Raw genomic sequence first — 60303 nt, 5'->3', positions numbered from 1 at the left:
GTGAAGGCACTCGTCCAAAACACACAACACGACCAGAATGAAACCAAAAATATGAGCCAAGAAAGATGTTTTCCAAATCAACTGTAATAACTTTTTTTTTTTTTTATATTAATGAAAACATCACATACCCCCCCCCCCCCCCTCCCCCGCTCACCTCATTACTATTTTTAATGTACATTTTACATACAGTCCTCACTCAGCGGTTCTTTGTGTTTGCTGTGGCGGCTGCTTCTCTGGAGCTGAACCTGAACGCCTCTGCAGGTCTCTGTGGATTCAGCCTTTGATTGACAGCTGTCACTCTAGCAGCCCCCAGTCAGGGTTGGAGCCCTCACGCACCACAGTAACAGTGGAGGTCAAACCCAAAAGCCATGACACAATTGTGACGAGACATCTGGAATCGTTGCAGAGGTGGAGGGACAACACAGACGGAGGGTTGGGGGGGTGGGGGGGGGAGAGACAAGTTTTGTTTGTTTAACTTTCGGTATTGACGTTGTCGAGCCGACACTTTGAATTTGGTTTTTGGTTTTTGCGAACAATGATCTCAGAACCTGATAGTTTATTTAAAGTACGTACACCAGAGGCCAAAAGCTCTGCAGAACCCAGACTCGCCCTCAGTTGTCAATCCTGTTGCTCAGAGGAGGATGAAATTAAACTTGATAAAAAGAAAAGAAAGAAAACCCGATAAAAAGCATGGAGCGTCACTCCGGATGCTCCGCCCTGTGAGTGAGTGAGTGAGTGCTCGTCGCAGAAGGAAAGGAACAGACGACAATGGTAATCTCAACATTGCTTGTAAAAATTACTTTTAAATGTAGATAATATTTGTATATAGGTAGATAATGTTTGGTTGATTTAAGAGGAATAGCAATAAGAAACTCAAAGGTCAATACAATCAGAAGGTCTCAGCTCACTAGCTAACCGGTTACACATGCACTAGAAAAAAAAAAAAATTAGATATATTGAAAATCGAGATTAAATTCCAAATTTGTTCACCGAGTGAGCCTCCGACACCAGAGTGATTTCTGTTTTTTAAAAAGATAGACCGCTGAATTATTATTACTTTTTTTTCTCTTTAAATAAAATTGCTAATTGTCGTTATTGTACATGAGCAAAGACAAGTAATACTATTAGAGCTCTGTGCGTCGACCTCCTGGAGCACTCGGAAACATTCAGAAACCTGGCCGTGTGCGACGACCACGACGTTTCGACCAAAGCAACCAAAACAGGAGAAAGAAGAGAATGAGCCAAAAACAAAAGGGCGGCGCCCTCCGTCTGTGCGAGCGAGGACAGAGACAGCCAGCAGAGATGAGGGTAGGACACTTATAATTGTGCTATAATGTACAGTAAAATGGCTGCATAAGTGCTTTTTTTTTCTGAAGCTCGAAGGAAAAGGTGGGGGGGCGGGGAGAATTGTTTTTCCAAAAGAAAAAAAAACAACCAGAAATTTATTGTTGAGGCATTGTTTAAAAAAAGAAAAGAAAAAAAGAAAAAGAAAAAAAGTAGCCTGTGCTATCCATTCAGGGGTGACAGTGTGTAAATCCCGACGCAACGGGACTCCGACAGCTTTGAAGGAGCAGGAAGAGAGAAATCTTTCTGGACAATAAAAAAAATCAGAACGATGGTGTTGCCCCCTCGGACTCTGTCGCTTCGAAAAAACATGGCTGCTACATTAAAACCGCACAAACGTGCAACATTTGGGGGGGGGGGTGGTCAGGGGTCAGGGGTCAAGGGTCAGGGGGGGAAAGAAAGGCTTTTTTTGAAGATGACTCCGCTTCGTTCTCTGTTGGATTTCTCGTTTGTTTTGTTTTTTTTTCTTCATCAGATTTTTCCTTTGTTTATTCATTTTTTTTTTTTTTTTTTTTTAATTTCTCTCTCGTTTGTTTCTGCTTTTTTTTTTTTGTACATGACGCAGCGCCGCCACCTCCTGACTGGTTGGCTGTCGATTGGCAGTGTCCAGGTCCAAGAACATTGGCAGAGTGATTCAGTAAAAAAACACTGTAGCTGCAGTGAGGTTATCGGAGGGGGTTTAGAGGGGTGGAGGAGGGGTGGGGGGGGCACTCTGGGGGGAGGGGTCCGGGCGGGGCCGAGGGGTGGGGGGGACAGTCTGTGGTGGGACGCCATCGCCGCCCACCACGGCCGGGGCTGAGCTCGCTCTCACACCGGCCCATTGACGGACACCTCCGCAGGCGCTGGCCTGTCCTCTCTGCAGGGGGGGGGGAGGGGGGGGACAGACAGACAGAAACAGTAAGGGACAACATCACAACAGATTTGTCCTATCTACAGCTCAGCTCGTGCTACTGGAAACATCAGTGACACTGACGAAGAACCTGCTGCTTTTTAATGGATTTAGAGGTCCAGTCTGTACATTTTTACATTAGTAAAATCTCAACATGCTGCCAATAAATACATTCAAATAAACTCACAGTACAATAGAAATCCCTCGCTTTTCCTGCACTTACAACAGTTCCTATTGATATATTAGAATGTGCGTGGATGAAGGGTCTTGCTCCCAGCGAGCCGCCATCTCGCACCGCCATATTTCTAAGGAAGCCCGCTGCGGACAATCCAGCGGCCTGATGGGTGGGCTGGAGGTGGTACTCACTTCCTGTTGGGCTGCACGGCCGCAGACGCGTCCTCGGTGGGCGGCTGCTCCGAGGCCTTCGGGGGGTCGGACAGCGAGAGTTTCTCCAGGGACGCCTCGATCTCCTCGCTGCACACACACACACACACACACACACACACACACACACACACACACACACACACACACACACACACACACACACACACACACACACACACACACACACACACACACAGAGAGAGAGAGATTAGTCCAAACGTGCCACCTGCTCTCCACCTGACCCCACTAGACAGCAGGAGTGTCGAGTGTTTGATGGAGACTATATAATAACCGTGCTAATACGTAGCCTCTTTTTAACCCCTTATGATTAATGTGCCCTCTTTTAAAGGTCCACTGTGTGAAGTTTGGCCAGATTTCTGGTTTTTATATTGGTAAAAGCTTATCATACTGCCTGTAAATACACTATATTACCAAAAGTATTTGCTCACCCATCCAAATGATGAGACTCAGGTGTCCTAATCACTTGGCCTGGCCACATGTGTATAAAATCAAGCACCGAGGCATGCAGACTGTTTTGACAAACATTTGTGAAAGAACGGGTCGCTCTCAGGAGCTCAGTGACTTCCAGCGTGGAACTGTCATAGGATGCCACCCATGCAACAAATCCAGTCGTGAAATTACCGCGCTCCTAAATATTCCACAGTCAACTGTCAGATTATTATAAGAAAATGGAAGAGTTTGGGAACAAGAGCAACTCAGCCAGGAAGTGGTAGGCCACGTAAACTGAGGGAGAGGGCTCAGCGGATGCTCAGGCGCATAGTGCAAAGAGGTCGCCCACTTTCTGCACAGTCAATTGCTGCAGAGCTCCAGACTTCATGTGGCCTTCAGATTAGCCCAAGTACAGTACGCAGAGAGCTTCATGGAATGGGTTTCCATGGCAGAGCAGCTGCATCCAAGCCATACATCACCAAGTGCAATGCGAAGTGCCGGATGCAGTGGTGTAAAGCACGCCGCCACTGGACTCTAGAGCAGTGGAGACGCGTTCTCTGGAGTGATGAAGCACGCTTTTCCATCTGGCAATCTGATGGACGAGTCTGGGTCTGGAGGTTGCCAGGAGAACGCTACATTTTGGACTGCATTGTGCCAAGTGTGAAATTTGGTGTAGGAGGAATTATGGTGTGGGGTTGTTTTTCAGGAGTCGGGCTCGGCCCCTTAGTTCCAGTGAAAGGAACTTTGAATGCTTCAGGATACCAAAACATTTTGGACAATTCCATGCTCCCGACCTTGTGGGAACAGTTTGGAGCGGGCCCCTTCCTCTTCCAACATGACTGTGCACCAGTGAACAAAGCAAGGTCCATAAAGACATGGATGCCAGAGTCTGGTGTGGATGAACTTGACTGGCCTGCACAGAGTCCTGACCTGAACCCGATAGAAGACCTTTGGGATGAATTAGAGCGGAGACTGAGAGCCAGGCCTTCTCCACCAACATCAGTGTGTGACCTCACCAATGCGCTTTTGAAAGAATGGTCAAATATTCCCATAAACGCACTCCTCAACCTTGTGGACAGCCTTCCCTGAAGAGTTGAAGCTGTAATAGCTGCAAAAGGTGGACCGACATCATATTGAACCCTATGGGTTAGGAATGGGATGGCACTTAAGTTCATATGTGAGTCAAGGCAGGTGAGCAAATACTTTTGGTAATATAGTGTGTATTAATAAATGTGTATACTCACAGTATAATAGAAGTCATTTGGTTTTCCTACCCATAGAAGGGCTCTTATTTATTCATATCCAAGAACATTCATAGGTCAAGGGCTTTGCGCCCAGTTAGCTGCCATTGCACATTTCTAAGGAAGCCTGGTGTGGACAATCCAGCTGCCTGACAGAGCGTTTTGTACGCTGGCGTCCTCAAATAAACCAATGAAGAAGAAGAAGGTGGACGAGGTGTCCAGGTTTGGGTGCACAGGCCACCGTGGTTCACTGGCAAGCTCAGGAGGGGGAGGGAGAGCGAAAGAGCGCTGCAATCTAAAATGTAGCCACTTGATGTCGCTGTTTCTTATTCCAAATGCCCAAATATTACACACTGGACCTTTAAATGTGCTGCTTTTCTTCCAGGGAGCCGTGTGTAACATCGAGGGCATGGCGGCTACGGATGAAAATGAGCGTTTGGGCTGACGCTGGTGCATTTCCAATTTGATTTTGTCTTGTTTGCTAAAGAGGCGCCGTCCCCCCGATCACAGCAGCTCGGCGGAAACTGCGACTCTCTGAAAGAAACTTTCTCTCTCCGTCTTTCTGAGAGTTTGTCTCCCTGAGCTCCTGGGAGACGCGTCTCTCTGCGCAGCCAGCCAAGTGAATCCAGTCATTTCATCCCAGTCTGCTCTGTCATTACCTCAATGTGGTAGTTATGTTTCAAATATAGATGTTTTACACAACACACACACACAACACACACACACACACACACACACACACACACACACACACACACACACACACAGAAGAGGACAAGAGAGCGAGATGAACCTGGTGAGGTCGGCGCTCTTGTTGCCGGGGACGTTGGCGGGGGCGCTGGAGGCGGGGGGGGCGCGGCGCCCGTGCTTGTCGTCCTCCTCGCTGTCAGACCCTCCGGAGGAGCCGCTGTCCGAGCCCGCCGCAGGGGGCTTCTTCTGGGCGCCGGGTGCGCCTCCGCCGTCCGCCGCCTCCTTGTGGTTTTGTTTGGCTTGGCTGTCGGCGTGCCGGGGGCCGGCCTCCGAGCTGCAGAGGCACCGCACATTAAAGCGCTTTGAAAATGGGATGTGTGGTAAAACAGACTTCCCTTTCCCTTTTTTTCAGAGCTCAAAAGGCCACTTCCTGTTGCACCGGAAGTGGGCTGGGCTGGTAAATGTGCACAGGAAGCACATTTACCAGCCCAGCGACCAATAGGGAGGCCCAGTCAATTAAATAATTTAATTTAATTTAATTTAATTTAATTTAATTTAATAGTTTCAATAACTTGACATGATGGAAAGCGGGCTTGCGTTTTTGTTTTTGTGGAATAAATTTGTGTTGTGACTTTTAAATGAATTGATTTTTCATTATATTCATTATGAATGTGGGTCCTGAGACTCCACCAGTTGAGAACCACTGCCATAGAGCCTGCGCAGTAGCGTCACTTCCCATCATGCATCCATAACTCACGTAATGCACCAGGACGCATCAGCCAATCAGAACGAGCTGTGTTCTCACGCTAGGAATATAAAAGTCTTTTCTGGGGATTTTTTTTTTTTTTAGAAAGATTGAAAGTCCACAACTTAAAAACCTACAACAGAAAGATTTATGATGAACCACGTTTCAGGTCAAAGGTCATCCTGTCAGCTGTTGCAGCTGTACAGGCTTTTTGTGCCACTTGGGTTTTTCTTTTGTCTGCAGTACCTTGAGTGACCACTGGAAAAAGAACGGCAGTCCCAGTCTGGTATGCAGTTCTTATACTACATGCGTGTCAACGAGGTGGCAGCTTAATAAATGGTGGGCTCGGCCGCTCACCCGGAGAACGGCTGGAACTCGGTGAAGTTGGCCCAGCCGGTTTCCTGCACCTCGGCTGCACCCTCCAGCGAGCTGTCCCACCCTGCGGGGGTCTGCGACGCCGTCCCTTTGGAGTTCCTGAAGTCTGCTGTCCAGCCTGGACCTGGGAGAGGAAACACAGAGCCCGGTTCTTTTAGATCCGACGGCGGAGTGGAGAAAACGCCGTCCCGCGCACCGCTTCACTTGAGCTCCCTGCCTGCGTCCGACGCGTTCTGCTGCGAGGAGTCGTCGTTGCCGCCGTCGTCGTCGTCGTCGTCGGAGCCCGAGCTGCGGTCTCGTTCCCTGCCGCCGTTCTCCAAGCTGCTTCTGGAGCTTCCCGTCGAGGTTTGGGACACTCCGAACCTGCGGGCGAGACGCAGCGGTGGCAGCGCAGTGAGGATACTGCTGCCGTAGGCAAAACACACAAAGCCCGGACTGCAGGAAGAATGACTGCAACTGGCCGTTACACAGTGAAGGAACGAGTTCATAATAGTGACAATGCTTTTTATTTGTAGAGCACTTCCTCAACAAGCAAGTCCTCAGCGACACTTTACAAAAGTAAAGTTAAAACATATCAGAATAAAAATAGCAATTAAATATACTTTAAAATATGCCAACGAATGAATCAAATGCAGATTAGAGTAAAATGAGAGAAAACAAGGTGGGTAAGCATCAATTGCAGTTAAAAACAAATAAGTAAATAAAAGAGTGAGTACCATGACAACAGTATCTAAACATTGAAAGCAGAACAGGATGGATAAGTAGAGATTTGAATGATGGCAGGTCAGCAGTCAAGCCTTTATTCACATGCTACAAAGTTAGTAGGCCATATTAGGTGTGAAAGTGCAAGTGTTCTTCAATAGAAGCCATCCTGAGCTAACAGTAAGGGGGTATTTACAAATTCATCACATCAGAACATTTATGAATGGCTGCTCCTCCGCTGAAGTTTACTCCAGCAAATGTTCGCTAGTGAAAGTAACGCTAGCTAGCTAGCTACTAAATCATTGCAGAGGTCGGCCTCTAATGATTTCTGTCCTATTGCTCCACTCCAACCTACTGCCATAAGCAATCACGACGCTCACTGACAGGCTAGCTTGCTACCTGGAGGCCACTGTTTAGCACAGGCATGGGCAAACTACGGCCCGGGGGCCATATGTGGCCCCTTAAGCTTTTTAATCCAGCCCACTGAAGTTGAAGAAATGATATTAATAGTAAGCAAGACATAAAACAGCTGCATTTCATCCACTTTGTCAGTGTTTTAAGAGTCATTTCAATAAAGAGCTGAACACCGTGGGGCTTCAAAGACACAGATTCTGCCCCAACATTAAACCACATCTTTTTATACATATCCTATGATACAGATTTTTCTCCTCTGCCGAAACACTCCATCCATCAGCTGCTGCTCCGGCCCCTCTGTCAAATTTTACAACTCACTGCTGCCCACCAGTCAAAAAGTCACCCACCCAACTAGCCGTTAGCCACTCTGCTACTTGTGCTGGCTGTGGCCGACGCCTGCGAGACGTTCCGAGTGTAAACACAGCAGTGCTAGCGGCGCTGCTGGACGGCGGCACACACAAACCGCCTGTTGGATTGGTCTCCGCTGGCTGGAAGGGAAAGCGGGGGTTCACCTTGTTCTGGATTTAGCTTGTGTTGCATAGTTCATCTCCTTCTCCTCCCAGATGTCCTCCTCCTCCTCGGCGTCGTCAAACTGGCAGATCCTCTCTTTGCAGCAGGCCTCGAAAGCGGCCGCGTTGGCCTGCGTGAGCGGAGGGGGAGGCGGCGCGCCGTCAGAACGTGCGACGGGAAACGAGGAAGCGTGCGGGCGGGCGGGCGACCCGGTGACACTTACACTGTTATCGTCAGCATCCAGATTGAAGTTTATTTCGGCAATCCTGTCGAACGTGGCGCTGCGGAGAGAAAACCAGAAGAAGAAAAGAAACGTAATGAGCGTTCCCACTTCTTCTCACTGACACAATTCCAAAAACATTTCCACCACCTCGCATGAAATGTCCACGACTTTGTGCCAATTACCTCACGGTCCAGACATCGCTTGCAAACTCGGGCTGCACAATCCATCCATTCACACTTGCAGCAATCTCACTTCTAAATGCCGAACATTCTGTCGCACTTCTTTTCATTCGGGACATCACTCGCAAGAAAACAGGCGCTCCTAATTTCTCACTCAGGAAATTACGACGCACCACCAACAGCCAATGCGGTGACGGGTGGGTGAAACATCCGCTGTGCGAGAGGCGCCGTCTTACTGACAACATGAACGTGTAAAATGCTTTGAAAGAAAATCCTGTACAGCCAACAACGTGAATTTCAGTGAGTGAAAATTACAGCCCACTGTGCTCGAAAGAGAGATCACATTCCCAAGTCTGGGAGTTTTTGGGGTTCAGAGAAGACGACGGCCGGAGGCCAAGTGCCAATTTTGCACCGTTGTATTTTTTGTTCTGTTCTTTTGTTACAGACAATAAGAGTAAAAACTTGTGTTCTCAATTCTAAACAAAAACAAAATGTTAAGTTTCATTTTTTTTTTACTTTTCCCATGTTTTCCATGACCGCAGTGACCGCAGTGTTTGGTTACGTTGGGTGGACAACGTAACCAAACACTCGTCGTAAAACACAGTTGTTGCGATCGCAATGGTCGGCCGGGTCTGACTTTGTTTGTGTGTCTCTACTAACTTGATATTTTCGTCGTGTTCGCTGAACTCCTCATCGTTGAACCCGAACTGGTCCACAAAGTTGGCCGTCATCTGCTGGATCTGATAGTCCGAGAAGGCCTGGGGGAAGGGGGGGGGGGGGGGGGGTTGAAATCAGCTTGTGAGTTTCTGCGCCCCCCGCTGGACGTGAGCGGCACCACGTGGTGTTTTTTGTTTTTTTGAACGTGTCCTGCTCAGGTCACCTGCTGGAGGGACAGGTCGTTGGGGAACGGGCTCTCCATGTCGTCGTCTTCGCTGGACGAGTGCATGTTGTGGGTGCTCACCTGCAGGTCAGAGTGGAGGGAAAATTAGCTTGATGTAGGATTTTTAGACTGCTAGAAGCTGAACATACATGATAAATACATTATTAAAAGTACTCGCAGTACAATAAAAGTAATTTGGTACCCTTGGAATGCTTCTCATATATGTATAGGAGAATATACATAGAGCATAGGTGTCAAACTCTGGCCCACAGGCCTAATTTGGCTCGCAGTGTAATTATATTTGGCCGGCAAGGCCGATACAAAGTCATGACTCGAGCTGGCCTGCAAGTATTACACAGCACAGGAACTCCATGCTAATACTACAAATCCCAGAATGCTCTGCTGCTATTTTGCTGCATCAGTCAGGACGGGACGTTCAATTGAAGGAAATCATTATTACTTCATTAGTTTATTATTGTTATTTTATTTTTAAATGTATTATCAGGCCGTGGAAAAAGGTTACTGGTGTCACTTCAATCAGTAGTCTGCAAATAAAAAGAGGCAAATTAATTTTAGTCACATTTTATTTATTTTGATGAGTTTTTTTTTTTATTTTAATTTGAAATTCAATTTGGCATGTGTGCAATATGAAGTTACTTATTGTATAGTATTAAGCTATGCTTGTTCCATATTCTTATTTTTGAGTCTATCTGAAAAGGTTCACTGTTCTATCTGGAAGAAGATTTTTTTTATCAATGTTGGTCGGAGTCTTTGTCCAAGTTTTGAGTTTTGGGCCCACTGAGTGTTTGAGGTTGACACTCCTGACGCAAGGTAGCCCATCTGACAGCCTTCTAGTAATGAAACGCGTCATCAGGCGGGTTCCTTAAATACCAGGCTTCCTTTAAGATTTTACACACTGCACCTTTAACATGTTGCTATGTCAAAATGCAGAAAATGCAGCCTGGGCCGAATGCAGGACACGTGCAGAACTTTTTATTTCTATTTCCTTCACTCCTACACGAGAGTGCGACCAGCGTGAAGACGTCTCTCACCAACTCTACTGTGTTTCTCCTGTTGGTTTCTCGCAGGGTCTCGTCCACGAAACTCTCCCAGCGACCTCTGCAGTCTTCTGGAAGCTCTGAGGAGAGAGAGAGAGAGAGAGAGAGAGAGAGAGAGAGAGAGATAGAGAGAGAGAAAGAGGGGGGGAGAGAGGGAGAGACAGAGAAAGGGAGAGAGAGAGAGAGAGCAGGAGAGAGAGAGAAAGGGGGGGGAGACAGAGAAGGGGAGAGCGAGAGAGAGAGAGGGAGAGGGAGAGAGACAGAGAAAGGGAGAGAGAGAGAGGGAGGGAGAGAGAGAGAAGGAGAGAGAGAGACAGACAGACAGACATAGAGAGAGAGGGAGGGAGAGACAGAGAGAGGGGGGGGAGAGAGAGAGAGAGAGAGAGACAGAGAGAGAAAGAGAGAGACAGACATAGAGAGAGAAGGAGGGAGAGACAGAGAGAGGGGGGGAGAGAGAGAGAGGGAGAGGGAGAGAGAGAGAGGGGAAGTCTTTACTGGCTCTCTGCTCAACTGATTACTGCTGTGGTGTAATAGGACAAGGCAGCTCTATAAATGTTACACTGTGAGTCAGCGAGAGCAGGAAAAAAAAGTTTCACCGCAATGATGAGTGAGGTGGCGACCTGATCGGCTCTAACGGCTTCACAGATGCACTGCTGATTGTGAGAACTGGTGTCTCCAACAGCGAGGCAGAGGAGGCAAGCGGGCCAGCGTGGAGGAGAGATGATCAATGGCCGCCGCCGCTTCCTCATTCTTCACATGTGGATAATGCGCCGTGTCAAATCGGCCCGCTAATATAAATCTGGAGGCGCCGGCGTTGCCATGGCGAAGCGCCACAACACCGCCAACACGGCAGGGGGAAGCATCGCTGCATCACGCTTCCCCCTGCCGACCTCATGCAGACCATCACCACAACATCACTGCCACTGACAGACTGCCCAGCTGTGTGTGTGTGTGTGTGTGTGTGTGTGTGTGTGTGTGTGTGTGTGTGGCCGTGAGACAGACGTGCTCACCTTTGATGAGGTCAGTGATTTGGGCTTGTACTGGTCCTTTCTCCAGGTTCTGGACCACCATGTTGGCAATTCTGGTCAGGTGACCCATGTTGCCCCTCCTGGTGCCGCCGTCGGCCCTGACGTTCGGGGGGGAGACGCAAAAATTAAATCAGTGCCAAAAAAAACAACAAAAAAAAACAACATTTTTAAACCGAACTAAAAGGCGGGAAAATTTTTTTTTTTTGTTCACTGTCGTTCAAAGGTTGAGGGTCACGGACTCATTTCTGCTTTGAAACACTTTCATGAAATAGTGATCTTGAACGCTCTGCATTCATTATCAGAGAATGAAAATCAGTCGTGCTGAACAAGTGGGAACATTTCAGTGCTGAATGAAAACCATTGCCAATGTCCAACTCAAAGTGACTGAGAGAATTCCAAGTGTGAACACACGACAAGCCGGCCTAAAATATGCACCACGATACTCCGTTGACTCTTGTATAGTGTAGCACACACTACTGAGTGTGATGACAATGCAAAGAAACCTTTTCTCTGCATGGTTTTAAAGCAGTCGACTCCTGGAATGACGGCAGCGTATTGCACACCTGAAATTCATTCACTAAAACCACATTCAATTCAACTCAATTCAATAATTTCAGTCATTTATTCACGAGTCGTTACAACTGCTGCTGTTATTATTTTTGTGAAATCATTTTGGGTCGCAGCTTCATGATAAGCAAAAACAATCTGTGGGTCGTGAGACTCCAGCGGTTGAGAAGCACTGGTTTAGAGGACAGCGGCCAGCATTAGGGGCAGCAATGGGGAAGGAATGACGCAGTGCGCTGAGTGTTGACGGCTCTTACTGTATTTTATCATTTTCCTCCCAGGCGTCGAGGATCTTCTGTACCAGTTCACACTTCTGGAAGAGCTGGTGAGGAAGACCACAAGCACGGGTTAAACTGGTGCAACGACAAGAGAAATGCCGTGAAAGCAAACGAGGGCGGAGTTCTGGGGGACTCGTGGGCGGAGAGGCTCGTACATGTGCGACAAGGGCGTTGTGGATGGAGGTCTGTGGGTCAGTGGTCCTGCCCGTCTCCACCGCCTCCCCCTGGCCCTGGACCTGGCCTTCTCCCTGGCACTGGATCTGGCCTTCCCCCTGGCCCTGGACCTGGCCCTCCCCCTCGCCCTGGACCTGGCCCTGGACCTGGCCCTGGATCTGGCCCTGGACCTGGCCCTGGACCTGGCCCTCCGCCTCGGGGTCCGCCCCCGCTGGCTTGCCGTCGTGGTTCTGCAGGCCGGGGACGGGCCGCTCCTCGGAGGAGGGGTGGTTGAGGATAGCTGCCACACACAGCTCCACTTGGAAGTGCAAAAAGTTATTCCAGGAGTATTTGAAGAATAGATCCTGGTAGGAAAAGGAGAAGAAGAAGACAAGAGAAATAGAAAAGTCAGACACTCGGGTGAGTGCATGCAGGTGGGACGCAGCTTCACTAAAATAAAATAAATTAAATTCTCATTCATGCTGAGGCAGGAGGCAGAGGCAGAACCCTGCCTTGTGACGAATGACGTCATTTCTTTTTTTATAAACCTGCTCCAAATACAGCAGGGACTTGCACTTTGCCCAGGTGGTGTGATAAGGCAATCAGTGCTTCCCACCCTCATGACCATCCTTGTGTAAATCTAACGCAACTTTCAAAAAAAAAAAAAAACACCCCCACGCGCAGTTAAGAAAGGTGCGTGTGGGGGACCCTGTGTCGGCCCCTGGGACTGGAAGTGGAGTCTGAGCGAGGCTGCGGGCCCTACCAGTAGTACGTCCATGGTGGAAAGGTTGCAGAGACCCTGGCAGATACTGGGATCACTGGTCTGCAGCAGGGCCGCCACCAGCCGGGCCACGTGAAGGCGGGCGTTCCCCAGTGGCTGCTCCAGAACGCCTACGGTCGTCAGTATTGCACTTTTCTGCGGCGGAAGGAAGAAGAAGAAGAAGGGAAAACACAAAGAGTGAACATCGACGGTGACGGAGATGAAAGCATTTTGCTTTGCGCGACGTCCTTTACCTTGGGGGGATCCAGAAGTAGCTGCTGGAAGTCCTTTAAATGGGGCTCAATGGCATTTAAAATACTGCTGTTGACAGTGTAAGACCTTTCGTAACCCTGAGAATACAGATCCATCAGCCCTTCCAACCTGGCAGACACAGGCACGCAGGGACATGAGCTCCACGCTTGGCTTCCGCCAGACGCATCAAAGAAGTGAGATATAGATGCAGCGGTGGTGGAGAGGAAAAAAGTTTTTGGACACCTCACGCAGGCATTTGTGACCTACTGCACTGCGCCGAGAATCAGCCTCGGGTCTCCGAGTGCATATTGAGCCGCACGCTGGGTGTGCAATGACGTCCCTGGCAAGACATTCAAATTTCCAGGGTGTCCGAAAACTTTTCTCCATCCACTGCATGTCATGTGTTTAGTTAGCCTTCTGATTTAGCAACTTTGGGGCTTCATTGAGAAGAAGAGGTGATAAAACAAGGAGTAATGAAAGAAAATGCAGTAATCTTTAAAAAGAAAGAAAGAAAGAAAGAAAGAAAGAAAGAAAGAATATCAGTCTTTCTTTAAAGCAAATCGTCTTTGAAGCCTTAAAAACACAGACTTGTTTGGTTCCCCCTCAGACTGGGAGGTCTTTGACTGACGCTTAAAGACTCACCCAGACCTTCTGGTCTCCAGTAAGGTAAGTAGCACTTGAGTTCCGTTAACGATGGAGGCTTCGCTCCTCTCTCCCGCAAACAGGTTCTTGAGGAGTCCGGCTACGCTCTCCTGTCTGTTGAGACAAAGACACATTGGAGGCTGAATTAACGAGAGGGGGCGGGGGAGGGGTGGTGGAGTGGGGGTTTGGGGGGGCACAGAAGCAAACACAAGTGGCCATCTTCAATGGCGCATTGTCACATTCAATGAGGGACTGCTGCAGGAGCACCACTGCACTTCCACCACAGACGTTACTAGAACGTCAGCGTCAAACTGTGACGGCACCAAGAGCTCGTTTGCATCTTTCACTGGAACGACTACATACACACTGCATGCTAACACACTGCATGCTAACACTAACCCTGTGTTTGCATGTTTCCAATGGCTGCATTGAGCAAACAGTTTGACTGCGTTTCAAGCCCGAGAGCGCTTTGTGTACTTACGACTCCAGAACAGCCAATAGCGGGTCGGCCTCCATGTTCTCCTGCATCTGATTGGCCTGGTCTCGACTAAGGCGGATGATGTCACAGAGAGTCTGGGATGCGTTTGATTGTCTCTGGAACCGAAAAGAAAAGGATTTATTATGGGATTTGACGGGTGGGAGGCCACGCGGTGAAGCAGCAGGAATTTTAGATTTCGTTTTTTGCTTCATCATCATCATCATCATCATCAGATAGTGCTGACGCTCACCTCCTCATCTTTGCCTGTGTGGATGAGCTCCGTGAGTCTTTGTACCAGCTTCTCCTCATTGAGCCACTAAGAAGAAGGAGAAGGAGGAGGAGAAGAAGGAGAAGAAGAAGAAGAAGAAGAAGAAGAATTGCATTAAGTTACTGTGCTGGACGACATCATTCGTTCTCGTGTGGAAGAAACACTGTTGTAGAACTTACATGGAGGACCTCCTGTCTTAAGGGTGCGGGCTCCACACAACTGATGAGACGAAGCAACAGGTCCATCATGGCGGAGGCGTCGATGTGTTTCAGAACCAGACCGATGAAGCCCTCCTTTTTCTTGAGAAAAGTAATCAACTGGAAAACAGAGGACGACGTGACGCGTCAGTTTTATTTGCCGTCCACTGAGCTCCTTCCACACGACCAGAACCGCACTCCTCTCCCTCTGGTACCTGCTCGGTTTTCCTGGCGATGAGATTGCCGATGGTTTTGCTGAAGAAGCTGGCCAGTAGGGGGTTGAGAGGCGGGTCCTGCTCCAGGAAGTGATAGAGGATCTCCAGGAGCGACTCGTCTCCGCCCAGCTTGTCGTTAATAAGGGACACGTCTGACGTCAGGAGCTCGCAAGCAATGTTGGGGAACCTGTGGAAAAATAACAGGTAGAAATGAGCAGAGCACCAATGTGAGCTCCGAGAACCGATTGCTGTCCTTATTCTGTGAAACTGAGAGATGATCGTCCGTCTTCACGACTGAGATCTACTTGAACCGACGGCTGAAATGAGTTTCTATTGAAACATGTTTCCAATGGGACAAGTTATGTTAAGTTACAGCACTGCGTTAAAAGAAATCTATAGTGGTGGGAAAGTTTTAATCAATCCCAATTATTTCCAGATCATTTATTATATCACAAACAAATGGACTTTATTTTGTTGTTTGTTGTTTGTATGGCCAAACAAGAAAAGTGAACTCTGGCAGTTGCACTCTGCATGTGTGCAAACGCTGGTGGCTGCACTAAAATGAACGGCACCTGGAGACTTAAAGTTTCTTTGCGCAATGCAGAATAATCCCAAATAGACAAGGCGTCCTCGAACCTTTTCCACCGCTTGTGTATCAACACCGCCTATTTTTATTTTCGTTGCCCGACAGTTTCGTCGTCATTTCACAAAAGACAAAGCACGAAACTTGTGTAACATTCTACAGCGTCGCTGCTAGCGTCTTCCGTTGACGCTAGCCACGCCGCGTGCGCTCACTTGAAGCGGCTCCTCTCCTCCAGGTCGGCGGGCGGCTCTGTGGTGATCAGGCTGACCAGCTCCTGCATGCAGTGGTCCTGGGAGAGGAAGAGGAGGAGCCGACGGTTCTGGGCCTTGCACTCCTGCAGGACGTCGTCCTCCTCCATCAGCTCCCTCAGCGTCACGTCCTCCCTGTCCAGCAGCTGGTCGATGTGGGAGGTGGTGTGCAGGTCAAACTTCCAAAACATGGCGGCCGCTGCGATGGGGGACACAGCCCTGGGCAGGCGCACGCACACAAAACACCATTTACACTCAACTCATATGTGGCACCACTCGACTTCCACTGCTGTTATCATGCACAATGTTTTTTAAAGAAAGGGAAAATAATTGAATTGAAACTTTGATGGCCAACAGCAGTGACATTCCTGGATGCAACGTGGCACTACAGGAGAGGACGGAGCTTGTGTCACAATGAAGTGCAGCAGGTGAATAAAGGTTGCCTTGCAACCTGGTAACTCTTTAACCAAAGATAATTAAAATAGCCACTTTCCAATAAAGGCAGCAGCTTCACACTGAGTCACTGGGCTGATAAGGCAAAACTGCCACTGCCCCTTAACGAGGCCAAGACCGAGTTAACGCAGCATGTTAGGATGCACCCATGCAAGCGTGTCAGCGTCACCTCCACGCACAAACTGGCAGAAGTGCTGCACAGAGGAGGAGGAGGAAGAGGAGGAGCACGTACCAGTGGATGAAATGTAGATATCTTTAATCAGACCTCCCCCTCGGGCAGACAGGCATTTGTGTTTGTGCGAACGACAAAGAGCGTTGTGCGGCCTGGCATTTATCAGCATGGGTCTCCTCTTAGAACGCACACCTCTTTAGGAGATGAGACGCTGAGAGGCTCACCATAACCTGGACACACACACACAGGGAAGGAGAAATCATCAACTGCACGCACGCACACACACACACACACACACACACACACACACACACACACACACACACACACACACACACACACAGTTGAAGGTGTATTTTTCTTGTTGCGTTGCGCCGGCCGATGCATCTGATAGGAGGAATGTTCAAACCGCTGGACGCATTTATCATTTGCACGGTTGCATGGACGAACGAATTAGCGAACCTGATGCACCGGGTGCAAACTGTGACAGTCTGTTGGGTTTATTTCACGTTAATGAAGGATCGAGTCCAGAAAGAAACGGCATGTCGCTGTTGAAACCATGGGATGGGACCGTCGGACTCCAGCGGCACCGGTGGAACCGCTCGACGAAGGTCGGTGCCGAAACTGTGCAGTAGAGACCGGGCCAAGTCCGTTCTCTGCTCTTCAAGCCATGTGGACCGGTTTGAAGAGAACTGCCGCTACTGCAGCATCCAGGCCGTGCCCGTCATTGTTTAGGCTCATGCACCGACTTCCTATTTTGTTACAGCAAAACTCCACTCGGAGGGAAAAAATACAGGGATGCCAAAGCGGTTACATCACGACTAACCCAGTAAAACAAATTGGAATCGGAGCTTTTCAAAATAAACCTGCAAAAACGCAGGAGTCAGGACCCGAATGGTCCGACTGCCTCGCAACACTAACACTGAGACAGTAACATTTTCAATGTAGGTCTGTGAGTAACAGAACTTACTTAGACTTTATGAACATTATGCACCTTATTTTTCAGTGTCTTTCTTTCCTCAGCGAAACAGGATCCAAACTATTGTTCTAACGTCCCAGGCGAGGCTGACTGGTGCACAGCATCAGATGGACAGCACGGTGGAACCTGCACTGAAGATGCATTTAAGGCTCATTTGACTTGACCAGGTACGGTAAGTTTGTTTTCCCTCAGGTGGTTACTATGGCAGCAAATCCTTCACTTAATGGACAAAGAGGAACGACAGAAAAATCCATCCTTTCTGGTTTGTGGCGGCTGGCGTCTCTCTGGGCAACTGAACCAAGCGCAGGCAAACTGGAGGAGCAAATCAAAGGGCTTCCTCCTTGTTCCTGCGGAGGGCCGGCCTCTCTGCAACATCGCACGCAGCGACGGCAGCAACGTCCATCTGGCATACATTTACAGAGTACACAAGTGCAATAATAACCTGCCGAATGCTCCCTGCGGACTGAGCAAGGAAGCAAATGCTCGACTTTACATCCAAAATAGAACGCGGCATAGGCGACCCTGACAGAACAGTCCAGCGGCTCGCGTAAAAGACAGTGAAAGGGGAACAGAGGCACATGTAAGGCAGATGCATGTTGACTTAAAGCAGCTAATTAGGCGCGTGAAAGGCTGGACTCTCGTGCTTCAGCTTTCCTTTACTTGATGAACGTAGAAATAGCTGTGACTGGTGGGCAGCGGTGTTTTAATGACAGTGAATTGTTTTCATGTCAAACTCCACCTCTAACAAACAACCGGTGTTTGTTGCGCTTCTTTTTCCTTCTTTATCCGCGCATCCACAGTTGATTACTTTAGTTCAACACGAGCGTTCACTTCACATTACGAGCAGACCGTGTCCACGCTGATGTTTATCCAAAACACTTCCCCCCCAGATTTAACAAGTGCCCACTGACGATCCAGCTCGGGCACCATCTTACAGAAACTTTGTAATGAATAGTAGCCCGTTTGCGGGGACTGTTTTTTTTTGTTGTTTTTTTTTTTAACAATGAGAGAAATACCGGTGCGTATCTAAAGAAACACAAACGAGACCAAGATGCCTTGGCACGCAGTGCACATCAACTGACTTGCGGTGAGAGTTCAAATTTCTGTTTACTTCAACTCCAGTAGAGGCACCACCAGCGAGAAAAAAGGGGGAAAAAGAGAATTCGCTGTTAAGATGTATATGTACTCAATACACATGGGCTGATCGGATCGTAAATGCATTTCTTCCTTTGGCTATTAAAGATGTGTTCTGCAAGATCTGCACTTATGAACAATAATGTTTTAACGTATACGGTTAAATATAGTTGGTTAAAACGCGCACGAAAGCTGCTGGCCTTGCCATCTTCGAATGGCTGCAGTGTTGGGGAATTACTTAGTTTAACCTAACTGTAGCCGACATTTGATGCTTGTTACGAAACTACGAATGCCGAAAACATAGGCAGAGTCACATTGGCTTGGGTGTATTACGCTAGTCAATAACGCAAGACTGCCGTAATCTATGTCGAGTCCAACGTTTTAACCTAGCAACTCTGTTGTGGTAACTAACTAGCGTTAAGGGACCAAACAGCTTAACCTGTTTATTTGTCCAAGTACTGCGGCTAAAACTCAACGGCTTCTTGATTAGTGTCAACTGGCAATTTACAAGTCTCACGTACTCGAGTTAGCGAAGCACTTTAGGTTAGTTAACGACGTAACCGACGTTAGTTCCCTCTTTCCCCCCACGATTAGCACCCAAGCTAATTAGCCTCGAACGGTTAACGTGTACTGTGCTCGGTTAGCCAACTTAAAACTTCAACTTGGGTTCAACTTTGTCGACGCAGTCCACCAGAACGTTTAAGTTGCCGTTAGCTAACCGCTCGAACGCTCTGCGGTCTTTCCGTCCACAACTTACCTTTGCCTCAAAGTATGTCGTTAATCCTTCCGTCAGTATTGAACTGTTCGGAGAGTTTTTCGTCAGGCAACCCGCTACTGTGACACTAGCTGCTCGGCTAAGTATTAGCTGGCTATCTTAGCTCACATACATGAGCCTGTGAGCGAAGTGATTTGTTTTGAAGAAGGGTCAGTCGGCGACAGCTCGGGCTACTGGGAGCTAGCCCAACTTAGCTAACGGCTAATCAAATGTGCCAGTGAATTCTATCCAATAAACAATTCACCGGCGTCAATTACAATGCGAAAACATTACGAATGCCTAGTATGGATATCGAGTTTATGACCCGCACTCTCACATAAAGTAATTCAAACGCGGGGCTAACTTTAGCATGCAAAGCAGGAAAAAGTCAGTCATATTTTTCGAATCAAAATGGCGACATGCTTACGGGAGCGCGCCGAGAGCTACATGGACGTGCATTGGCTTTGGACGGAGTACGCGCTCAGCATAGGACTGTTGAACACTGCGACAAGTGCTTTTTTTCTTTCATCAATCTAGTAACGCTATATTCAAATTCTGTTTGTTTGTTTTTTCTTCCCCCCGCTAAAGTCTCTTCTTCAAGCTCGTGTGGGGCACTGTGTAGAAAAGCTGCACTCCACTGGACGCCTTAAACTACAGATTTAAGACGTTGCTCGCGAGGACTAATCTAAGGAAGGCATGTTAGATTGTATGAGATGTTTTGATGGCGTCAGTCATCTGTTTTGTCAGATATGTTTATTAATAAACACATAACTTCCTCTTCATACGTCGTCATTTACGGTCATTTAGTTATTTATTGCTAAATGTAGTTAGGGGGGGGGGGGTTACCAGGGATACAAAGGCCTAACTGTCAGTCATTCATGGACAGATTACTACAGAAACAATTAAACCAAGCTAAGGCATACGATGTAAACTTGAAAATATGCGTTTAATTGGGAAGTTGAGAAAACGCGGGTTTTTTTTTCTTTCTTTTATTCTTACCTACACCTCGTCTCCTCAAAACAAGCCGCTTAAAACCACGATCTGAGTGATATATTGCAGATTTGTGCAACATCTGTGGGTGATTTTTTTTTTTTTTTACGTACACACATTTGTGCATATAAAACATTTTGACATTAGTTTTCTTAAATAACAGTTAAACAGTTACTCGTGGCTGTTTTATAAGAAAACAGTCACACAGTCCACGATGACGTGCAATCAAAGTTTTCTGTCGTTCACTGTTTGTTTGTTGTTTTTTTTTTTTTGTTGTTTTTTTTAAACTTGTTAACACTGAACTTGGCTTTCGTGGCTCACTGTTATGCGCCTGCCTTCCTTCCTCACCTCGTTCCTGTCACCTCATTTCAAGACCGCTCTTTATATATCCCATAATGCATTGCGTTCGCTCGTTGGACATGGACCAAAGCGGTAAGCAAATGACTGGGAAGGCCGACGATAGCCAACTGCTGTTGTGATACATTCTACAATGGGCACCGGAGTGGTCGTTATTATAAGTTCGAGTAATATTTCGCCATCGGCCATTCTCCCTGTAAATAAATGTGCTGTTCCGGCCTGTAATTTTCAAGAGCAGCCTTGAAGCTACCAGGGTTCCGGCTAAGTGCTAGCTGTTAGCTATAAACAGGTTAGCGGTGCACAAACAGCGTTTGTCGCTGCCAAAAGTTGCGTTCCATTCTCAGGTTGATCACAGAACGCCACGCACAGGGCTGTGGCAAGTATTTGTCAAGTTTAGTTGATACTCATAATCATATTTAATCAAACTGTGTTTACTATTACATTTGTTAACGCGATTGTACAACTGCGATTGAGTTGGGGGGAAGCGGGGGGGACGACGCGTGCTAAGTTAGTGGACTAACGTAGCATCAAAGCTATCGAGGCTTTCCGAACCGGATCGTCTCAAGAAGAGCCGCTAGTTTATCGTCCGTCATTAGATCATTGGTCGAGACAAGTTGGTTTCGGTTTTCTTCAAGGGACACGTACGTTGCATTTGCTGTTACTGAAAGCTGCGAGTGGTTTTTCGGATGCAGTTCGTTGTAGCACCACCCCGAGGGTTTTTGTGATGTTCCAAGCCAAATGATGGATTTTTGACTCAGTGACTATGTGGGCAGGTATGGCCAACCATCACATATCACGCTGTCTTTGTTGATGTCTTATTATTTGTACATTAATGTAAAAACAAAACTGAGTATTCAGTTAGATTGCATTTTCCCACAAGGGCTACTTCAGTTCTGTACTAAACATTGGCTAAATAAACTAAGATGCTAATTTATAGAGTAATCTTTGTATTAGTTTTGTTTTTATCCAGATACAATTAACTTGAAATGATAAAGAGGCACGTGAGTGTTCATTAGTCTGAGTCGCACTGTCAGCCTGTGAACACCGCTGTTTGTGCCAGCAGATAATGATCTTCAAGGAAGCGACGGCTCTGGGAGTTTGGGTGGCCCAGATGTTCGCAGACGAATCCCCATCAAACTCATATCCAAGCAGCCGTTGAGGAGTAAACCTCCGCCCCGCACCCAGAGACCCAGCAGCAGACCACCTAAACCTGAGCCCGGAGAAGATGGTAAGCTCACTGCACACCCCTGAGCATGCTAACATGCGTCCTTGGGTGCTGTCAAGTGTCAATTCAATCAATGGTGACGGCCCAAAAAAAATCAGCACCCTTCCTTCTCGGTGGATATCATGTCAGTGCTGGACTCGCCAATTCCAACACCCTTTCTCTCTACATTTGGTGGTTTGCATGTATCTAGAGCAGCGGTGGGCAAACCTTTTGACTGGTGGGCCGCAGTGGCTTCTAACACTTAACAGAGGCGCCACAGGATATGTAGAGAACGTGTTTTAATGTCAATTGAAAATGAACAAAAGTGTTAGAACCAAATATGTGTCTTTGAAGCCCCGCAGTGTTTAGCTCTGTATTGAAATGACTCTTAAAATACTGAAAAAAATGATGAAATGCATTCATTTCATTGCTTATTAACTATGAATATAATTTCTTCAAGTTTGGCAGATTTAAAAGCTTAGCGGGCCACACGTGGGCCCCCGAGCCATAGTTTGTCCATGCCTGATCTAGACTAAAGATATGAGCGGTGTGATTGTGGAGCTCAAGCCAGTGCTGTTTTTGGCAGGCATTTTAGATTTAGTCTTAGTCATAGTCTTTCGGACCAAATGCTTCTTCGTTTTACTCACATTTTAGTCATTTTGTATCCTTAATAGTTTTAGTCGACTAAAACTCAAATAGATTAGTCAATTTTTTGTCAACGAAATCACTCAAGGTTATATGGTCCAGGTTGAGTTAGTTTTTTTTAAAAGATGTTTATCAATAAGGCCAAAATTACATTGAATACAAAATTTGACAGGTCATATGAAGTGCAATTGAATTCATAAAGCAGTTCATTTTCCTAACCCTTTTGTAAAATAACTCATTCCTTACCACCACTTACCAGATTGATATCTCTCTAGCCTAAACTTCCCAATTGAATGGAATCTGTTTATTATTATACTCTACAAGTTAAGAGACAAAAGATTCTTTCTTTTGTTTTATTTTTGAGAACCATCAAAACTGCAATCACAAAGTGATAAAAAGAGATATAACACTAGGCAATCAGAAGGACACACACACACACACACACACACACACACACACACACCAATAGTTCTGAGACCCATCAAAAGTGCAATCATGAAGTGATCTGAACAGATATTGTCATTGAAATAGGCACATTGACCAACATCTGCTCAGCATTGTTTTAAAACAATATAGACACCAACACAGTCAACTAAAGCCGAATTTATACTTAGTGGCATACTGGTGTACTGCTCAGTAAATAGCAGATACACAAGCTCACCATGTGTTACGAACGTGATGCATGGTGAGCTTGTGTATCTGCTATTTACTGCATGCAACAAAATCAGGTTTAAGGATTTGCATCTGACGTCATCTTCATACGGAAGACAGTGCAACGTTTGTGGCTGGAACTCTGTAACGTGACTCATGTACCCTTGTGTCTTTAGCTTGAAGGCTATAAGGCTCGACGTGCAATAATAAAGCATATAACATGACACAACAACTAACTTTAGCCCGTCGAAGCAACGCAGCTAGCCACCCGTCCCGTTTTTCCCAGAATTGTTCTCTTTCTTCACCACCTGTCCCGGGAAAAATAAAATCTCTCCCGAGACACAATTTGTCCCGTTTTTTAGGCAAAACCTCATTTGATTACCGTCTGTGGTCTAGATAGGGTTGCCAACCCTCCCGTAAAATACGCGATTGTCCCGTATTTGGCAACTAAAAAACCTGTCCCGTAATGAACTGATACGGGACGCACTTCACTTTGTCCCGTATATTTCGGGGACGCCCCCGCCCCCCGTCGTCGGCAGACTTGAGAAATCGGAACCCCGCCACCCCCGAGATGTCCCGGATTTGAAATTCTAGGAGGTGGAAACCCTACGTGCAACACAAACGTTTTCGTCTCGTCTCGTCTCGTCTCGTCAACGAAAACGCACATTGCAAAAAGGGGCGTTGACGAAATAATTTCGTCAACGTCATCGTCAACGAAAACAACACTGGCTCAAGCATATCAGGAGAAATAGCAAAAACACGTCCTGTCATTTGGGATCCAAGTCTTCCTCCACTTTTCCACCTCAACGTGGCGTCAGGATGGCGTTAGAATGCAGATGAGATATTTGCTGCCATCATCGTCTTGCATGTATCTGGTCGGCCACGTAAACTTTTACTTTGCGCCACCAGAGAGCGCTAGTATCTGTGCGGCCAAGATGAACCGCAGCGATTTTGTGTCTTTTCAGTTGTGACGGCAGATGCAGCAAGCACGGTGATCAGCGGTCACAACAATGTTGTCAATAGATAAAAATGTACATGGATGTATTTTTGTTCCGTTGTGACTTTTTTTGTGTTTTTGACAAAGCATTTGCAATGTCCTGTGTCACAGATAACTTTGGCTTCAAGAAAGAGGAGAGGTTTGATTGCGGGGCGAAAGCTGGCGACGTGTTTGCGGGTCAGCGGAGATTCCCCCAGCAAATGTACTGGGACTATAAGGTAGGACTGAGTGAAGCGGATGGAAAAGAAATGATTGTCTCTGTTTGACACGAGGCACGGAACTTGTGCCCAATGATGCCAGAGTCTCACCCAAGCCTTTTCCCTGCGCATCCGTCTCCTTTCCACAGCTGAATTTGATCGGCGAGCGTGACGAAGTGCCAATCCACTTTTGCGATAAATGCGGCCATCCCATCCACCTTTACGGACGGATGGTGAGTATTTCCCCATTGGCCAATGTGCCGACGTAGAGTGAATACACGGCCGGTGTCCTGCTGACGGAGGCCTCGGAGGAATGATCGCGTGCCGCCGCTCGCTCTGCTCTCTCTGGCTCCTCAGATTCCCTGCAAGCACGTCTTCTGCTACGACTGCGCCCTGCTGCATGAGAAGAAAGGAGACAAGATGTGTCCGGGGTGAGTTCTCCCCAGCACGTTCAGGAGCCCAAAGTCTAACACACTTGTATGCGAGCGCGTGACTGCAGGCCTCTGTGAAATATTCAGTGACCGGGCGCCGGTTTATGTTTTTGCCCGTGGGTGCACAAATTAAATGAGTCCCGCCAGTGATGGCAGTGTTTGGCAAGTTCACATTCGACATGAACCTTCGACAAACTTTCTGTTCATAGTTCAACATTTTGAGTTCATGATTCCAAAAATGAACTCGTTCACAACTCTTTGCTGTGTCAATATCTTGTTTTTCAAATTTACTGCCGCACCTTTTTTTGTTTTTTATCAATTTCAACACTGAAGCTCTGCATCAGATTGCATCTTCCTATCCAAGTATGAATCCTTATCAACTTATCATTATTTTCAGGATGTGTGTTCGCATTGAGGGCACAGCCCTCTGAATGCTGGCATTTTCCCATTGTTATTTTAACCTGTTGTTGCTGCCCATTCACGCCCCACTTAAAGCTTCCACCCCTGGTTTATTCTCACAACCACGAGGAGAAACCTGCTGCTTAAATAGTGTATTATTAGTAATAATATTGACAGTAAAAAAAAATTAAACTAAAAACAAAATAAAACAGCAGGAGAGTCGTAGATGTAGATTTTTCCCACCTGGATCTCATTTCCATTTCCATTTCCATTTGTGTTTTCTATGGAAATCTGGCACACCTGGCAAACCAGAGAAAATGAACGCAGTGCGTGCAGTGCGTTCACTGCGTTCACTTCACTTTCGGCCAAAGTTGCTTGCTCAGCAAGCAGCCGCCCAAATTTTTCTCCCCGGGATCGCTGCCTATGAGTGAGGTTGTGATCGAAGCACTGTGGGTGAATCAGTAAAGCCCGATTCACACCGAAAGCGTCTGAGGTGGGTCCGCAGCTCCGCTGCAGACCCCGGCCATGAAAGTCAGTGTGCGGTTGTGCAGTTTTCACCAGATGCAAAACCGGCTCTTCTATTTTTTCACGCTTCACGCTCGGCAGTGGCGTCAGTCGTTCAGGCAGGAAGCCAATGATTGGAAAACACGGTGGATCCTGTTGATTTTCATCATAATATACAACGTGTTGTATTTAGTTTTTATACGTGCTGCTGTATTTGACTGTGAAACATAAACGTGATGTATCGGCTGCAGCACTGTTCAGTTTGGCCGTCAAAATCAAAGCAGATTTCACTTTAAATCTGAAACGATGATGAACAAAATGCATGTGTTTTATATGATGCCAGCAGTTCTTTGTTCATTTTCTTTTTCTTTTTTTACAAACGGCGATACATGAGACACAGTTGGGACGGGCAAAAGAGTTTTCTTTCACTGTTGTTTTCTTTGAACGCACGCCAAACTAGCTGCGCTGTGGCGCAATCTCGCAGTCCTCGCCTGAACGCTTGGTGTGAGATGGCACGGCGCCGATGCAGCGCTGCTTTGAGTGCGAACCTGCGGTGATCCACGTCCTCCTCCTCCTCCGTTGACTTTTGTGTCCTGTGTTTTTCCAGCCTCACCCTGTACAGCTGCACCGACCCGGTGCAGCGCATCGAGCAGTGCCACCGCGGCTCCCTCTACATGTGCAGCGTGGTGCCGGGCTGCAAGCGCACCTACCTGTCGCAGCGCGACCTGCAGGCGCACGTCAACCACCGCCACATGAGGGCGCCCAAGTCCTCGTCCTCGTCCTCGCGGGCCGAGCCCGTGCACCTGGCGCCGGTGCCTGACGTGGCGCCCGACCGCTTCCGCATGCCTCAGCCCCACATGGCCAAGAACCACGTGCACCTGGGGGGCCCCCACCCGCACCAGCACCCGCACCCGCACGGCGGGCCCCCCCACGACCCCTACGGCGGGCCGCCGCCGCCCAGCCCGCACGACGGGCCGCCGCCGGGCGGCGCCCTCGGCCCCGAGACTTTCCGCATCTCCACGGTGACCACGCGCAAGCACAGCAACCTCATCACCGTGCCCATCCAGGACGACTCGTCCTCCCGGGACCCCCCCCACCCGGGCGGCCAGCCCCCGCACCACCACCCGGGCGACTACCCGGGCCACCACTTGATGGCGCCGCCGGCGCCGCCACCGCCGCAGCAGCACTTCGGCCCCCCGCCGCCGCCGCCACCCATCAACCACCCCATGCAGCACCCAGGCCAGGGGGGCGGGACCCCGCACATGGTGTACAACCCGGCGGCGCCGCCCCCGCCCATGTCGGCGGCGCCGCCGCCCATCACGCCACCGCCGCGCCACCTCATGGCCCAGATGGCGCCCTACATGGGCCACCCGCACGCGGGGCCGCCGCCGCAGCACGGCGGGCCCCCCGTCAACGCCCCGCCCCCCCCGCACCACTACAACCCCAACTCCATGCAGCAGTACCCCGAAGACCAGGGCACCCTCAGCCCGCCGTTCAACCAGCCAGGGGGCCTCAGCCCCGGCATGTGGCCCGCCCCCCGGGGGCCGGCGCCGCCTCGCATGCAGGGGCCCCCCCCGCAGGGCCAGATGCCCGGACCGCACCACCCCGACCAGGGCCGCTACCGGCCCTACTACCAGTGACGACTGCCGCCTGGAAGCAGGCAAAGCGGGGCCGCAGCAGTCCGTCTGTCTTGTGTCATTCTGTTCCATACCACTCTGTCTGAATAATGTGACGTAGAGCTCAGGGGTGACAGGATGTAGGACTTTGTTCATAGGATAAAAGAGATGAGATGAAACGGCCCAAAGGAAATATGTGTTCCTGCACATTTTAGTAAAGTGTTCTGAACTTCCTGCTTAACGTACACCAGACTCTGAGCGGAGCAGGAGTGATTTCTTTTGTTTGTTTTTTAAGAAATGGCGTGTTGTTAAATATTTCTGTATATATGTTGGCTGATTCACACAACTCTGTCTCAATAAATTTTTAACGGCTGATGTGCATCCTGGCTTTGTTTGGTTTGAGGCCAGATACATTTAAGACAGTCTGGCTCCCCTGCTGTCTGACAGAATTGTTGTTGAAGTTTTCTGCTTGAGAGAAATTTTCTCATTTAAGAGAAAATGACAAATGTGAATCCAATTTCAAAAGCTCATCAAACTTGACGGCAACATGGCGCATAGCCTGTTGCAGGAAACACTCGAGATTCTGTGTTTCATATTTATTAGGGGTTTTTGGGGTTTTTTGCCCCCATGACCCTGACCTCGGGACTAAGCGGGTATGGAAAATGGATGGATGGATGTTTTTTTTTGCCTAAGTGAGACATTTGCATGTCTGATGCATTTTCAAAAGTAATCAATTATTGAAAAAGCAATTGGGTTAGACTGCAGATGCCAAATATCTTAGAATAAATAACAGGACAGACTTCTTGTAAAAAGTCATTTTAATCTTCCTTAATCATGAAAGTACAGTTTGATTACTTTACATTGCATGTGTGAATATGCAACAAGCTCTGTGACAGGATATAAAAAGAAATATAAAAACTCAGATAATTTTCAAACAAAGCAAATTGAATATTTGTGAATGTAAAAAAAAACATTGAAAGTACTGTGAGTGCTGTAGTTTGAGCTGATACAATTTTGACTCTGTGCGAGATCTCTTGGTGCATCTGTAAGGTCTGGTGTGAAGGGTCCTGGTAGAGGTGCTTGATCTGTTAGAGAGAGGTTTCTGCGTGCTGCAACAGAAGAAGAAGAAGAGGACAGCGGTTAAAGTTGCAAAAGCAGATAAAAATACAGAGACTAATTGTTTCACTTGAAGGCCTCGTGGTTCATAACATTCTTATTTTTGGTCGCGCTTGATCATTTCCCAGAGAAAACTGCCCCGATGAAATCCGTTTCCATATTCCACATCATTCCAATAACACTGGTCAACACCAAATTTATTGTTTCACTTTTTTAAGCTGATTAAGGATAATTTTGATGTGCTAAATCCAAATGCTCAGTCAGGTCAACTTTCTGAACTACGCTACATATTTGTTTTTCGACGTTTGTGTTCATGTACAGGTATTTTCACGTATATGATGAAAAATTCTTTGATATTTTTTGCAATCAACGAAATCTGAAGATTTTGCAATATAGTGTAAAAAAAAAACAATTAGTCAATTATGACTAATTGTTGTTTTTTTTTGTTAATGTTACAAGTGAATGAAATGGCTTTGACTAGAAGGTCTTGCAAAAATATGCCTGACATATTCTGCTACATCTGCAGTGAATACACCATTGTTCCTAACAGGAATCTAGTCACAAGTTTCATAAAGCATCCTTACTATGCTTATTTTGGTATTAAACTTGGGGACCGGGATAAAGCTTGGGTGCCACACATAGTATGCAAGTCATGAAGACTGTCTGAAGTTTGGAATTCCCATGGTTTGAAGAGAGCCGACAAACCATGTCACTGCCCGCTACTTCTGCACTAGTGATGTGACTGGGATCACCAGAAAGAACCGAAGCAGCCTCAAGTATCCTGATCTTGAATTGTCCTGTAGCTCAGTGTGATGAAATGGATTGGAGAACTTCCTAACATCAGTGACAAAGATTCCTCCACTGACCCAACTACCTCTACCGGTGATTTTTAATACCCAGGAACGGTTTAGTGCATATTCTGGCTACAAGCTAAACTCATAAGAGTGAGTTATTCCCAAGCAATTCATTGTCTAAGCAGCTCCCCCACTCTATAGCTCCATTTAAGTGGGCTGATGATGGCTTTCCGTACCTAGGCACACTGATCACAGATTCTATGTCCAAATTGTTTAATGCAAACTTTCGGCCGTTGGTTGAAAAGACTGAAAGAGACTTTGATCCCTGGTCCACCTTACCATTATCTCTCGCACGTCGAATAAACTTGATTAAGATGGTTGTTATGCCCAAATTTCTCTACCTCTTCCAACACATCCCCGTATACATTACTAAATCATTCTTCGATAAATTAGATGGGACAATATCAAAATTCTTATGGGGAAATAAGCCGGCTCGAATTCGAAAGGCAATATTGCAATCCCCCAAAAGCGATGGTGGCCTTGCACTTCTTAACCTTAGGAGATATTACTGGGCAGCTAATGTGCAGAAAATTCTACACTGGTTGGACGATACTTGCGATTCCCCCCCTGCCTGGGCACATTTGGAAAAGGAAACTTCACACCTCTCTGTACAGTCTGCCATTTGCTCCCAGCTCCCCCTCCCTTTATCCTCTTTGAGAGCAAACCCAATTGTCTCTGCCTCACTGAAAATATGGAGCCAACTCAGGAAGAACTTGGGACTACAGAGCCCCTCTATTCTTTCCCCACTTTTTAAAAACCATACCTTTAGACCATCTACCATGGACCTCATTCAAAATTTGGAAAAGTGAAGGTATCATCAGTATGAAAGACCTTTACACAGATGGCATTTTTTGTCTTTCACAGAGCTCTCATCAAACTCACTTGCCAGGCTCCCACCTTTTTTGTTTTTTCCAAGTTAGAGACTTTGTCAAAAAGAACTTTCCTCACTTCCCCAATTGGCCCCCTGAAACTCTGTTGGACACCTTATTAGCAGTGAACCCCAAACAAAAGAAATACCTCTCAATCTAGTTAGGACTGCATGGGAGAATGGCCTGTCAATCGTGTTCTCGGCTCAGCAATGGTCATCGGGTCTAAACTTAGTCCACTCTTCTTCCATCTGCGCTCGACATGGCCGGATTCAATGTAAGATTCTTTATAGAATTCATTATACAAATGCAAAATTAGCCAGAATTTACCCCACAATTAGCAATGCCTGTAGTAGGTGTAATCAGTCCCCTGCTACTCACTGCCACATGTTCTGGTCATGTTCTAAATTGACACCTTTGGGGCAAAACAGTTTTGATACCATAGGTGGCGCCTACGGCTAGGCCGTCCTCCCTAGCTCCATATCAGCTATCTTTGCCCCCCCTCTCTTTCTCTGCAGTTATGGTGAGTGGGTTTGCTTTGGAGATTTGTTGACACAATGTCGCTGTACCGTTCTTTCTGTTTTGCTAGACATTACTAGTTGTCACTGTTTGAAAATTTGAAAACTACAATAAAAAATGTTTAAATAAAGATTCGTCCACTGTTCCAGAAGAAACTTATACAGCGCTTTTCCAGCACCTTCACGGTACCCCAAAGCGCTTTACAAAGGCCTCTCATTCACCCATTCACACACACATTCATACACCTATGGGTGGCTGCTGCCATGCAAGGCGCTGCCTCGCCCATTGGGAGCAATTAGGGTTCAGTCCTGCCCAAGGACACTTCAGCATGTGGACAGTTGGAGCCGGAATTTGAACCGCCAACCCATCGATCATCAATTTGCAGCCTGCTCAACCAACTGAGCCCATAACAGCTGCCCATAATAATGAATTTGCACAATGACGATGTAATGTTCAATTTACATGTACTTCCTTAGAACAGTACGGAATACGGGGGATAGCTTTGAATTGGGTAAGGAGTTATTTAGAGAAAAGGCAGCAGTTTGTTATGATGAATGGTCAAAGGTCAGAGTACCAGGATATGGTGTGTGGTGTCCCACAGGGATCAGTTTTAGGACCGGCGTTAATTAATATATATATATGTATATATGTATATATATATATATATATATATATATATATATATATATATATATATATATATATATATACATATATATATATAAATGATATTTGCTATATATCCAAACTAGTAAAATTTGTCCTTTTCGCTGATGACACTAATATTCTGGTCACTGGAGAAAATCTAGAGCAACTCCTTTCAATAATAACAATAGAAATTAGTAAATTAAAACAATGGTTTGATAAAAAACAAGTTATCAATAAATTTAAATAAAACTAAGTTTATGATATTTGGAAATTATAATAAAAGGGATCATTTTAAAGTACAGATAGAAGGCGTTAACTTAGAGAGAGAGTAAACAAAATAAAGTTTCTGGGGGTCATAATTGACGCTAAATTATCTCGATGCATTGCAGTCCTGTCAAAGTACTTTTTGAATGGTAAATCACTTCTTATTTTATATATTTCTTTACTGCTACCATACCTAAACTATTGTTCTGAAATATGGGGAAATACATATAAAAGCACATTACAAGCACTGTGCATTCTACAGAAGAGAGCCATCAGAATTATCCATAATGCACACTTTCAAGAACACACTAATCCGTTATTTATTCGGTCTAAAACTCTCAAATTTTCTGATCTAGTTGAATATAAAACTGCACAAGTAATGTTTAAAGTGAGGAATAATATGTTACCTAATAATTTTCAACAAATGTTTTCTGATAGAGATGGGAGTTACAGGCTTAGGGGACAATTTAACTTAAACGTTCGCACAATCCGCACAACCAAAAGAAGTTTTTGTATTTCAGTCGAACAGATTGGGTTTGGACGTTAAAGAAAGCCCAAACTTGGGACTATTTAAGATTAAATATAAAAAATATCAGATTCTGTAGGTACAATAATATTGTAAACTGATTAATTATTATTATTATTATTATTATTATTATTATTATTATTATTATTGTTATTATTATTATACATCTATATTATATTATTGTTCCAGTGTTCATACGGAAGAATTCTTGCACTACTATATTATAATTATTGAGACCTTTTAAAGTTGTTTTATGTTGTTTTCTGTTGTACAAACTTAATTTAGTTCATAAGTTTGTATTTTTATTTGAGTCCAAGGGTAGGTATATATAAGTTTATACTTCTACCTACCCCTTTTCGAACATGAGCAATATTATTCGCTTGTATATTTCACTGGTGTTTGCTTATTTATTCTTACCTTGCTGTTTTTTTTATTATTATTATTATTATTATTTATTTATTTTTGTGTGTGTGTGTGTTTAGGTTTTGTTTCCTTTTTATTCTCTTTCCTTCTTTACATGTTTGAAATAAATAAATAAATCAAATCAAATCAAATCAAATTAATCAATGTCTATTATTGAATTTTTTTTGTAACCCAGTGTAATCCACTGACTTACTATAATAAGCACTCTGACCCACAGTCTTCATTCTATCCACCCTCTCCCCCCTTTAACACTGGGACTTTTCTTTTTAATACAGAAGCTTGTAAACAAATTTTCAGTCAAGTTGTACTCTCGTTCCATGTCATTTTTTTCTTTTTTGACCTTATTATAAACCGACAGACAGACAGACAGACACAATTCATCTAAGGAGAATGTCAGCGAGTGGTGCATCCTTACAATCGTGTCTTTGTTTTTTTCCGGGACGTGTTTGGACAGCACGTGCAGCATGGCGTCGTGTACGGTCGGGTAGAACATGGAGGTCTGAAGCTCGTTGTCGAAGAACGTGCAGCTGCTCAGCTTCTCCAGGACGTACACTTTTTTTTTGAGCACAAGAGGATTTTGATTGATTGATCATTGTCGGCATTTCACAGGTCACAGCTGTTGCCGGGCTGAGGTGTGCGAGGAACTCACCATCACAAGCCGCAATGTAAACCTCCACATCAATATGGATGAACTCTTTCAGTGCCTGTAAAAATAAAATAAAATAAAAATGCATTCAAGAACATCCCACATTTCCAACGTTTGAAAATGTGACATTCATAATGTTGTTCAAAAATAGCCTCATTCACGCTAAAGCAGACCAAGCAAGTAACTTCCTACTACCATTACCCCTGTTTAACATGTAGGTTGGACAATTTGCGAATTAGCGTTGAACTTCGGGATGTTAGTGATACAACGTGGCGAAATGGCAATTCGGTACCATTTTCAGTCCCTTCACGGCGGAGATGTCGATGAAGGAGACAGTGGAGAAGTCCAGGATGAGGCTGTGGATGTCCACCCTGGGGACCTTGATGTGGGCTGGAAGATCAGCGTTCCAGTCCATCCGGAAGTGAAGGTCCTTCACGTCAGTGGGCAGATGCAGCTGATCAATATTCAGGGAACCGAGCGCCAAGTCTCTCTGTTTCGGCAAATGTAGAGAGATAGAGAGACTTACAACTTCCGACCCATTTGAACGAAGCGACTTCAAGGAGAAGCTGAAGCGTTTACCTCTGAGCTACTAGTGTCCCTTTTGTCCAGGTAATTCCTCATCTTTCTGAGAGCTTTGTTCCTCTTCTTCAAAATCCTGAGTGGCTTAAATCCAACCTGTACATAAGAAACCCAAATGATAATTGATTACATGCCGTCTAAGCCAGCGGTTCTCAACTCAACTTGAAATTATTGAACTGAATTGTGTGTCTTGTCAAATAAATGCCCAACATTTTCTCTATAAATATATCTATTTTAAAATCTAAAGCTTAAGTAATTTCAACTGTTGCAGCGGTGGGCGCAGGTACACTGTATACTCACAGCCTCGATGAGTTTGTCCTTGAAGAACTCAATATTGGCGAAGAAGATGGGCGAGGGTATCTTGAAGATTTTTAGTCCGTATGGTTCCATTATCTGTGAACAGAAACGTTGCGATGCTGAGGAACAAAATAAAATCACGAGACAACGACAAACGAGACATTTGGGCCAAAGCACACTGACATTTTTGTAATCTTTGCGATCCTTGTAGAGTTCGGTTCCGGGGATGTTGCCGAGGACGGCGCAGCGAGGGCTGGGGAGACAGACAGCGAGAGGGTTAGACCCCGTTTGGTGTGAGAGGGAGGTAAACAGCATTAAAAGGTTCACACAGTGTAATGTTTAAGAGGGAATTCATTTATTTAGTTTCTAACCGGGAATGTTTTGGAACTGTGGCTAGTTGAACTTTCTGTTGCAGATTATTAAGTCACCTTTAGACCAGCGCCTCCATTTTTGTTTCACTTTTACTCGCTGCATCATTAAGCAGATTATTATTGTTATCCGTGGTGTTGAATTGCTCATTGCTTGCCAATTTGATGGTGCACGTAGAGGGACGAACAAGCGCAAAGACTAAATAAACCAGAAAAATGTAATATAACTGATATAATTACATTTTCCCCCTATAGTCCCCATATTACCCAAACTTTCAGAACTTTTCTGATTTTTTAAATTCAATTTAATGTCATTGATGTATTTTTTTTCCCGAAGCGTGTGTTCTAGCACACCCTGCCACTGAGAAATGCAAAAGAGGTAAAATATAGACTTTTTATATTTGGATATAACTGACGAGGCCTGAAATACATTTGAAAACATTAGCTGAGTGGCTCTGACAACAAAAGTTGGTCAACTTTAACTGGATAAACTAATTTTGATCAACAAAAAACTTACAAATTACAATCTTTGCTTGATCATCAGTGAATCTTATAGATTAAATCTCTCATCTCTGGCATGTTTTAGACCTTGAAATATTGACATTATGGACTTTCAACATCTTTTGTGTGGTTGCAAACTATGTTGCTGTGACCGATGACACAGAATTGTCTTCCCTGTATTACAGCATGTTTTAGACCCAGCTAAAAAAAAATACAGCACCTACTTGTCCCAGTCTCTATGGCCACATGTATTACTGTTATGACCTTTGTTTGAATGCAAGAAACACATATGAGGTAATTTCAGCTTACAATTGTGTTCTGAAGATGACGGTCAGCAGCTCTATTCCCAAACCCACTGCCAGGCCGAAATCCAGTCCAAGCAAGCAGGCAGCAAGACAAGTCACCACCCAAACCAGCTGAAGACAACAAACAATACATGCAGGAAGTCAAGAGTGTAAGGTTTGCATTATGAACAAAATAGATTGGACTCGGTAAGAAGCCTGAGTAAATATAAATACAGTGCAATCTCTCTTTTTTTCTGCAGGACGCTATTTGAACTCACACAGTCGGGTTTGTCCCTTCTCCACAAGTATGGGATTTCTCTGAACTGCATCAGCATGCCCTTCAGGTTGACCACGACCAAGGCGCCCAGGACAGACTGGAGTAAAGTCAAGTGCGGTGGGTGAGTAATAAAAAAATAAAAAATCCAAATAAAAAACACATGCTTCTATATCAGTGCTTCTCAACTGGTGGAGTCTCAGGACATACATTTTTTTTCTGTATCATGACATCGCGACCCAAATTCATACCACAGCACTCAAATTTATTCCACAATATTAAAAATGGTAGTCTATAATTTCTATCATGTCATGGAAATAAATTGTTGAAATTTTTGAATTGAATTGTGTGTCCGGCAACTACCCGAAGTCGCTCGCGACCCACTAATTGAGAAACGCTGCTCTATATACTGTAGATCTATCCACTGATGACGCACAGTTTTTCCACGCATACATGTTGTAATCATTGCTTGCTTTTTGTGCCACGTGTGAAACATGTGAGCGTTGTTACCGTGGGGAGCGACTCCAGCAGGAAGCCAAGCCACATAGTTACAATCATGGCCATCAGTGCCGAGATCAGTCCGGCAACCTGCATGTGTTTTAAAAGAATAAAAAGGTTATAATGTCAGAGGGAGGAGGGACACACTTCCATAAAAGAACAGATTGTAAAAAGGGGATATTATCATAAATCCACTTGGACACAATGTACTATTTACTCGTCGTCACTTGGAGGCGGAGAAGAACAGATGGTTTGTCGTAAACGCGGGCCGTTGACCTCTGACCTGTGTTTTGCCTCCAGAGCTCTCCTGCACCGCTGTCCTGGAGAGTGCTGTGCTGGCTGCAAAAGACCTGAAGCTGGCTCCGAAAATGTTGCTCACCCCGAACGCAATCAGCTCCTGCAGAGGTTTAAAGAGTCAAGTCCAATTACCGCTCTGCAGAAAAGAAGAATTACTACCTGCTAGTTACGACTTTCTTTTCAAGTCAAATATTACACCTTCATTCGGTGCTGGTTGTCAATTAGGGTAATTTAAAGTCAGAATAAAAGTCTATTTTCTTAACGATATTTAATATTCAACATGCAATATAACTGTAATTCAAATTTCTCCAGTAAATTTATGACATCCAAAGATGTCTGTACCCATGTCTTGCTTTGTATTGGTAACTGGCCACGTTAGCTTGTGTTCTCACCTGGTTGCCATCGATGGTGTAATCGTGTTTGATGGAATAGACTTTGGCCACTGAGAAAGCCACAGCGAACCCTACGATGGCTGTAGGGAAAGCCTCGGCTGCACTCTCCCGGAAGACGTCCAAACTCGGAGCAATGGGAGCCTCATACCTAAAACACGGGGATGCAACATTTCGTGTGTGATGCCGCAATAAAGTTATGTACTTTTAGTACAAAACTTTATTGTCGTGTGGAAGTTTATAGGGTCCTTTTTGTGTATTTCAGCTTCTATGATTTCTTTTTTATTTAATCTTAACGACAAATATTTTATAGTTACTTCAACGCATATAATCCAAATTCCATGTTTTAACATGATGTAGAACCATATAAAAATGAGAGACGTTGTTAAAAATTAAACAAAGGGCTTTCTGCTTTCCTCTCCCGGTAATTTGTTTCTTTGCAAATATTTGATTGTCTGACAAATAGTCACACTATTAACAGATTCAACAATTCATTTGCGTTGTTTCTAAAAGTTAATAATAATGGAGAGGACAAAGTCAAAACGTAATGAGAACACGATGGCTGAGCAAACAGCTCTCCAACCACCCAGCCACATACAGGCATGGTACAGTCAGTATTAGTGTGGTGATTAACTCAATCAACAAAGTAAGGCATATCAATTAATTCAAAAGTATTTCCTGTACTACTACCTGATAGGGGACGTACATCTACTATTATACATGTGGCATTCAGTACTTACCCTTGAACCATTTTCCCAACAATGTTAATGCCAAACTTCTGCTTGAAGTCGAAGCCATAGGACAGTCCACAAGCTATAACAGTCTGTGACCAGACAGGAAACCCAAGAATGGAACCCATGTTAAAATCCAGACAACAGTACTTAAAGGGGTTTATAGTGATACCCCAAACTTTGATACAAAAACAAGAATGAGGGTGATATTTTGTTTGCGTTGCTAAAACATTACTGAACACACACCATCAACCATCTTGTCAGTTCTGACTCAAATATCAAATCACACAAAGGTTTATGAAGCTTTGTCACATTTGATCCCCCTTCAATGAGGTTTATTGTATTGAACAAGATGTGACCCCCCCCCCCCCTTCGATGGAACGCCTCGCCTCACCATGATCACTTCTATGGGGATAGGAACGGGCAGCCTGGCTTTGTACTTGTCATTCAGCTCCTTCACAACGAACACCACCACCATGATCACAATGGACATGACCAGGTCGCAGATGTTGGTACCGGTGATCTTGCCGAAGACATTCTCAAGGGTCTGTGGAAAGGAAACACTTGTCACTTTGGGGAAGGAGGAGGAAGGAGGAAGCTATGTCCATTTAAATGGCACATTGCACTTCGTAGATTTACTGGAGTGACACGGAAGTGGGCAAGCCGCCAGCGTGCAATTTGACAGTGAAAGGTATAATACTGTTGGCAGTTATAAAACCATGCCATGCCCTCAAGACCTGCAAGTGCCACGGCTGTAAAAAACCACCACTGCCAATTGTCTTATTAAAGATAGGACTTTGCTTTAAAGCCACTTCTTAAGATTAGAAACCTATGTTGACATTGTTATGGTCAGGGCCTCTGGTTTTGGAAAACTTGGTTACCTTTATAACACCTGGCAACTGAGGAGGTGTGTTGTATTTAAAAAAAAAAAAAAAAAAAAAGATTGACGAGATTGTATATTTCCATCCCAGGTGCTTTAGGCTCATCCGAACTAATCAGAGTGGATTCAGTTGTATTGCACAAAACTGTGAGTAGTTACAGGGTTCTCTTGTTTGGCTTTTTTTTTGTTTCTTTTTTAAATTAACTTGTCTCCTTCTCTGGAAATGAAAAGTATCAAAACTCGGAGCAATTCATTCCACCATACAACCTTTCTGAACTTACATAAATGAGGGACAAAATCCCACTCAGGCCTTTCACGTCCAATCCCAAAATGAACTTAAGCTGGGAAACCAGGATATGGATGGCTGCTGCTGTGGTGAAGCCAGACACCAGAGTGTCGGACAGGTACACAACAATGAAGCCCACTTGGAGGAGACCCATGGCAAGCTGCAGGAAAGAATGAAAGGTCTTTTAAAAGGGCTCACATTCACCTTACACTGACCTTACAGGGACAAAAAAAACTACCTGGAAAATGCCCACGAGGAAGGTCATAGAGGAGGCTACCATGACTCTCTGCTGGTTCATCTCTGTCATGTCTGTGAAGTTTTCCTCCGGTACCAGGCGGGTCACCACAGCGCCAATCATTAGGCTCAGGACTGGGAATGACCCTGCATACAGGGTTGGAGCAAAGGTTTGGGCGAAAAACATTCTGAAGACATATCGTTCGATCTTATCTCTGCGTGTGATAAATTGATAACGTTCAGAGAATTCCTTGACTCTTCAAGTATGTTTTATGACAGAAACCTGTTTTATTGCCTGGTGGAAGCATGTACATGAAAAAGCTGTATATGGGACATGTCATGTGACCATTTGAAGAGCAGGAGGCTCAATCGGTGTTTTGATTGTGTTGATTTCTTTTTTATAGCTTTCAAACTGCTGATCCGCCTTGGATTATAAACATGGGTTTATTATGGCACAAAGTAAAACGACACACTACTCTGCCGCTTCCGGGGACTTACCAACGGAGATGTGTCTGGAAGTACCCAGGAAGAAGTATGTTAACATGGGAAAGAAAGCAGTGTAGAGGCCGTAGCTGGGAGGCAGCGAGGCCAGCAGGGAGAAAGCCAGGCCTGTACATGTCCACAAAAAGCAGAATTGAAGTCAGAAAAAAATGCATTCTTCCCCAAGTAAATGACTTTATAAAACCATATTTGCAGACCTTAAAAATGTTTTTCGCCAACATAAAGACTGTTTACATTTTGAAGGTCCTACAGACCGCAGGACAAGAGCGAGTGCTGTTTTTAGCTTTGCGATGCGTCACATGTTGCTATCTCTGAACAAAAATGATACACACAAAACACATCAAATCATGATCATTTCAAGTCTTTCATAATGTCAAACCGTCAAATGAATCATATGTTTCAAACTGAGTGCCATCACTGCTACATGATGAAGTACTGCAGCAGAAGATCAAACAGGATTTCCGACATCGTCAAAAAGTAAAGATTCTTCAAAATCCTCAGCTTGTGTCTCTTTAGACAAATAAATACACCATAAATCAATCGCTGTTGTCTGACTGATGATACAACGTATTGGGTCAAACACTGTTATTTACGATAAATGTGATAAGTGTTCCGTGTGCTGGATTAGTTTATGAGGGAAATTTTGGGATATGTAGCTCCATAAAAACATTTACCCATAAATCCATACTTCCTTAAAGTATTTCCTGTTCCTTGTGTACTTGCACGTGACCTTTTTTTTTCTTTCTTTCAAATAGAGCAACATGTAGATGGAAAAACAACATGCAGTATAGTTTTGTTGCAGGAATTTGGTGATTTGGCGTTGGTGTCAAGTTAAGTGACGGCATAGTTTCAATCAAAAACTGTGTGACAGTGTTAGTTTTGTGGAGTTAACACTGAGAATATCTCACTCATACAGCATGATTAGCATACCCTGGATTTCCCTATATTAAACCATTGCCTTTTGGACATCTTGCTCTTGTTTGTTTGTTCTATTTAAATTCAGTTGACTCTTTCTTGTAATGACTGTATAGTTCTTTTTTTTTGTATTGCAACAGCGTAGATGATCTATCATTTCGATAGATTATCTATCTATCTATCTATCTATCTATCTAGATATTGGTCGTAGAAGCACTGCTCACCTTGCATTATAGCCACCAGCCCAGTGCTGATCCCAGACACCACGTCACCCAGCAGCCACTCTTTCACCCGGTAGATCTTGATCCAGCCAATGATGGGTAGGAACGAGAGCACTGCGTTCTTGGCGCGCTTGGAATCACAGCTGCATTCAAAACAAACCATTTAGAGTGCTTTCATACGCACATTCATTTGCAATCACCGAGGTCAACTCAGAGTTGAAGATAACTCTCATTTACTTACGTCAAATACTGTTTGACATGATCCAGAGTGGTTTTCCGCCGCCTGAGGACTTTCTCGTGGTCCTCGGCGAAGCTGTCCTCGGAGTACACAGGCCTACTCACAGAATAATGTTTCCTCATAGTCGCCATCCTCACACTTTCAGAGGGAATCCGCTTCAACGGGAAGAAAGGCTCTGAAGACGGGCACCTTAAGGAAACTGCTCAGTGCCTCCTCGTCCAGCGAGCGTGTGCTCCTAATTGGTCAATCTGCAATCCATCCCGTTGGTTTTGTCTGCGCTATCTCAACTGTGTTCAATCATTAACACATTTTTCCAATTTATTGTTTTTATGTTGTCCCATTTCCTTGAGTCGCGTGACCCACTTCGATTCATGCTGAATTATTGGGCGAGGTTTTTTTTTTTTTATAATATTTGGACTGATTTTGAGCAACAACAAAAAAAATTTAACTGAATTAACTGAAAAGTTAATTTCAGCATTGCTAAATAGAAGTTGCAAACTCGCTTTTTTCTACTTCTAGTCCCTGTGTTTCCTCAATCCCAGCTACCACAACACGACCCATAGGTTTAAAGGTGACAATAAAATTATAGGTCACTTCCATCCCATAAACAAGACAAGCCCTGACAATCCCACGCCAAAAAAATTTATTGTGGTCAGCTGGGGAGCAATTGAATTATGAGAAAAGAACGTGACAGGAGAAAGAGACAATAAAAAGTCTGTATCTGCATTGGTCTGTATCAACATGTATCATCATTCAAATGTAAAAATATATTTTAAGTGCAAACTGTGTTACAATGAAGAAACAATATAAAACAACAACAGTATGATAGTTACTTGAAAACTAATCTCTTGTACTTTTTCTCAGTGCTGAAAACACCCATTTGTCCATTTTTCATTTTGATTTTTCAGCCTCTTAAAATATTCAAAGTTCTGAAGAATGTCATTTTTAGTGAAGTCTGACAGGAAAATTCCAAGCACCCACTTTGAGAAGCCCTGTTTTGTTGAAAAATAACATACTACTTAACTACTCTACTCGAACTTATAACTACATACTACGTCACTATAACTTCACACACCTTAAAAAGTGGAATTGGTGGATTGACCTTCAGTTTGACAGTTTATTAGTTACTTCATTTGGTTCCAATCATTCACCGTGGAATTTTTAAAGCTCATAAAAACAAAGCACAATTTGGTGAAAGAATTTTTACTACAAACATGAGACGTGTGCTGTTCAATCATCTGCCCTCTTCACTGGTCGTGCATCATGTGATGTGTTTAATGTTGTGTTGATATCAGATTTATGGCTCCACGAATATTAGCTCCATTAGATGGATACAAGGAAATCCAATGCGTCATATATTGATATTGACAAATATTTATTTCAGTCATAAGCTACATAAACCATTGTTGACAGTCCCAAAAACAAGAAGTTTGACATTAATATTAAAAAAAGACAACATTCAAACAAATACATTGCACCTAAACTTCTATAAATTCACTATGTACAGTATAAAAACAGCATTTCTTTTGAGTGTAAACTTAGATTGTCAGAAGTATAAAATATAATGATTTGTGAAGCAAAATTAATTTTTCAAGTGTAAAACGTTGACATTGTCTTTGATTCTTTGGTGTTTTGTTGAAACGTTTCCATTTGTGCGTCACAACTTGCACTCGGGATCTGAACCCTGAGGGACGAAAGAAAACAAGTTGTGTGTCAGTCCATGTCTGGGTGCAAGGACACGGAGCAGACTAGAAGATGCAGAATACCGTCAACATGGCAAATATTGTCAGGTAGATTTTGGTCAGGTAGATTTTAGACTTTGTCAGCAGATTTTGTTGTTGATTATTGAAAAATCGCTCAGTCCATTCTGTAATAATCATACTAAGGTTTTGTCTGTCTGTCGGACCTAAGTAAGTACATACTTTTCGATCATTTCTCCAAAAATTGCCTTCAGGGTTGTGAACAGTGAATGACGTTGAGATCTGCAATACAACAAAAAATGAATTAAAAAGTTTTGCTGTTGTTGTTGTTGTTGTTATGATGCTGCAATTCACAGGTCCAAACAAAAAACAAAAAGACAAAACTGAAGCCGTTACCTTGTCGTAATTTGATTTCCTCTCTGCAGACTGCGGGTGTTTCTCCATGATGTGCAGCATCGCGTCATGAAGTGTCAGGAAGAAGATCGACGGCTGAACTTCATCATCGAAGAAGCAGCAGTGGTGCAGTTTCTCCAGGATGTATTCTGTGGTTAGACACCAGTCAATACAAAGGAAGGTGCTTCATGCTTTTTCAAACCCTACTTTGACACAGCAGAGTACCGCCTGTGCTGAAAAGACTTGTTTTCTATTCTTCCTTTTCTTTTCACCATTAAAACAAATAGACCACCTGCTTACAGCTGCTGCTATAGTAATACTGATCAATGCGGTTACGTTACAGCTAAGCGGTTTAGGTTTGCATGTTTTTGTCTGACTGTATCTAACATTTTTGTTATCCTGATTCTGGAAAACAAAAAAAAAGGTGTCTATATAGCAAAAAATGTCAAAATCATTCAGAAAAGAAGAAACACAGTGTCAAGCTCAAGCACTGTGAATTCACACTTACGATCACAAGCCACAATGTAGATCTGAACTTCAACTCGGATTAGCTCCTTTAATATCTGTGTGGGGGAAGAAATGGGACAATGATGAAACTGTAAAACTGCAAAATCTAGTGAATTCCTAAAATGATCGCTCAACATTTTTTGGCAAATTTCCATATTGCCTTAAAAATGCACGTTGCCTGATAGCCATAAAAGTATGTAAATTCCCAATCAATTATCAGTAGCTAGTTTTGAGATCTGAGAGCAGAGAAAGCAAACTTACAGAATGGAACTGAACATCACTCCTCTCCCTCCTTCAAAACTAATCAAATACACAATCCAACAACTCCAAAAAAAAAAAAAGCCCACGTGGACAAGTTGTGACATACACATTCACCGTACCAAAGTACCATACCAGTGATTCCAAAAACACATGTTAAGCCCAGACACTGCCGTCATCAAAACGTTTGTTGAGAAGAAGCTGATGTCTGATCATGGTGGATTTTGGTGGATTGCAAGCGTAAGTTCCTGGTTAACTAAGACCCAGTAACGCATTTATTTAAGCCAGGAACCAAGTGATGGCACTGTTTGAGGTGGCACTGTGTCACTCCGCTAGTGGTTTACCCAAGAGGGTACTTTTAAGTATTTGCTGTGCTGATGTGTTGTAATTTTACATAATGGTACATTATTATATCACATTGTGGTGAATGTGCAAGGGTGCAACTTTTCCACAGAAATGTTTTAGAGCCGTTGGATTGTGAATTTAATGAGTTTTGATTGAGGAAGGTTCACTGAGCAGCCCCCCAGATCAAAACATCTCATAAAGGGACTGTACCTCATATTACAAATCATATTAATACAATGATTATGGCAACAGGTGATTTTGCCAAGATGTCAAACTATTCCTTTCAAACTCACAGTTTTGAGCTCCTTCAGAGCCGAGATGTCCAGGAAAGAGACGGCAGCGAAGTCCAGGATCAGACTGTGGAGATCCACTCTGGGGACAATGATGTTGGCGGGGAGCTCGGCATTCCAGTCGATCCGGACGGGAAGGTCCTTGAAGTCAGTGGGCAGGTCCAGCTCCTCCAGGTTACTGTCATACTCCTTCTCATCGATAGATCCGAATGATGTGTTCAGGTAGCCCTTCTGTGATGGCACAAAAAACGTGGCACCGTACATTTTCCTTACTTTATCCTCAAATAAGCACTTTGCAATAAACACATCTATTTTGAGGAAATGACTTTCTCCACTTGTCAGCCTGCCACCTTGGTAGTGCAATCCAAACTGAGGGACAGCGACGGTGACTGAGTCATAACTTGTTGTCTTACCGGGGACCACTGCAGGTCTCCTTTCTTCAGCATTTTCCGGATCATCCTCAGTGCCTTATTCCTCTTTCTCAGGACTCTCAGTGGGCTAAATCCAACCTGAAAAGACAACGAGTTGGTCTGGATGAAGTTTCCCAAACCAGACAGAAACACTTTTGACGATAAGATACGACACTTGTCTCTCCATTAAATGACATTGTGTTTGTTTTCATGCTAAAAGGAGAACAGCCGAAAGGAGAAGAGAAGGAAGTGGTACTTACGGCTTCCACCAGCTTTCTCTTGAAAAAATCGATATTTGCAAAGAAGATGGGCGATGGTATCCTGAAAATCTTCACACCTTCGGGCTCAATGACCTGAATGGAGGATGTGTATTATCAATATTGGCTTGGCAATCTTTAATAAACAAAACTCTGTCCCATTCTGGTCAGATAAATCAGATTATGTTTTTTTGCCACTGGAAAAGCTCTGTCAAGTAGAAGTGGCAAATGAAACATGGTGCAAAATAATGATACCTTTCCTTTCAACTGAGCTTTACAATTGGACCAACACGGATGGCCCAAAGGAGGATGGACCACCAATGTTGGAGCAACACAGTGCTATTTTGCAAATGTTTTTAATGTTTTAATGCTGATGAAATGCTTTTGTAGTTTTTCCGAAATGTTTGGTACAAGAAATGCAATGTTGCAAATATTGCTTTTTTTTTTTAATGCTCTATGATAAAAAACAACAACAACAACAACAACAACAACAAAAAATGCTTTCACTGTCCATCCTCTCCGCCCAATACTTTGCGTGTTCTGTCAGAACTTGTACTCTGGTGTAACTCCCACTTGTATTTACATATAAATTAATCCAAAAGGCGTTCTTATGTTATGGAGGTCTAAAAGTGCCAAAATTAAATAAATAAATACATCATTAAATACTTATTTAAATGTGTCATTGCTTATTTAAAATTGGAATTAAATACAAAAATGTGTTATGAAATGTGTCATTAATTCATTAAAATACCAATTCATTTTATGTAAAAATATATATAATTATTTCAATATTTAATTAATTATTTCGTGGTTGAGTTGCAGCGCTTCATGAATTTATCATTATCTGTCAAACCTGCCTATCAAAGTCGATGGGCGGGGCTAACTCGAATGTAGTCTAATCCACTGCTTCGGCTGAAAGTTGCCTTGGCTTGATGTACAGGGTAACCAATCAAGTGTTAGAATCCGCCCACCGACTTTGATGGCCGAGTTTGACAGATAAAATAAATTAATGAAGCACTGCAACACAGGACCATGAAACCCTCATTCTGCCTCCTTACTAGATCAGCTCTGTCATTTATTAGTGCAACCAATGATGTTTTTTTTTGGCTGTTTTCCACTTGCGCAAACCTTTAGAAAATTAAACCCTCATAGTTCCTCTTATGCAGGTCTACTCAGGTAATAATGTGTCTTTAACAGACTGCACAATTACTTACATTAATGTAGTCCTTCCTGTCTTTGTAGATGTCTGTTCCCATAAAGTTGGCGAGAACACTGCAGCGTGGGCTGAGAAAAAAATAAATATATAAACAATAATAATAATAAAATAACAGAAACAAAACACCATTGGTTCTGGATCAACAAAAGTTATGATAAAAAAGATGTGGATATACTGTAAATATATTAATTACCCGCTACCGTCAACCAAACTGAGTAAAATGTATTTAGCAAAAAGAAGCCCTATGACACACCTTATTAACGGTTAAAGAATAAAGTGCTTTTTAACGACCGTTACAATTTTTTTGATAGTTTTTGTGTTCAATTTGTGGGTATTTTTTGTGTTTGTTTGTTTGTTTGTTTTGAGTTCATCTCCCCATGTTGCCCGCGGGACAGATATTTACTGACCCACCGGCCCATTCTGGTGAAACCCAGACATTTTTAGTCAAATAGAGCCACTGCTAGTACAGTGAAAACCTGGAGGACTACTGACCCGAGGACAGAATTCAGATGCACTCTTAACAAAAACAGACGACATGATCAGCAAACATAGTTTTTGTGTAGAGAAAAAGTGAAAACGTTGAAACGCTTTGGCCAGATACTTACAACTGAACCCTGAGGACAACAGAGATCAGTTCCACACCGAGGCCGACAGCCAGCCCGATGTCCAGTCCAAGCAGGATGGCTCCCACACAGGTTACCAACCAAATCATCTGGGCAAGCACAGTAAGAAAAGAAAAATAGTAAATGTGATCGTAAAAACACACTAGGATGCCAAATGTACATACTTACAATGTTTTACAAGCATGTGTCTCTATCCTTTCAATGACTCTCACAGAAATGAAAATCTCCTTTGTTTGTGTGTGACTTTATGTTATTTCTGTGAGCCCATTAAAACAATTGAGCCCAAGCAGATCGTTAACGCCTGCTTCTAAATATGGAAATCCACAGCCCCTCTTAAATCTTTTATCTTTTATGTCCTTTATAATAATAATGATTTTATTTATAACGCACTTTAGATTTGTGGGCAATTCTCAAAGGATGTCTCCAACCTCCTTCATAAAATAAAATAAAGTCAGTGTGCTCTGAAGCCTCCAGAGCTTCGCTCACTTATTATTATCAAGCTTGTGCATTGTAGTCATGGTGATAAAATGTATTTTTTCAACACCTGACACTATTTTGAACCAACAAGCTTATGCATTATACACTAATGAGAAAATGGCATTCATTATCATTATGTGGTAAGCATTCTAAAACCAAATATTAGTTAATTAACCTTTATTAGTTATTGTAACACAAATTCACACAAGACAAAGTTTACAAAATTCAAAATATTAAAATTATTTTATACTGTTATCATAATGCACAAATGGACCTGACATATTCTACTCTTTGCTGTTTAATGCTACTTTTTTTTATGGCACCACACACTGAAACAGACAAGCCTTTTACAACGTCACAGAGGGCAACATTATGTCAGCGAGTCAGCGAGTCATGAGAATAAAAATGATTGTGTGAGCACTTACACAGTCGTGCTTGTCTCTCCTCCACAGGTACGGGACCTCTCTAACCTGCATCAGCATGCCCTTCAGGTTGATAACGACCACGGCACCAAGCACCGACTGTCACATTGATATGCGTCAGAGGGCAGACAGTGTGTGAATCAAAGATATCTTCTTATCTTCTTTATTGGATTTTAGGAAAGTTGTGAGCTTTACCTTTGGCAGCGGATCCAACAGGAATCCAATGGCCAATGTGACGATCATGACTATGACAGCTGACAGTAAACCAGCGATCTAGACAAGCACCGAGTGATAGATTGCAGTGAAAATGTGCACCTGGCAGCATGAATCTAAAAAGCTTTTGGATCATCTTAGTAATGTTTTTTCTAATGAATTTCACTTCTTTGTTTTTAAAACATGTGTTTTCTATGATACATCCAGTGCTGTACAGTAATATAATACTGTTTTATTATTTTGTTCCTCTGTAATGAGGAATATAATGAATTGCTTTACCAAAATGTAATAAATACAATATCACTTGCCCAAATAATGCAGTGTTACTCATGCTACTCAGGATCTAAACATGGGCCAGAGGTGAAGTTTCTCAACCGCGAAAACCAAATAGATTTACACGCTATCAACAGGCTGTGATGCTATGTATTGTAAGCTTGTAGAGCCTTTCTTTTTAGCATGAGCCAATGCGCATAGTTATGAGGTTGCACAGCTACAGACAAATCAATGCAGAGAGAGGTGCTGTACCCAACCCCACCTTTTTTGGTGGGGTTGGGTAGATAATTTAATAGGAAATATGATATGGAAAAAATATTACTTCTGATGCAAAGTATGCAGTGATTTTTTTGTTTGTAATAATTTGTTACAATATAAGCAATATAGCTAATGTACCCAAGTAACATTGACAACACTGGATGTATCCCTCCTTACTTTTTAATTCCATAATTTTTACATAATGGCAATGGGCAGAGACGTATCACACTCTCCAACTTAGATCCTGAATGTTTTAAATCTTTAGTGTGACGCAATAATCAAGATTCCAGCTGCCTCTTAAAGGACTGTGGCCACTGAATAAAACCAAATCAGACCAAACTTACCTGAGTTTTTCCTCCCGTGCTCTCCTGCACAGCGCTCCTGGAAAGAGCTGTACTGGCGGCAAAGGACCTGAAGGAAGCGCCAAAGATGTTGCTGACCCCAAAAGCGATCAGTTCCTGCAGCCAGGTCAGACAAATCGTGGCTCGTTATCACAATCTCGGCGAATGATGCACACTCAGCTTTCCCTCTATACGCTGACGATTACCTGGTTTCCATCGATGGTGTAGTCGTGTTTTACAGAATAGACTTTTGCCACGGAGAATGCAACAGCAAACCCCACTATAGCCATGGGGAAGGCATCCATTGCAGTAGCCTGGAAGATTTCCACGTTTGGAGCGATAGGTGGCTCATACCTGGGAGTGGAAATTGGGTTGCAATGGTGTCGTTACATGTAGACATTACACCAAACAGTAATGTTGCGGTCAAGACAGCACCAACTGAGACCAAGACATTATCAAGAGAGAGTATCCAGATTGGGCAAGACCAAGAATGTATATATCAAAGAGTAATTACAACAAATGACCGGTATCTTTTTTTCTTTTGTTTGCTTCTACATAAATGGAACAGCAACATTTCTTTTCAGTAAGATATCTTTTAACATTTTGCTGCTTTTCCAGTCATTTCAGTGTTGGCAGAGTCTCAACCGCTCTTGATCAAAAATCCTGTGTTCCGCTCAGTCCGAGACTGAGACAAGACCGAGTGAATATGCCTCCAAGTCTGACGAGACCGAGACCCTTAAAAGGTAGTCTTTATACTAAGACCAATCTTGAATACTACAACACTAGCAAACAGAATATTGTTCCTAACACGAAATATCTCCATTTCCACGCTGTCTAAGTGGTGTACACCAGTTAACACGGGGGTGATCATAAAGCATTTTTTTGCATTGCCACGATGATACAGAACCTGTTTTTTACTCACATAGTAAAACGTTATCTATAAGTGTTGGATCAGTGCTGCGTGCAGCCTTGCCAACCCATGGGTGAGCTCCTCTTTATCTTTATGGTGCGAGTGATATGATTCATGAATTATTCTCCTCTGATGTAAGAGACTAGATGGCACTAGATGCCATATCAAAATTTAGCCAAGGTTCATACAGTAGACGTCGAAACAAAGACACCCAACCGGATATTTTACTGTGTATCAAAGTTGCCGCCTCACAGGTAATTAAGACTAGTCTTCAAGAGATACAAGATACAAATGGGAGGTTGAAAGGAGAAATGTGACAAGTTTCGTAGGGGTCTGTTTTATTAATCTCCCCAACTTTTTAAAAGACAGAAAACCTTATTCACCGGGATACTCATGATAGATTGTACATAATATTTATACTTCTCATGCATATAATATGCAGACACCGCAATGAAATGTTGACAACTGTAGAATTGAAAGTCAGAAGAGGGCAACCATGGAAGGCCTTGTACTTAAGTGACTTATAGACTTTCATTTTATGGCATTGATAGGAACTTTTTAACTTTTAACTGTCAGCCAACGTTGTCAAAATACTCAACAACGTTGAAACTAAGCAATACAGCAAGTGAGAGTAGATTGTTGTTTGTATCGGCCCGGATTCACTTGGATTGCAGTGTTCTTAAAATAAAAGATGCAATATATTGCATACCGTATTGGCACTGTGTTTAACACTGAGGTCCTGGATGGCAATACACAATATTAAGTATCGATATTGATAAAAATCTTAACTGATCACTACTTTTAGACCCATTGTAGTTAAACATTTAAACCTTTTTTTTTCATACACATCTGACATTTTAAACCAATAAGCAATTGTTTTACCAACTATAGCAGATTCTCAGTATCTGTTGTCCAATAAGTAACTGAAACATAAGGATAAGTGTAAGGATAAGACTAATTGATTAGAATAATTGAGTAATTGGTAATCTTTAACAGGGATAGTATAATTGCTACTGATAGATACAGTGCTGCTACAGATATGTAGTGTTGAGGTGAAAGAATGCCATTGAACACAATAGCAGAAAAATTCTTCCTTTTTTCCTTTTTCTTTCTTCACTCACAGAGGCCTGATGAGTCACAGGCCCTTCGTCAATATGAGAATAATGATACTAGCAACTTTGTTGTATTTGTTCTTTTGTATTTCAAATTACATCTTACAAAATCCGTGTGTGTGATCCGTTCCACAGTTCCCTTGGTGCTATTTATAGAAGAAGTAAAAATGCAGTGAGGCATATCTTACCCACTTGGGATATAGCCAACAACATCAATGCCATATCTTGTCCTGAAGTCAAATGCATATGAAACCCCACATGCGATGACAGTCTGTGGAAGACAAAAGACGCTGATACATCAGGTTGCTTGACAGGTGTTCATAAATGTTCTGTTTACACGCTGACACGTAACATCTCGGTTTATTACGACGCTTTTTTTTTTGTTGACAGAAGCGATGTCATAACTCCCTCGTAAAACCAAAGGTTTGGGGTTATATTTTGTTGTTGTTTATTTGAAGGATTATGCTGCGCAATGCATACTCACCATGATAACCTCTATGGGGATTGGAACCGGCAGCTTGGATTTGAATCTGTCGTTAAGTTCCTTTACGATGAACACAACCACCATGATGATCAGTGCAATCACTATGTCGCACACGTTGCTGCTGGTTATTTGTGTGAAAATGCTCTCAAGGGTCTAGATAAATGGAGGAAAAAAACATGTAAAAGAGCAAAATCAACTCTTTAATCTTTGGATGCAGTCGTTGATTTTGAGTGACGCTCTGCATATGGATATGCGCTCACATATATGATGGCTAAGGGTCCACTGAAGCCCGGGACCTGCAGTCCCAAAACAAACTTGAGCTGGGACACCAGGATGTGGATGGCTGCTGCGGTGGTGAAGCCTGACACTAAGTTGTCAGAGAGATACATGACAACAAAGCCCACCTGCAGGACACCCATGGCCAGCTGGAAGAGTTGCAAGAGATTGTGAAGCATGATGAGGTACATGACAACAAGCACAACACAATAAGATAACATAAAACCTGTAGCAGGTCAGAGATCAGGGTCAGAACAATGAAGCAATGGAATAAGGCCATAAAGAGTGACATGGTTAGAGTACAGCGTATTGGCTTTGTAGTAATACACCTGAATAATGCGCTAAGACTCGTTATGGCCATGGCCTGGTGCACACCTCACCTCGAAATGCAACTTTGCAAAAAGGCACCAGAGGTGGGAAGTAACGAAGAACAAATACTTTGTTACTGTACTTAGGTATTTCCTTATCTCGGAAAAACGCAAATACCTTTTCTGCCACAACTTTGACTTTTTTACTTTCAGAAACTGTGCTTTCTTACTTTTACTTGAGTAGAGGAGTTGAATTAGTACTTTTACTTTTACTGGACTTTAACTAGACTTTCACTTTTTTACTCGTGTATCTTTACTTTTACTTGGGTACAGAATGTGAATACTTTTGCCACCTCTGGTGATTACCCAGCCATTCCTAGCTTCTCAAGTATCGACATGGAGCGGCTCATGGTCAACTGTAAAGATTTTAAAAAAGGCCCGTTTGTGTTGTGGCAAGGCGCAGAGAGCCCAGGTGGGCTTCGAACCCCAGACTAGATCAGGACCGCCACTGTCACAGTGTGAATCTCATTCTTCGACTGCTACAGAACCCTGGAATGTATGGAAAATGCACTGCGCTATCTTGGCCAACCCTGATGGCGTGTAATTGCTTCCGTTTGAAGATTTGACCCAAATCCGGAATAACAAGGCTGTAAAGCTGTATCGAGTGAACCTGTCTCACCTGCATGATACCAGCCAAGAAAGTGACGGATGAGGCTACGAGAACTCGCTGGTCATCCATGGACAGTCCCTCGAACCCTGTGATGTTAGCTACTGGGCCGTCTTCGGGGACCAGCCGTGTGACCACGGAGCCGATCATCAGACTCAAGACGGGGAAAGGACCTGCAGCAGGAACAGGAACAGGTATTACTCAGCTTTTGAACAGAAGAAGAATTGACGCAAAGAAAGTGAGGGGAAAAAAATAGACACATTTTGGGTACTTTACCGACTGAGATGTGTCTCGAGGTGCCCAGGAAGAAGTAGGCGACCACTGGGAAGAAGGCCGAGAAGAGTCCATACCAGGGTGGCAGGGAGGCAAGCAGGCAGTAGGCCAGACCTGCCGCACAACATGATAAACACATTTAGATACATCTGGTGTTGATATAAACGGGTTTTATAACGCTGATGCTACCGATAATGTAATTTAACATCAGATAGCATGAGTTCAGGGAGGCTGCAGGCTACCCTGCCTTCTCCCTATAACAGCTGGGAAGAAGAGGTATTGAAAATGTATATATATATGTATATATATATGTATATATATATATATATATATATATACATGTATATATTCTTTTCAGCATGTTTTCTGTCTGATAATTATAGTATTTATTATTACATAATACGAAACTTTTCCAATGGCTATCTATAATTGATAAGCACACCCAATAATGTTCTTGTTTGTTATTCGCTCTATCTGTCTGTTAATGTCACTGTATTGTTAGTGTCACTGTATTGCTATTGCATAATAAAAATCAAAGATTAAAAAACAATCGGTTTATGTGAACAAGGCACCAAATCCTAATAGTCCCATCTGAAATCAAATTATAGTATACGACAAATAAATAAATAATATATACTTGGATCTTTTGAACTACCGTCGTTTGTAAAAGAACAATCATCAAAACCGCCCGTCATAAAAGCTCTTGCTTTCTCTGCGCAGTACCTATGACCCATTGCAGCAGATAGCTTGGTCATGTCAAAAGTCACGGTGATTATCCCAACTAGACAGATAGACGAAGGCAAGCAAGGAAGGAAACCTTCCACATTATCAGTTCGGAGTTGATTTCGTAAATGTGTTCTGCCTGTGGCTCACGTTTTAAACCATATCAATTGCAGCAGCGTGGTTCGCTTTCTCTTCACCACTCACGTGCATGTTCACATCGAAACATCCCAGGAATGAGAAGGAAAAAAGTTGTTTACGGCATTGTAAAAAGTCGGTTGTATGCGGGACGTGTTAAGCTTGTTTGGGACCTGTACAGAAAAATGCATATTTTTAATCTAAGCTGGGTTTTCCCGCCGAATTCCAGTCACTTTTTAATTTAAAAAGAAAATAACGACAAAGACAATTTCGCAGAAATAACAACCTTATTTGACAATTATTTTTTTTTGTGCAAACACTTCCTTTTGATAAACAATCAACAATGAATAACTGGCACTCATACACACGCAGTCCGCCCAGTGTTTATCAAATCAACTCATTCAACTCGACACCACACTTCGCTTTCAGTCCCAGTAAATCAAATATGATGAAATGACTGATGAATGACTGACAGCGCATTTTGCTATATCAGCCACCAGGGGTCTCTCAATCTAAGACATGTCGTTCGATGAGGCAACATGTTGGTGCGGGGTGGCAGCCGCCGTTATTACTCTCCATTTTGAAATCGTGTTTAACGCTCCACAAACTTTCCACAAGTTTTTTTTTTTTACAGACAGTTATGGTGGGGAAAGAGACCGATACATCACAGTTGCAGGAATATGTAATACTGTTGCTTTCTTTTTTGCATTTTATGTCATAAATTGTATATTAAATCAAAATGTCTGTGCATTCTCAGCCGCCTCGGGGAATGATGGGGACTTAGAGGGGGTGGAAGGGTGCTAAATGCTTTGTGTTTTTGTTGGGTTTTTTTTTACCTTGCAGGACCGCCACCAGGCCGGTGCTGACGCCAGACACGATGTCACCGACCAGCCACTCCTTGACCTGGTAGATCCTCAGCCAGCCGATGATCGGCAGCAGGGAGAGAGCGGCGTTCTTTGCTCGCTTGGCATCGCACCTGCCGAGACATTTTATGGTTGGACAAACATTCAGGAGGAAGGTCGAGCGTGGGCCGCTGCGGCAATTGTGTTGCATATCCAGCATGTAGCGTTTTTATTGTGTGTAACAGAGAGATAAAAAAAAAAGAAAAAAAAAACAGAGTAAAACTGTTCTAACACTCTATGTCACCCGTTAACATTGAAAGTAACTCATTTCTAAGATGACCAAAAGTGTCCAAAAGCTGCATGAACAGAGTCATCTTAGTTGGAGCTGGAAATATGTTTTTACGTTAAAACAAAACACAAATCTTTTCATTTCTTTTGAATATTCTTCAAAAATGTATAGAGATGTTTCTACATCAGTTTGCAGAGAGCTTGACATCAATGTCATTCAGTCATCAGTTTTCTTAATATAAATATTTTAAGACGTGAGAAGCGCTCCAGGCTTGCAGTTCATTAATCTTTATACATAATCTGTGAATTTAACTAAAAGTGTTGCAAGGAATTTGTCTAAATCTATACAAGTTGACACCCCAGCTTTCACCCCAACGCCTGTAAATCCTGTACCAGTGACAAGAAAACAAAAGCAAAAAAAAAATTGCTCTCCCTTACGTGAAGTACTGCTTGACATGATCCAGCATGCTCTTGCGCTGCCTGTAGACTTTTTGGTGCTCCTCGGCGAAGGACTCCTCCGAGTACAGTGGCCTGGACACCGCATACTGCTTCGCTCCCGGTCGCATCATCTTGACTCTGATCACTGAAGGGACTCCTGTCTCCTCTCTATGTTGCCCTGAGACACATTAAAAAACATTAAGTTAGGGGTCCTGTCCTCCCTCGCGCTTTGAATTCATCAAAGAACACCACTGACAGCACACAACAAAGATCCAGACACTGCAGGAGCAGGAGCAGGAGCAGGAGCAGGAGCAGGAGCAGGAGCAGGAGCAGAAGCATGCACAGGAGCAGGAGCAGAAGCAGGCACAGGCACAGGAGCAGGAGCAGGAGCAGGAGCAGGAGCAGGAGCTGGAGCAGGAGCAGGCACAGGAGCAGGCACAGGAGCAGGAGCAGGCACAGGAGCAGGAGCAGGCACAGCCCCGGTTGGACCTGCAGCTACTTCAGATTTGCCAGCCTGGATTTGACCTTGGAGACGTCTTGAAAACGCACGCGCACAGCCACGTTTTTAAGTTTCTTTGACTGTAAGTTTTTTTTTCTTTAAATCCCCCAACATCAAGCATGTATCGTTTTTTTCCCTTTAACATCCCGCGTCCTCAGATGACGCCTTTTCAAAGCTTGATGAAGAGCTCGTTATCCCAGCAGGTATCAGCTGCCATTTAAAGTGCTCGTCCTCACACCTACCTGTCACAAACACAAGCTTGCTTCAAATCCCAACTGTTGCGCTGCCTCTTCACCCTGCTGCTGTTGGAAGATCGACTGTGACCGCAGAGTGCAGAGCCATTGATAAATGCCACCTTGCCTGCTTATCAAAGCAGTAATTATTAACAGCGATTATGATGAAGCTCCTGTTCTGCTCTGAGGCTGGATGCCCTCCTTATCACTGACCATTGTTCTTGGGATATCCATGACTTGTAACTTTTCAGCAGAGGTTTTCCCTCACCGCCCCCGCGGAAGAAAAAAAAACGTGTTTGAGATGTTGTGCTGATGGGGAGGATATGAACAGGAACAAAAAAAAAAAAAAACGGCCAGGGACTGGAGGGGTTATTGTTGTGAAGTGGAAATCAAGTAGCGGTTTCAGGATGGGAAAGGCTGCCTTAAGGTCGCAGTGCTGTGCCGCTCTGCTGGTGCACTTTGAGGGTAAAAATAGTTGGAATGGCGAGTTTTGTTTAGTTCTATTCTAGATATTTTTCTGTTTGTAATGAAAAGTTGCATTTCTAAAATCTGTTATTTGTCCAACTCTTGGCACTGTTCTAATCACACTCCCAAGGGATTTTAAAGTACAACACCCGGCAGGTTTAGATGGATGAGTCGTTTGAAAACTTTTTCGGAACTGACCGTCACTGAAGCTTGTCCACAGAAGAGCAGCAGAGCGCCGAAGCAGACGGGGGTCTTCCTTCCAATTAGACAATACCGGACAGATAAGGGGAAAAAAAACAAAAAAACAAAATTAAGGTTTTTGTATAGGTGGGGGGATATGGGAGGGCAGTTCAAAGGGTGTTGGTGGTAGTGGTGGTGGTCGGGGGGTGGGGGGGGGGTGCATACATCCAGTGCAATCTTATCCAAGTGTCTACTTTAGAATAGACTGAAGCTAATGTTCTCGCACTACTGTTGTATGTTGTAGGGTGCACAGTTGAGGCCGGGTTCATGGGAAACGTTTGTGTGTGCGTGTGCCTGTGACTTGTTTGTACGTGTGCGCACGTGAGCGCGCATGTGGTCTGTGAGGGTTGTTTAAACACAGATACGTGCTGTGTGGCTGGTGGGGACGGGAGGTGGTGGTTTACAATCTCACACTGAGCACCAACAGCTTCCAGCTCTTGTTCTGACCAAAACACTGTGTCCAGTCATAAAGCTCACTCTACTAAGACCAATTATTAGATTAGATTGTAAGACAGATAATTGACAAGACGAATCACTTGACAGCAAATCAAACTGAGTCACCTGTTCACAAAGTGCACACATTTTTTTCCCAATCTAATAAATCACTCGTTATTATCCAGATTTAGGGCTGTTTGGTAACTTGATATTAAAATGAAGCCTGCCATTTGGTAATTGATCAAACATTTGAGGGCTGCATGTTAGCTTGAGGGTTTTTTGATGTGTCATTGCCTTAACGGTGATACCCACTTTCATTCGAGAGGCAACAGGTGTGTAAGTGATGCACTGTTATGGCTTTGGTGAAGTTGGTATTGTGGCTGTGCTGCTTCATTCATACTGAACTGTGCACAGTTTAGAATACTGAACACCTGATGGTGGGAGTGATGGTGCTAAGGCTGTGTGGTTGTCCTGGGGTAGGAGGACCCGTTCACCAGGGTTCATTGTGAACAGGGTGGGAAGATGTTCATTTAGAAAGAAGATGACCATCTTTGATAACCAAAAACCAGGACCCCTATAGCCAAGGAATACTCAAAATTTACTTCAAGATTTCAATATGTCTAAAGTATGCCTCCTCTGCATGGATAATGGATCATTTGTTTTTCATTATTTATTCCCTTAATGAAAAAACAAACAAACAAACAGTACGTCCTGGTCAGGACGTGAAACCAGAACATGTGCTGGAAAACAGGACGTTTGTTCAACACAATTTAGACTCAGATTCAGGTTTTTCCTGACAATGCAGCTTTGCTAAGGTAAGCTAAGCTGCCGCCACTACAGCCGAAAGGGGTTTGACAGTCTTATTTAGTAATTTCAGGTGGCCTTAACATACAGTTCACCCATATCTGCAATAAGTGCTTTCCTTTTCCTGTGTGCCCCCCTTTGGTGCCCTTTTGAAGGAGGCTGCAGGGACAGCAATTGCTGAACAAACTTGCAGCAGCACTGGCGGAGAGAGAACTTTCTCGCCTCCCCAATGTAACATTTGCAGGTTTTGCGCCAGTTGAGGAGCTTAAGCAACTGTCATATTCCAGAGAAATGGATCAAATTGCAACCTCAGCACACAGAATATTCTGTCCTGCCGCTGTGAACAGGAAGTGGCCAGACTGGTACAGTTAATTGAGGTTTAGCTTGTGCTGCAATGCTATAACTTTGTCCTCTTCTGATGTTCAAAAATGTCTTGTTTATGCATTACCGTTGCTTTTAAGCACTTGTTACAAACTCGCGAAACTGATGGAAATAACCTTGTCATGTCCTTCTGTCAGTTTGTGGCCTATAGAAGTGAGAACTTACAGGTGACACAAAACTTAATTTAAAGGTTTTCAACAAATGAGGAAATTTTAAGAAAGTTTGTTTTTTCTTTCTTTTTGAGGGCGAGGATGGAGTATTTTTCCAAGACAGGTGTTTTATCTGTTGCCATTGAGGGCATTCACATTAATCACCGAGACGGCAATAAAGCCATCCGCTCTCCTTACATTTATTACGTAATTTACAGCTGAGCCTTTGACGTGCAAGTGCGAATGACACCTCTGCGCCGTACATCTTGTCTGATTATCGGAGAGTACATGATGGCACAAAATGATTTTCATTTGTACAATCAGACCAATGTCACGTTGTCTCTTTAAATTGATTATTGCACATGGAGTGAAACTGTTTTAAAAAAAAAAACAAAGATCAAGAGGGTCACTTTTGAGATATAAGATATAAATGATAAAAAAAAACACAAGTCATATCCTCTCCTTTTCATCCAAAATAATCTCCTGTAAAGATTTTGTGTATTCTAAAGTTTAGAATACACAAGTTTAGAATCTAAACAAACTATAGAACTGTAATGTTCTCGGCAACTATGGCATGGAATAAGAATGGTGATTTTTTTTTTTTTATGGCATAGACTTTAAACCCACGCTAGGCAATAAATAGCAACCGCATGTGGAGATATAAAATAATTGCCTGCCAATGTGTGATGAGATTATGTAACGAATACTTCCAGAGCACTTCCAGATAAGGAGCAGGCCAAGATGGCAAGATCACATTAGGGTATTTCAGTGAAAAAAAGTTTATTTTCTTTTTAGAAATTAGGTGAGACATGATTTATGTTTAAGATAAGACTGATCAAAAGAAGATGTTGAGATTTTGACAGGGGAAAAAATAATGTCACTTACTAATCCAAACTGGTCCCTCGGCTCACACCCATCAAGCATCAGCGAAGCTGTGGCGCTATAATTTCTCCTTCTCTAGTTTTTATATCTGCGCTGACTCACTGGAGGCCAGTGAGCGTTTGGATGACGGTGTGGTTTCGAACTGAGCATCTTCGAAACTCTCTACCCGGCAAAAGCGTGCAGGAGCCACGGTTTTTATTTGCATTCCAGCATTTTTGCCCTCAGTGACTAATTGCAGCAGTTGTTCCCTGTGTTTGCCATCACGCAGCATGTTTGAGAACAGGGTAAACACCATCCTGCCGTCAGTGCCAACTCTGAACTTACCCAAGAGCAAAGTTTGCAGATTCTCTGTGTATGTTTAAGAAAATCAATGCTGAGATTAAAAATTGATTTCGGTTGTGTAAATTTTAACCACAAAATCCGACCACTGAATCTTTTTTTTAGTTATGATATTGTTGTTGGATGATGTTTTTCTTTTGGTAGGCATTTCTGACTCGATAGATACTGTATATAGATACTGTATATAGATAGATAAATAGATAGATAGATAGATAGTTAGATAGATAGATAGATAGATAGATAGATTGAACGGAACAAGGAGAACATGCAGACTCCATCTATCTATCTATCTTCTCAGTCCAAAGAATGCAACAATAATTCTTGATGATGGATGAAAAAAAAACAACACCTGTGTTGGTGCGTTAACCGCTTGACCAGATTCAGATTTCAGTGATAACATTTTTCAAGGGTAAGAGAACATCCCAAAGGACACCATGCATTTTTTTGTTGTGTGGTCAGATAAGATGAACACACGGCCTTGTTTTTATGCACGGCTGTGATGATACGGCATCACCTCTGAGGGCAGCTGGATCGCTGAGGTCTCAAGTCTTGCCAGCCCGTTTTAAAAGAACCTCCCTCTGTCCAAGGCAAGGCCAGCTAGCGTGTGTGTTGCAGGTCTACCGGAACTGGGAATTTCTTCATTAAAAGAATAGCAAAGAGCGGCATCAGAGGCAAAAAAAGAGGAGAAAAAAAAGTGTGTTTCAATTCGTCACAGGTTTCCACGCTGGATACCCTTTGTGACACAACCCTTTGCACTGGATCCAGGTTTGGGATGAGCACAAGGAGGACACCGGTTTGTGCCCCTCTGAGGTCGTGGTTGTGGCTGAGGATCAAAGGCTGGACTTC

At 43.8% G+C, this 60303-nt stretch overlaps 4 protein-coding genes and 1 long non-coding RNA gene across 8 annotated transcripts; 2 read left to right on the top strand and 3 right to left on the bottom strand.

Annotated features, from left to right (window-relative positions):
- Positions 1–462: 462 nt before the first annotated feature.
- On the bottom strand, positions 463–19699 carry ppp6r2a (protein phosphatase 6, regulatory subunit 2a). Of its 2 annotated transcripts, none has more exons than XM_076051428.1 (24): positions 19249–19699; positions 16439–16608; positions 15718–15972; positions 14923–15109; positions 14690–14827; positions 14493–14558; positions 14246–14358; positions 13765–13878; positions 13125–13251; positions 12874–13026; positions 12278–12475; positions 12113–12247; positions 11937–12001; positions 11098–11213; positions 10082–10167; positions 9030–9110; positions 8810–8907; positions 7971–8028; positions 7750–7877; positions 6339–6484; positions 6104–6245; positions 5105–5335; positions 2600–2707; positions 463–2200 (listed from the first exon to the last, which is right to left on the bottom strand). In XM_076051428.1, the coding sequence occupies exons 3-24, from the start codon at positions 15942–15944 to the stop codon at positions 2152–2154; spliced, it is 2766 nt and encodes a 921-aa protein (XP_075907543.1). In that variant the 5' UTR covers positions 15945–15972; positions 16439–16608; positions 19249–19699; the 3' UTR covers positions 463–2151. The 2 variants fall into 2 exon arrangements, with proteins under 2 accessions (XP_075907543.1, XP_075907544.1); XM_076051429.1 differs by having other exon boundaries at positions 12113–12241.
- On the top strand, positions 18296–27609 carry cbll1 (Cbl proto-oncogene-like 1, E3 ubiquitin protein ligase). Of its 2 annotated transcripts, none has more exons than XM_076051438.1 (6): positions 18296–18444; positions 21656–21820; positions 24201–24307; positions 24436–24519; positions 24644–24717; positions 26228–27609. In XM_076051438.1, exons 3-6 carry the CDS (start codon positions 24290–24292, stop codon positions 27258–27260), a joined length of 1209 nt encoding a protein of 402 aa, XP_075907553.1. In that variant the 5' UTR covers positions 18296–18444; positions 21656–21820; positions 24201–24289; the 3' UTR covers positions 27261–27609. The 2 variants fall into 2 exon arrangements, with proteins under 2 accessions (XP_075907553.1, XP_075907552.1); XM_076051437.1 differs by lacking the exon at positions 18296–18444 and adding an exon at positions 20549–20667.
- A 323-nt stretch (positions 27610–27932) lies between these two features.
- Positions 27933–40751, bottom strand: LOC142904987 (chloride anion exchanger-like). Its single transcript, XM_076051434.1, has 19 exons — positions 40595–40751; positions 40357–40496; positions 39215–39325; positions 38721–38863; positions 38478–38642; positions 37711–37863; positions 37326–37408; positions 36589–36736; positions 36183–36296; positions 35912–35989; positions 35406–35501; positions 35153–35259; positions 34158–34227; positions 33978–34070; positions 33678–33773; positions 33391–33588; positions 33102–33156; positions 32868–33004; positions 27933–28345 (listed from the first exon to the last, which is right to left on the bottom strand). The coding sequence occupies exons 1-19, from the start codon at positions 40720–40722 to the stop codon at positions 28325–28327; spliced, it is 2136 nt and encodes a 711-aa protein (XP_075907549.1). The 5' UTR covers positions 40723–40751; the 3' UTR covers positions 27933–28324.
- Positions 35077–36358, top strand: LOC142904995 (uncharacterized). The gene is made up of 3 exons (XR_012929483.1): positions 35077–35297; positions 35388–35525; positions 36202–36358. It is a non-coding gene; the product is annotated as an uncharacterized LOC142904995 (long non-coding RNA).
- A 1196-nt stretch (positions 40752–41947) lies between the features above and the next one.
- LOC142904984 (chloride anion exchanger-like) lies at positions 41948–56557 on the bottom strand. Of its 2 annotated transcripts, none has more exons than XM_076051431.1 (21): positions 56426–56557; positions 55031–55208; positions 54299–54438; positions 52608–52718; positions 52344–52504; positions 51341–51505; positions 51081–51233; positions 50785–50867; positions 48781–48928; positions 48578–48691; positions 47685–47762; positions 47493–47588; positions 46573–46679; positions 45966–46035; positions 44755–44847; positions 44498–44593; positions 44088–44315; positions 43193–43247; positions 42688–42833; positions 42514–42573; positions 41948–42275 (listed from the first exon to the last, which is right to left on the bottom strand). In XM_076051431.1, the coding sequence occupies exons 2-21, from the start codon at positions 55159–55161 to the stop codon at positions 42249–42251; spliced, it is 2262 nt and encodes a 753-aa protein (XP_075907546.1). In that variant the 5' UTR covers positions 55162–55208; positions 56426–56557; the 3' UTR covers positions 41948–42248. The 2 variants fall into 2 exon arrangements, with proteins under 2 accessions (XP_075907546.1, XP_075907545.1); XM_076051430.1 differs by lacking the exon at positions 56426–56557 and adding an exon at positions 55772–56001.
- Between the last annotated feature and the right edge of the window lie 3746 nt (positions 56558–60303).

The sequence above is a fragment of the Nelusetta ayraudi genome, unplaced genomic scaffold, assembly GCF_046127955.1.
Source record: "Nelusetta ayraudi isolate G7.1 ecotype Tasmania unplaced genomic scaffold, CSIRO-AGI_Nayr_v1 ptg000135l, whole genome shotgun sequence".
In the NCBI taxonomy this organism is placed as follows: Eukaryota; Metazoa; Chordata; class Actinopteri; order Tetraodontiformes; family Monacanthidae; genus Nelusetta; species Nelusetta ayraudi.
The sequence above is the reverse complement of the archived record's forward strand: the minus strand, read 5'-3'. Positions and strand labels throughout refer to the sequence as shown.

Bases quoted from the DNA above. Each gene is read 5' to 3' on its own strand.
- cbll1 (XM_076051437.1), top strand. From the start codon at position 20,631: ATGCATTGCGTTCGCTCGTTGGACATGGACCAAAGCG. The intron at 21,821-24,200 runs GTAAGCTCACTG...CCTGTGTCACAG, and splicing joins ACCTGAGCCCGGAGAAGATG to ATAACTTTGGCTTCAAGAAA. The intron at 24,308-24,435 runs GTAGGACTGAGT...TCCTTTCCACAG, and splicing joins AAATGTACTGGGACTATAAG to CTGAATTTGATCGGCGAGCG.
- LOC142904987 (XM_076051434.1), bottom strand. From the start codon at position 40,722: ATGGCGACTATGAGGAAACATTATTCTGTGAGTAGGCCTGTGTACTCC. The intron at 38,864-39,214 runs GTAAGTCCCCGG...CCCTGTATGCAG, and splicing joins TTCCAGACACATCTCCGTTG to GGTCATTCCCAGTCCTGAGC. The intron at 35,260-35,405 runs GTGAGTTCAAAT...TGTTGTCTTCAG, and splicing joins GAAGGGACAAACCCGACTGT to CTGGTTTGGGTGGTGACTTG.
- ppp6r2a (XM_076051428.1), bottom strand. From the start codon at position 15,944: ATGTTTTGGAAGTTTGACCTGCACACCACCTCCCACATCGACCAGCTG. The intron at 12,002-12,112 runs GTACGAGCCTCT...CTTCCTCACCAG, and splicing joins ACAACGCCCTTGTCGCACAT to CTCTTCCAGAAGTGTGAACT. The intron at 8,029-8,809 runs GTTAGTAGAGAC...TTCTCTCCGCAG, and splicing joins GAACACGACGAAAATATCAA to CGCCACGTTCGACAGGATTG.
- LOC142904984 (XM_076051431.1), bottom strand. From the start codon at position 55,161: ATGATGCGACCGGGAGCGAAGCAGTATGCGGTGTCCAGGCCACTGTAC. The intron at 46,036-46,572 runs GTAAGTATCTGG...TTTTTTTCTCAG, and splicing joins GTTGTCCTCAGGGTTCAGTT to CCCACGCTGCAGTGTTCTCG. The intron at 44,594-44,754 runs GTAAGTACCACT...TTGTCTTTTCAG, and splicing joins AGAGAAAGCTGGTGGAAGCC to GTTGGATTTAGCCCACTGAG.